At 40.3% G+C, this 72,089-nt stretch overlaps 2 protein-coding genes across 5 annotated transcripts; both read right to left on the bottom strand.

Moving 5' to 3' along the window:
• Window positions 1–1,125: 1,125 nt before the first annotated feature.
• On the bottom strand, window positions 1,126–5,534 carry LOC106577595 (thyroid transcription factor 1). 2 transcript variants are annotated; one of them, XM_014155827.1, is made up of 3 exons: window positions 5,459–5,534; window positions 2,908–3,489; window positions 1,126–2,449 (listed from the first exon to the last, which is right to left on the bottom strand). In XM_014155827.1, exons 2-3 carry the CDS (start codon window positions 3,275–3,277, stop codon window positions 1,761–1,763), a joined length of 1,059 nt encoding a protein of 352 aa, XP_014011302.1. In that variant the 5' UTR covers window positions 3,278–3,489; window positions 5,459–5,534; the 3' UTR covers window positions 1,126–1,760. The 2 variants fall into 2 exon arrangements, with proteins under 2 accessions (XP_014011302.1, XP_014011389.1); XM_014155914.1 differs by having other exon boundaries at window positions 1,126–2,422.
• Window positions 5,535–34,207: 28,673 nt separating this feature from the next.
• Window positions 34,208–58,581, bottom strand: nx22a (Homeobox protein Nkx-2.2a). Of its 3 annotated transcripts, NM_001140761.1 has the most exon segments (4): window positions 34,803–35,121; window positions 52,129–52,236; window positions 52,964–53,269; window positions 53,503–53,696. In NM_001140761.1, coding segments are annotated over 3 exon segments (447 nt in total). In that variant the 5' UTR covers window positions 53,220–53,269; window positions 53,503–53,696; the 3' UTR covers window positions 34,803–35,038.
• Window positions 58,582–72,089: the final 13,508 nt, after the last annotated feature.

Below are 72,089 nucleotides of genomic sequence, written 5' to 3'. Positions count from 1 at the left end.
CAAAGAGGGTTTGGATTTCTCAGACAGTTTTAGAAGGGCCCCTCAACATTATTATAATAATTATGCATTATTTGATGCCTATGAAAATAATCCATGCAACTACAATAGAAGTTATGTGATTTATTTTGGGATTTATTTTGGGAAATCAATATTTTAAAGAAATACAGTCAAATGTGAAAAAATATTCTCTGTCAAAGATTATGATGTATTAGTTTGAGTAAATTCAGATTTTCAGATACAGTTGTGATGTAAAACACTTAGAGTAGAAATCTAGCAACATAACAAACAAAAACAAAAATCATTGCAACATCGATATGTGGTGTACACAGTAAGTTTGGTATAGCCATACAGATTCCATAGTGGAGCGATGGACATGGATGAAATAGCTTTCTTTGATAAGAGACTTATCCTGACATTTCATTTGCGTTTTTGGTGATGCATTTACACCTACTTTACTGTGATCCGTCCTTTATTAGGTTATATTAGGCCTACGTCCCTTTTCTGAATATCAGCGCATAAGGTTTAAATGCTGCTGTATTTGCGTGATGAGAAACATGTTCTTCAAAATGTGCATTATGAACTACACACGTTATTACAAATTGATCGACATTATATTCAACAAATTGCCATAATAATAATAACAATAATAATAATAGTAATAGTAATAATAATGCCACAATTCAAGTTTGAATGATAGGCAAACTGAATAGATTTTACGTTGATTTGATTATTAATGCATACGAGAGGTGGCTTTATTAGGAATTGAAATTGTCTAAGAACTAATACAACTCTGTGTTGATTAGTCTATTTGTATAGCTTTGGAATCACACAATTACTATATTGAAAACATATAGAACTTGTGTTTCAGAGTTTTTATTCTAACGAATGTGCCAAACTTGCTCTATATTTATGTTATCCTAAAACAATTTTTTATGGATAATATTTTTAATAGGGTATAATATTTCACTGTATTGGTCCTCCTACATCTGCGATGGCTCTACAAAATCACCTGTGAACGATGCTGGCTACCCCATCGACCTTGCGTTCCAACTCAATTTGGTCTCAATCACACAATAATGAAAACGCACTCCAACCAGATCCTTATAAAAAGTAATTCGCCAGGAATAGCTCGCACTTCAAGTGATTTATTGTTAACGTTCAATTGGTTTGAAACATGTACAGCAGCCATCACGCATTTGTTCGTTTTGACAAAAGAATAAAGAAAACGAAAAAGTCGAGTTAAAACAAGCATACAGGTAAACGCATTCTCGTGTGTTAGCCAAATATACAGTTCCTACTTTCTTAAGTCTAAATTAATACATTAGTTTACAATATTAATAGCATCAAATACCAGGTTATCACTGCAAAAAAGTGGTGGTTTAGTACCTTGAGAGAGTTCATACCTGATCCCACCTATCTCACTTTTCCCTACAGTCCCCTTAATGTGGAGCAGCATTCCCGTTCAACAACATAGACAACGTTAACATCATGAGGAAGTCCATCACATTGATTAGAAAAGGTACAGAAACGACACAATCTATTTCAAGGGTAGCCATTTTGTTTAATGTTCAAAAATAAGTCTTCCTCTTCAGAAATGTCAAGAAAATGTGCCCTGACCAGCTTGTGCGCCTGAGCGCGTTGTCCTCTCAGACACCAAGGGCTCCATTTTCACACAGTTATGTATATCAACATGATATGTCTCGTTTTCTCTTGGGCTCGTCCGCAGGTTAACATATAAAAATTGTAAACGACAGTAGGTCCTACCAAGTTCTGCCGTAGAGGAGGTTGGAGCTGACCATGTTATTAGTGTAGTCTATAACAGAAGTGTCTATTTGCGCCATGTTGATCTGGCTGTGGAGTGAAGGAGGGCTAGGTGACATCTCCTCCAGGTCTTGGGCCTGAACTAAAGAGTTGACCTGATGGTTTTGGTGTTGATTGATGGCATTACTGGACGCGGGGAGCACGACCCCAGAACCGTTCTGTTGCTGCTGCTGTTGTTGCTGCTGCTGCTGTACCTGCTGCTGGTTCGGGGTTGGTGTGTTGGAGCCGTTCTGACATGGTTTACCGTCCTTCACCAGAACAGGCACGGCCACGCGCCTCGGCGACTGTTGTTGCTGACACAGGTTGCTGTCCTGCTGCAGCTGCTGCGCCGCTTTGTCCTTGGCCTGCCGCTTCATCTTGTACCTGTGGTTCTGGAACCAGATCTTGACCTGGGTCGGCGTCAGATGGATCATACTGGCCAGGTGTTCCCGCTCTGGCGCTGAGAGGTATTTCTGTTGTTTGAATCTCCTCTCTAGCTCGTACACCTGAGCCTGGGAGAAGAGTACCCGTCGTTTCCTCCTGGGCGCTGCGTGCAGGGGTGGCATGGACTTGGAGGCGTCCCCCATGCCTGTTAGGGTCCCCATTCCAGTCATGTTCATACCTGTGGAAGGTCCCATGAATCTAGAAACTTAAAAATATACATACATATACGCACATTCAATATTCAGCAATGCAAATGTGTCGGTTTGTTGGCCTGAAGTAGTTCAGCCATGGTCTGTATGCCGTGCGTAATTGGCCAAATGTAGGGTAGTCAACAAACTCTCAGTCTCAGCTCAGAATTAAACGTTCATCCACGTTTCTGAGATCACTAGGCAGCATTAACGAGCAAGTTTATTTCATTCCAAAATAATAATAATAATAATAATAATAATAATAATAATAATACATATTTTGTGAAATAAAATTAAAACATACTTTTTTCGATATTCGAAAATGGTTTAACGTCAGACTAGCCTAGGCTACTCAGTGATGGTGAGTAGTGTGTTATTGGTTCAAACCTGTCCGTATTTCGTTAAAAGTTTGGTGATAGTGAAATAAAAAGTCACAAAACAATAAAAACTAATCAAAATCTAAAAAACGACTTACTTGTTGAATATCTTTGATCCGTGTTTGCGCCATACCACCCTGTGGCTGTTGCGCTATTTCTCATGGTTTCCTGGTACGACGGAAGGTCTCCCATGTTTCCAATGCTCCCATTGCAGTATCCCCCCATGGCGCTGTGCGAGAACTGGGAGACAGTGTGTGGCATGTGGTAGGTGGTCGCCACGGTGGCGTTGTGGCCCATGGAGTGCTGTTGCATGCCAGTCTGGGACACCTGAGGCTGTCGGTAAGCTCCCAGTGGAGAGGTTAGGTTCCCTGCGCCGTCCATGGCACTAAACTTCTTGTAGGTCTCCTCGATAGGACTCAAAATATCACTCACTGAGAAAGGCGTTGTATGCTTTGGGCTCAACGACATGGTTCAGAAAGCAGGTAGATTTTGTTGAGCAGATCAACCGTGTTGTTGTATCAGCTCTCTCCTTGTGGATGGCTACGTAAGAGAGTGCTTGTAGTACGCCTGCGATCCGATTGATCGCCTTGGAGAAGGAGGCGAGCCCTGGGTGCTCATAGCTCGGGTTTATTGTAGCCAGGAGCCAGGTTTACGACAAACACAGGGGGCGGAGCGACGTCCTAAATGAGCAAACAATAGTCATTGACATTTTAGTAAGATGAGGAAAATGTTTTTACTTTTGTATTAAGGTGAACATAATGCCAAATAAAATCTGTGTATTTATGTTTCTAACATATCATTTATGGAATGAGACATTGTTATTTGTCCACATGTCTATCCATAATAAAGTTCTGCACAATAGCTGCTCTTATATATAATACCTGTAATGTTGTTCTGCGTCAATAGGGAATTCCATACTTTCTAGAAACTTTGAGAGCACTTTACCAAACATAGGCGGCAGCGAACATCACTAAAGAGGTACAATGGTACAATCCTAACTTGTGAGTATATTGCTTCCAGTAATTAAAAATAGCATATTGACATTAGATAAATATAATATTAGAAATACTTGAAGATCTATCTATCTAGAATAGGCTAGCCTACAAGTTGTTTCCACCTGTGTTCTTGCAGGCAATATATCTGACAAAGTTGTTTTGCTTTACCGAATGGACAAAATATGAATTTGCAGAGTGCAGAAGTAAGTTACTGTGTATTTCAAGTTTACAGATATAAATGAAAGTAAAATAAAATACTGGATTTATATTCTGCTTATGCATTGCTTTTAATAAATTCGAATAATTTGATCATGTTTCATTGGAATTCAAATTCACATTATGATAACTGATGATATGCAACAACATCCTTATTCGGCCCTCAACCACCTGACTCATAAGCCCACTGCGACCTGGCATCTTAATCTTTGTGTAAACTCCCAGGCGCCAGAGGCAGGACCATCAGATAAGACCAACAAGAAAATGACTTTTCAAACAACAAAACAATTAGCCATGAAATGTGACGGTATTACTAGGCTATTATTATTACTTTATTATGATTCCTATATTTATTTTAGACTTCATCAACTGCAGTGGCCTGATCTTTGTTTTATCAAGGCTAATCGGTTAAGTTTTAGAGAATATTTGACCATTACTAAAATCAGTGATTTAAGAAAAGAGACAATGGGAAATGATTGTTATGATGAAGAAGATTAAGATGGCGGTGGTGATTGTTGTGATGATTTTGACTTTGTGACATCGTATTTGTTCTTATTAGGCTAATGTTATAACTGGACAAAACACAGGACAAGAGCTACCTGTATAGACATTGAGCTCATAATGATAGACTTATCGGTTTCCAAGCAAAGGTAAAATACTCAGACATAAGCACTACGAAGGTCTAAATTATTGACTAATGGGCCTTTCTATATTTGTGATAAATTATTTAAATTATTATTAATGCAATTATTACGGCTTTACTCTCAGGTGGTATTACTTTCTCACATCCTTGACCAAAGTGTCATTTAGGGTGACCAGAACTCACTAAAACAAATACAAATATCCATATACCAAAGCACCAATGTTATCATATATGGTGGAATATTTCCCTTTGTTGAAGAGGAAAAATAATGATCTAAACTCCATCATTGATTTAGTATGACACGTCAGTAAGTAGGGTATCCTAATAGTGCAAATGAAGATGCGACATGGTCAGCCATCAATTACTGGCAACGCAACACCAATCTCCGTTTAAGATGTTCATTATGAGTAATAAATCATTGTTGCTATGCAATTTCATTCAGTAAATATTTAGGTGCTCACTTGCATCCTTCAATTACTCACAAACCCTTCTCATCGCATTTATCCAACGGAGTAGTGGATTTTGTATAGGTTGGGAGGCATAATACAGGAGACAAGCTAATTCACCACACTGAAAAGTCAGTCGCATTATGCATAAAGTTAACCTCACATCAGAGTAAATATCAGACCAAGACCATATGGTCATTTCCTTTGTTTGAAAAGTTTCTTGCAATTCAACTGCAAAACACAATAGCACACGTGTTGTTACTTGTCTATTTCAGTTAAACCTCAATTAACCTGCTTATATCAATATACTGCTAAACATGATCCACCTAGGTACGGTATGTGGTCTTACCTGCATAGGCCATCAAATAAACGGACTCTGTGAGCCACCTCTACGCTTTTGGCTATACGCTGAGGCTCGTGGTGGGTTTTGGGAACAAGGGAAAGGTAGGCCACAGTCACAGCACCTCTAACGTTATGTAAATGAGGCAAACCTCTCAACCTTCTGGATTATTGAGTCAGAGAGCACGACCGGGTCCAGAGACCCTCCACATTGGAAAAGCACTAAAATCTCGCGCCGGTTGGCTGCACAGCTTGAAGGAATAGTTTTGATGCATATACACTCTTGTAGCCCACATTACAACTTGTAGAGCAGGTGAACATGAAATTATAATAGGCCTCTCTTCGACAGCAAGATATTTGGACGTGCGGGGAAGGAAATGCCTAGACCTCTCGACGGTTTGTCAGATTTATATTTGAATTGGTTTATTGGTGCAAGTTTTAAATGGAATCGATAAAGATCTGCCACTGTTATTCAGATGACATTGTAATTCCATTACAACCTATATTGTGCTTGTCTGTTGTGATTGCCTGTAGTCTATTTGCCATTTAGCTTTGAAATATATATTTAATTTATAACTCAAACAATAAATACATGATAAATAACCCCAAGATTGCTAACTTCAAAAAAGTAAAAATGTAGGCATATCCTATTGATGTTCCACATACGAGTAAAGGCTTGCCATCCAATTTTGAGATGTATCGTCCGTAGACTTTGTATCACCAATTGAATGGAGGAAATGCAAATGAAATATCAAATCTTATTAGGTACATATACACCAAACACTATTTTGTATTGGTGTCATAGTATCGTTTGCGACGGTGAAGTTGTGTATTGTACCTCAAAGATGGTTAGGTTATGAGTTTTTCTCTGGGTTTTCGCAGCGCGCTTTCTGCAATTGCTTTGCTTTCTTTTCTGCTAAACTTATAGCACCTTGTTAAACCTACTTGTTAAGAGGGGACAATTAATAAGCTATGCTCATAATGTATTTGAAACTATGCACTAAATAAAACTTTTATTTGATAGAAAACATTTAGGCTTTGTTCATGGTCATTTTCTAATTTGTTATCACGCAGTTATAATATTGAAATTTCAGGGTACGGAACAATGTTGTAGAACAATGTATGGAACAATGTTGTAGAACAATGTATGGAACAATGTTGTTCGCTGGCTGTATGATAGTTTTATGACCGAACAATCTTGTTTATTTGGGCCTATTTGTAATTAGATTGTGTCCGGATTAACCAGCTCGATCAATAGATCACCCCCTCCTTATGCAAATGCATGCGTTGTTGGGCCTGTACTGCGATATTATTGTGGATGTGTAGACTACCACCATGGTCCAAGGCTACAGATATGGTATTATAAGGGTCTAAAGACAAACAAGGATTTAATTTAAAAAACGCATCACGATTCTTTCACTGACACATATCTTGCTTGTGGGTTAAATGGCATGAATTGAATGGTCAGACGTCAGAAACATGCGGGTGGGCCTGATGGCTAGGCTAACATTTAGCTGCAGGCTATTTCTCTACACACTGCTGGGAGCACTGATGTCAATGTTATTGATATGTTGTTTCATTAATGAATTGTTATCTTGTCAAACATAAACACCAAAGCATTATTTGACAATTGAATCATAAATGGGCGATGCTTTTATATGTGAAAACAGCCCCTCCCTCAGTGACACTGGCTGCGGTATACTGCAGCAGCACAGCAGATTGACCTGAGCGTGGTCACTGAAGTGCTTTCTCCATCGCTGCGCGCTGGTTCAATAACCTGAGAGAGATTTGGAGAGATCAGTGAAGGGCTGGAGCGCTCGGTGTAAGAGCCGGGGTCCTGACCTACCACCTCAAAGATACACCGGCGGAACAAACCCACTCTGCCCACTCTGGTTGAATCAACGTTGTTTCCACGTCATTTCAATGAAATTATGTTGAACCAACGTGGAATAGATGTTGAATTGACTTCTGTGACCAGTGGGAAGTGACTGCTGCTGGGCACCAATAGACGAGACATTGCACAACTGGTAAATATGCTATGTTGGTAGACTCATGTCAAATGTTGTGGCAATTTTACAGTATATGATGCTTAAAATGACATAAACTCAGGGTCTAACTGGATCTAAAATGAAACTATCGGAGGATCAGAGTTTATGTCTAAATGCGTCTAGGACGCACGGCTGCGCGCAGGTATTACTCATGTTTTTGCTAATATTTTCTGCGTCATTACGCATTTAACTGTACATTCCATGTTTTTTAAACAGCCAACCAAAACTAAATTCCAACCATACCATAATGGCACACATTGTACAATTTGTGCAAACATTTCAGGTGCCAGTTATTCCGAAGGGAATCCATGCCAAAGATCTGTTGTTTAGGCCAATTCACCTGAAGAAGTCCAGCGTACATGTGGTCTTTTTTGTTTCGTCTATTAAAATACATTTACATATATTAGTATTATAGTCCTACTAATTTACACGTTAGTCTTATTTTAGGCCTCTCTCCATGGCCAAATTACTAATTGTTGATGACTGAAGTTGGTCCCATAACGTCAGACTTGAAGAAGGATATTAATATATCTAAATAGATAAACGCACACCCTTCGACAGGTGTAAACCTGGATTGACTGATTGATATCGCACAAGCAGACTGCTATGCATAAGGATGTTTCTGGCGAAGGAGATAGAAATGCACATTTCAATGCAAGTGATGTGACTTTATAAAAGTGTAATATAAAACATATACATATTTACAGTATGTCGAGCATGGGCCTTCTTTGTCAGATCTAAGCGCCTACTATTACTGAAAAGCTCATGCACTTGTATTTACGGGAATATCCCCACCAAAAAACATAACAATTAAGATATTTCTAAACAAAGTGCGCCCACAAAAACTAAAGGAATCCGAGAGAAATGGTATATTTGACTAATCATTGTCCATGATCTAACGACTGATGCTTCTTTTTCTATGGTCAGAATCATCTTTCAGCTCTGCTGCATTGGCCTACAACGGGAAATGATTCTTTCCATTAGGCCTACCCACCTCCTCTTTCTCCTTTCGGCCTGTGTGTATTTTAATGTGAATATCCTCCAAGGTTATTTGGACACTCATCGTTTTAATAATAGTTTCCCATTAGGCTATATGATAACTAAAACAATGACAAGTTATATAGACTACTTCTAGTCGATTACAACCACAATACCAGAAATTCAATTCGAACATAATATGCTATGTATGACATTGGGTTTACACACATTTTCCAGCATCCTCTTGCAGATTGATATCCAAAACGTTTAAACTATGATTGTAATATTTCAATGCAAGGACACTGCGACCAAACCCCATTTTTCTGATTGTTACAAAGATGAGAACTGGGTGGGTAACTCAAAAGATCCCACACATGCACTCAGGATTTCAATAAAGCCAAACTCATTTTACACTGGCGACCATTTTGTGCGTAAAAGCAGGTGCATATCTTTCATTTGCACTACTTGAAACTGTGTAGGCCCACCGCTAAGTAGGTTAAAGGTCCTTCCAAGTGGACCAAGTATCTGACAGTCCTCTTGAAGGCCTTTTTCTTCTGCACGAGTTTTCATTCAACTACAATTAATTTCGCTTGATGGACGAAATGATGCTAATAGCCTGCAAAAAACATATAAGGCAGTAAAACAAGTTTTAGGCATGAAGATAATTGCAATGAGTATTTTGGTAGGCTACTAGATTTCAAACCTGTGAAGAATTTAGGATATTTGCATATCTATTAATAAAGAGCTAGTAGTCTAGAAACAATGTTCATCATCTTCATCTAACTTTTGTGAAGGATCAAGTCGACATTCCTGCAATGTATCCTACATTGACTAAAATGGTCTAACAATTGCATGTGGCCTACATCGTTCACTATCAGATATGTTCAGTTAAATGCGTCTTTGTCAGTATAAAGTTCAGGTGTGAAGATTAATTTTCTGATCATGACAATCACTATCAACTATAATTGACTACTATAGAGTGTACTTTTCAATATTTCTTTTTGTTCTTGGACTAGGCCTTCTACTTGAATAAATTCATTATGGTTTGTTAATTACATTTTTTAATTTGTCTCAGTTGCACTTGGAAACATTCAACGATCTCTTATGGTTATTGGATCTAAAAACCAAACAATCACGGCCTTTTTGATACTATTGGGTTGTGCAAGTTTCCCAAATATAATGTTTAGTAATAACAAAAACCTGATGTTGCATGCGGTAAATAATACTAGATATTCATACGTGTTCTTTTTTGTGAACAATAGTTTTTATTGAGTCTTTGAAAAATTCTGAAAAAAAATGTCAGAAAGAAGAAAGCATATGTTGAAACACTTCTGAATCACTTTTTTAAAACAAGTGTGCTACTATATTGTTGCTTATGGAATCTGATGCATTGGTTACATTAGCGCTTAAGAATTTACACCAGATATGTGGACCTTTAGCCCTCTCTTCAAATGAAAGTGTTGCTTTCCACTACTATTTATTGGTTTGATTGTGGATATTTTCACACAATTACTATTCTTTCCAAACATAATTCAGAAACAAAGCCAAGAAAAGCGTATTAAAACCATTGCTAGAACAAAGCGAGGTGTAATTTGTCTGGCTAGGTCTTCATGGTCAGTGGTACATCTCTGACACACTTCTCAGCAGCATTAACTGTCCCAACAGTAAGGGAACATAAACAAAGCTTTTCAAGTGTCTGTGTTTGTGGCTCAACCACAGTTCATAGCGAAATGTCCCTGCTGCCATTCTTCTACTTTATCCAATTGCTTGGTCTGTGATTGTCCTCATTCATTGAACTCAGTGTTACTAAACTTCCATTTCCTTTGAAGAGAGGATACATTTGATCAACCATGTGTAATTGTCTTCATATTTTTTCTCTGTGGTATTATTCCATAGGTCACTGAATAGGTCGTTAAACTTTTTATTAAACAAGAACGAGTCAGTGAGCCTACATTTTCATTTTTTACGTTTTAGTTTGGTAGACCTATTATATTGTCCTGATTTAAAAAAAAAACCGATATAATAGGTTTTAATAAAGTTAATGTTGCACTGAGGTTCTATATTTAAGATACCAATTTATTTTTCATCAGAGTAAGTAAATGTAGAGCAATACATCGGTCATCTATTCATTGTTTGTCCCGTCCAGAAACCAATGTGAAGTGTAGGTAACTGGACGACTGATACTACATACAATCAATATGGAAAAATGTTGGTTCTTGAATAAGTCAAGAAGTTACCCTTCTTTTATGGAGTTTGTGGGTGGTTGATGTCATTGCTATACTGTAGCAGACACTACCTGACTTACATATTCCATTTTGGTCTCACAATCATGTCAAAAAAACTTAATCGAGAATAGTGTCACTCCTGTAATGTTGGCAAATAGATGAGTGTTTTCCGCTGTCCATGTTACAGTCACTCAATGCCAGGAACTCAACTTTGCATGTTTTCACATAACAGTCGAGAGACGCTTGGTCTAATCCAGAGTTTCAAAGCTCTTTCAATACCAGGCATTATGTGGAGATGAAGAAAACTTTTAAATTGTTTCAGAACTCAACAATGAAGAGGTGAACAGGAGCTGAATACCAATGAGATGTTTTTTAAAAAACTGTATGTTATTTTTCCCACATTCGGCTTCCATGTAGCTTTTATCCGTTTAGCCACACAGCATTATCTCAAGAGATCAAAGTTCAGACAATATAATTACACAACACAACACAAAGTAAACCTTTATACCTTAGCCTCTATTATCTAATGGGGTTTGTCAGGATTCTCATTATGCATTATCATATTTGTTTATTCAAATGTGATAAAGACAGTTTGCAGTGTTGGGGAGTAGTATTTCTTTGTATTTATTAAGGATCCCCATTATCCCCACATCCTGGGGTCCAGCAATATACAATAAAAAAAATATTCCATAACATTACATTTCAGATCACTTTTCAGAACACATTAAGTGTGTGCCCTCAGGCCACTACTCTACTACCACAGATCTACAATGCAAAATCCATGTGTACATGTGTGTGTGTTAGCATGAGTGTGTCTGTGCCTGTGTGTGTGTGTGTCTCTTCACAGTCCCCGCTGCTCCATAACCTACATGTAGCTCAGCTAGCCTAATTGAACTAGATTTTGTGGTAGCTTGGTGGTAGTTGAACTAAATTAAAATCTAGGTAGTGCTTTCAGTAGTTAATTACTTTTTTGCCATGTACTGGTGTAGCTAAGTACTGGGAGTACACACTACTTTTCTTACAAAAAGAAAAGATGGGTGAAGTACGTAAGAATTTCAATTCTTTTTCGGCATCAGGCCTCCTTACTTCTCACTTGATACATTGTTTTTGTGTTAAATAGGCTAAATTACACATTCTTCTACCATATGACACCGAAGTGAGCTGTTCTTGCAGTTTGTAGTCTATGATATTTCAGATGTACATATGCACATTTTTCACAAAGCAGTTTGGATGTGGTGAACTACTTTTTCAAAGTAACTTTAGTTAAATAAACTATATATTTTTTTTATATAGGGTATCTTTAGTGTTTCACTTCTTCCAGTGTGAAGTAATTGGTAGCTTGGCCAACTATATTTTCAGAATAGCTTCACCAACACTGACAGTTCGTTTGTAAGGGATGTTTTATTTTTATTTTTTACTTATGAATGAGGCTGGTACCAAGTCTTCTGGGACCAGAGAAGCACCTCCATAGTTGGTCATATACACTATATGACACTGATAGAAGAATAACTGATATTAACCCCCCATCAAGCTTATATTTTTTGAGTCAGCTGTATAGTGCCAGGGAAAAAGGAAAACATGCACCCAGAGTTGGCCCCAAGACCAAGTTTGGGAAACCCTGATCTAATAGGCTCACGGCTTGCTAGGGCATTGTGGGTCGGGTTAGCAGTTGTATTCAATCTTGCTCTACAAGGTACGTAGCCTGCTGGTTTTCTGTTCTACCTGATAATTAATTGCACCCACCTGGTGTCCCAGATCTAAATTGGTCCCTGATTAGAGGGGAACAATTAAAAAAATGAGTGGAACTCAGAAGAGGTTGGTGGGAGGAACTGTAGGAGGATGTCCTCACTGTAATGCCTGGAATGGAATCCATAGAATGGTACCAAACACATCAAACACAAACCATAGATTTTTTCCAGCCATTACAATCCCATCCTATAGCTCCTCCCACCAGTCTCCTCTACTATTAAAGGCCCAGTGCATTAATTTTGTGAAAAAGTATATTTTTTCCCCTAAATTATATATGAAAAAAACACATTTTTTTTTTTTATTATTCCGATTTTTCAGGGGGTGCTGCAGCACCCTCAGCACCTCTACTTCCCCTATGATGGGACAACATTTTCTTTGGTGATTGAGTTGGAAATTGTATTTGGACTTAATGTTGTTTCCAAACAACTTCCAGCACACATTTTCAGAAAACTGGATGCATCTACTAGTTTAGACATTGATAATAAAGTTATGACTATGTAGAAGTTGCGATAATGTCATTTTGATGCTTGCCAAAATATGATATTCTACAGGTGCACTATTCTAATGCCCTAACAAGGTGCACCATAATATCACATAATGCAGTAAATGACACACACAAAATTCAAACCGTGGATTTTAGTATATTGTAGTTTATTACACATTATTTAATAAATAATTAACAGTCTACAAACTTGATTTACAACCTTATAATACCTCTTTAGAAAGTGTATACCTTAATGTAAAGTCTTTGTGGATTTTGATTAACAGAAGTATTGGTTATTCTGGGGGTGGGTAGACAGTGCTTTTAGAGAAATGTGTACATCATCAATTATTGTAATTTTCACCATTAGAAAAACAGAACTCAAGATTCTACATTGAAGAAATTCATTCAAGATTTTACATTGCTAACTGTAACTGAGACTCCACCTCACCAAACATGCCCCTGCTGCCATGACACTGGACTGTACAGTGATATTATGTCCCTTACTACTTGTGATGCTAAGCTCTCTTTTGTTTGTGGTTTCTGTCTTGTCTTGTGCCAATGGTTCTCCCTTTGCAGGTGATCAGTCCTCCCTCTATACCAGATCCTCCTGAGGACGCTTGATGTCATCTTGTCCTCCTGGTCATTATGCTACTTGTTCCTCTCAACAATACTGCCCTATCGTCTCTTGCTGCTTCCCCACTTGAAATGCCTGGCTGGCCTTTTCTATCAAACCATCGTGAAATTGTGTGCTAAAACGTTGCAGAAAGTCCTCTCCTTAATACTCCTCCTACTAGCAGTGTCTTTGGGACACAACAAAGGATTCCTCCAGACAGCTTGGTTGATGGACTTTTATCAGCAATCAAAGTTCATGTAAAGCAAAAGATGTTCAAGTGTCTGTGGTCCATTTCATTTTAAAGGGACACTCCACTGAAAATGCAGAATAAAATTATAAGAAATCTGTCTAGAACCTTACCCGTTTGTGCCCTGGCCTGCCTTAAACATCCTTGCCAGACACATAATTGTTAGCTAGCTAAATGGAGCTTGTGGAGGATATGTTCAATGAGTGTATTTAACACATGAGTGGTTTGCATGTGCAATGACAGCTAACGTTAGCGTTAGGCCTACAAGTGTTACTGACTGGCTGGGGCTGTAATTAGCCTAGTTATACGTGTCTGCATTGTGTCTGTCTCTGTCATGTTCTAGAGGGTATTATTTTTCAAGAGCACAATTCCCGCTTGCATTTTAAGCCACGCCTACCCAAACTCTGATTTGTTGTAAGAGTTGAAAAGCCCCCTCTGTGGAATATTTTTGGGAGGCCTAACACTTTATTAATATAGTCCATTTGTAGCTGCTCTACTACTATTTATTCTACAGACTATCAGTAAAATTTCAACTATTTACTAACCCTAGCTCTAACCTTAACCGTAACCCTTATCCTAACCCTAAACTTAAGCCTTACCCTAAACTTAAGCCTTACCCTAAACTTAGCAAGCAGTTGCTCCTCAACAGATCGTTATGAGCATCTACAGTTGGAAAAGCCGGACTACGCAAATGAAGTGTGAGCATTCTACCCTTTGAAGTGGTCCATGTTACCCTGTGATGATTGTCCTATCATCTCCATCACTCATCTAAAGAGATGCCTAATATAAATGACCAGACATTTTTTAATGGAACAGTTTATGAGTAGCACATTTATTTATTGATAATAATGTAGGTTTGAGATGTCCTCTTGATTATTGTAGACTACCTGTAATGAGAAGAAACATGTAAGAGTTTGTTGTGCATCACCGGCAATTGCTTTGTGCGTGCAAAACCTTTTGTTGTGCGTCGCTAGGTATAGTTCTATTTGTAAACATGTATTGAACAATCAGAAGGTACTACTAAAATGTGATCATGTTTAACTATTAAATGTTAAGCTAAAATATATGCCTTGTTTTCCTCATTATTGTTGAGGGGTATCTGTCCATTTCCTGGTTAGTTTGACTGTCAAACTGGGTGCGTTCGAGTGCATGGTTTATTCAGGGTACGGTAATACGGTAGTAGTTTATTCCCGGGAGATGTACATCACAGGAGGTTGGTGGCACCTTAATTGGCGAGGACGAGCTCGTGGTAATGGCTGAAGTGGAATGGGTGGAATGATATCAAATACATCATGGTTTCCATGTGTTTATGCCATTCCATTAGCTCCATTCCGCCAAATTATTATGAGCCGTCGTCCCCTCAGCAGCCTCCACTGATGTACATGTTTATATCCCTAACTTCCATTTATGCTTAAAGCATGGGTGTAGCCCCTTTATTGAAGTGTGCGCTATGGAAATACATATATGTTTATGATCCGCACATGTTGTATTGTATTTCATGTCTTTTGAATGTTAATTGTCATCATGATGTGAAATGCTTTCCTATTGGCTGCTTTTCCACTTCTGCTCCTCTGCTGCTCTCTGCTGCTGCTGGGTTTTTCCAGGCATGGGTGAAGCCAGATTTTTCTTTTGATAGAGCTCTACGTAATTGATTCAGTTTATGTTCTTTGTTGCTTTGACCAGTTTGTAATTATTGTGAGTATTTTTGGCACCTGGTATTATCTTCACGGTTGCTAATTAAAAGCTTCACTCTGGGCAAAAAATGTGAGTAGGGTCTATCTGCAGACTGTGGTTATTACATGCTGCGCCCACTACATGCTGCTAGCTAGCTAGGACACCGGCACACACTGTCCTTACCCCCGCCTGCTGAGCACTGCTTTCCCGCAGTTATTTTAGTTAAGGCGAAGGTAAATCATTCCCCGGTAGTGCCACGCGAGAGTGATTTTGATACACTTAACAGAACTGCAGGAACGCAGTGCTCAGCAGGCAGGGTCAAAGGACACTGTATACCGGTGTCTCCTAGCATAGCAAGCTAGCAGGTTTCTTCTTCTTCAGTGGGAATTTTCAGCAGTTGGTATACAACATTGGTGCATTACCACCACCTACTGTGTTAGAGTGTGGGTCAGAGACAGCACTACCAGCCTCAATGTCAGTGGACACAGCATGTAGCATGTAGCATGTTAAAATCCTACTGCTGGGTCAACCTCACATACCAGATGCTGTTGTTTAAGTATTTCTAAAACTAATTTGACACCACCAATGTGTAGCACATTAGGGTGATGCACAGCAACCATTTGTGCCAGAACACTCACCACACATCAGCCAGAGAGGAGTGATATGTGCCAATTAGGAATTAAGGGGATGTGGCACCAGGGTCAATTGTTTTGGACCAGAGATAGTCAGGACACACAAACAACATCCCAATCGAAAGATAGCACACTACGCAGGACAAGGTCCTCTTCACTGCCCTGGGGCATTGGCATCTCCTTAGACCAGACGGAAGAGTGCCCCCTACTGGCCCTCCAACACCACTTCCAGCAGCATTTGGCCTCCCATCCAGGGACTGACCAGGACCTACACTGCTTAGCTTCAGAGGCAAGCGCACAGTTGATGCAGGGTGGTATGCTGCTGGTGAAATAGTTCAGCACCGTGTCAGATAAGGCAATAAAAAATGTTACAACTGGACAAAATACTGAGGAGCTTATTATCTAACAATCAAATTAAATCATAACAAATTATTCATATCGTATTATCATAACATGAGAAAATGTCTACCCAACGGACACTTACCCCCCCCCCCTCCCCTCCCAATTTATCATTGCTACAGTTGTAAATGTGTAAATACTATTATTATTATTATTATTGTCTCATTCACTTCTCTTTTTTTGACCTGTACTGAGCATAACAATTTCACTGTACCCTGTGATTATATCTGCATCCCTCTGCGTGTGACTAATGAACTAATCTGATCTAGTTAAAGGTACGGCATTGATAACACATTCACATGAAAATAATAAGCATTACATTTATAAATCAGACCCTTATTGTGAATTGGAAGATCTACATACAAATCCTGGTCTAGGGAGGAACTTTTACCCTATGGTACCATATATGTTTTTCTATAGGCTCACTTGTCAGATGGGCCTATATGTGTGACAGTGTCATACAGATTACTTAAGTTTGCATGATACATTTTCAAACATGTCTGAGTTAATTAAAAAATATATATTTTTGTCCTTTCAAATCAAACTAATATGTACTGCTGTGAACAGATAAGGGGTTCACATTTTAACTAATAGTGTTACACTAGAAATAACAAATGACAATTTCAAAATATTTTTGCAGTTTTTCTGCAAGAATGCCTGGATATCTTGTGTAGTCATCATAAATGTTAATTGTTTGTCTTCATAGTTGTAATGTTAGAGTTGCTGTCTGTGTGATTGGTTTTCTTCCTTCAGAAAATCACTATCTGCAAACTACTATTAAAAACAGCAATAAACACACAGAAGGTCTAATGCCTAAACAACAAGTGGAAAGACAGAGAGACAGCCAGACAGAGGTTTAGTCTGATTCCCTACCCATTTGACTGCACATAATGTTTTGCATATTGCATATTGCTTAATAACAACAAGTGGAAAGGGATGTTTACCACAATTACCACCTGTACTGGGGGAAAACAACACTCTATACACCTGTTCCAGTAAGTAGACACCATGGCCATTCACAAGGCTGCAGGTACATTATTTTATCTAATACTGTATGTACTCTCGTCAAAGGTCAACAACTTGAATCCATAGATAGGCCCAGTTGATATTAGATAGAATGTCGTGGCCCCGGCAGTCTGTGTGGAAAACAGCCGGTGGTTACCTAGGTTACTGCAAAAACTCACAGCATAAACTTGACCTTTTTTTTAAACTAAAATAAACAAGTTAAATATCTTACCTGTGATGAAATGTTTTCCACACACACAGCCATGTGTAGCCTACTTGGACACTAGGTCCTCACATTTCCAACTCTCCCACACAAATAGCCTGAAGCCACAGGGCTCTTCTCACAGGCTCTATTTCACCAAATGGGGGTATTGCGAACCTAAGGTCGGGATTTTTGACCTGGTTACATTGAACAACACAGCAGCTTTTCGGCATGTTTTGTTATTTCTGTATAACAAAAAATGGATGACAAAGTTGTTTCTTTTACAATGGGGTCAATGGCAAAGAATGTTTGTTTTCCTCAATTTGTGGGCCTGGTCGAGGGGAATTCCTTATTATTATGTGAATATCAATTCAGAATATGCTGTATAGGGTTCGATGAAACGCAGACCGTTCCATTGACCAGATTGGCGCACATTCAGGTTTAGAAGAAGTGACTGCTAAATGCTAACTCCCGTTCGTAAAAGACAGTTGCATAGCTAGCTTACAGAAATCGGTGGTGGTAGGCAAAGTTGTTTTTAACTGTAATGCAGTTGATTGTTGACGATGACAGGAACATGTATTGGTGGTGACATCCATACAAGCATTATACTCAGATTTTTACCTCAAAATAGTATGAAATACAAATATAAACAATAGCCTAAATGTAGGCAAATTTTGCTGGGGGGCAATGAGGAGATTCAGGATCTGTTCCTTGCGGCCCTTTCCCCCATGTGTTTCCATGGCAATTCTATTGTTTTGGTCAAGTTCCATTGACCTCTTTGAATGAAATCAAATCACAATGTATTTGGCACATGCTTCATAAACAACAGGTGTAGACTAATAGTGAAATGCTTACTTACGAGCCCTTCCCAACAATGCAGAGAAAAAAAAGATAAATAATAGAAAATAATAACACAAAGAATAAATACACAATGAATAACGATAACTTGGCTGCATACATGGGGTACCAGTACCGAGTCGATGTGCAGTGGTACAAGGTTTTTGAGGTAGATATGTACATATAGGTAGGGATAAAGTTACCACATCTATGCTCTGTCTCTCTCCCTTTCCATTTGTTGTTTAGGCATTAGACCATTTCTGTGTGTTTATTGCTGTTTTTAATTGTAGTTTGCGGATACATGCCCAGGATTACCCACAACGATTGAGAGGTAGAGCCTACATGCAAAGTCATCGCATGATCACAGTATTGGATTGATAGCTTTTTCGAATCAATAACGCACACTCTCAATTTTTCAAATAAAGTCAGTCAGCCCTGTCACTTGGTTTGCAATAAAGCTGAGGGATGGAGCTGAAAGAATGTTCCTTATTTCTGTCTTCGTTAGGGTCAGGGGCGGAAATCCCGGGGGGGACGGGGGACACACGACCCCCCCATCCTGGGAAAAATATGATTTGTCCCCCCCAATATATCACTGAAACATAACTATGTAATTTAAATAATATTAATAATACGCAATGAAAGCAATTGTGCTGATTATAGACACTTAATAGTGCGTTTTTAAGTTTCAAAAGATTGCGACCCCCCCCACCCTTTGCCTCACAATGGTTTGATCCACTGCCAGTTCCTTAGCTTGCTAGGTAACGTAGAGGTCGTATCTACTGTCTGAAAAGCACTCAATGCACGTAACTGACGTGAGGTTAATCCAGTCAATCGCGCACACACACTAGCTGAATATGCAGAGCTAGCGCGCAAATATTAACTATTAAGCTAGCTAGTACCTATTCCATTTATGTGGCGTCGTCAAAGATGGAATCTTTGCTATCGTCAATTTATTCCAAGATCAGCATGCATGTAAGTTAGTGCTTCAAAGTCCCTGTGATAAGGTTAGCGATAAACTGAACAGAACTACACTCTCTTCTACCATTGTTTTAAATATATTTAACCTCTATGGGCTAGGTGGGACGCTTGCGTCCCACCTACTCAACAGCCAGTGTAATCCCGTGGCGCGTTATTCAAATTCCTCAAAAATGCAAAAACTTCAATTTTTCAAACATATGACTATTTTACACCATTTTAAAGACAAGACTCTCGTTAATCTAACCACACTGTCCGATTTCAAAAAGGCTTTACAACGAAAGCAAAACATTAGATTATGTCAGCAGAGTACCCAGCCAGAAATAATCAGACACCCATTTTTCAAGCTAGCATATAATGTCACAAAAACCCAAACCACAGCTAAATGTAGCACTAACCTTTGATGATCTTCATCAGATGACAACCCTAGGACATTATGTTATACAATACATGCATGTTTTGTTCAATCAAGTTCATATTTATATCAAAAAACAGCTTTTTACATTAGCATGTGACTAGCATGTGACTAGCATTCCCACCGAACAATGCCGGTGAATTTACTAAATTACTCACGATAAACGTTCACAAAAAGCATAACAATTCTTTTAAGAATTATAGATACAGAACTCCTCTATGCACTCGATATGTCCGATTTTAAAATAGCTTTTCGGTGAAAGCACATTTTGCAATATTCTCAGTAGATAGCCCGGCATCACAGGGCTAGCTATTTAGACACCCAGCAAGTTTAGCACTCACCAAAGTCAGATTTACTATAAGAAAAATGTTATTACCTTTGCTGTCTTCGTCAGAATGCACTCCCAGGACTTCTACTTCAATAACAAATGTTGGTTTGGTCCCAAATAATCCATAGTTATATCCAAATAGCGGCGTTTTGTTCGTGCGTTCAAGACACTATCCGAAAGGGTAAATAAGCGTGACGAGCATGGCGCAATTCGTGACAAAAAATGTATAAATATTCCATTACCGTACTTCGAAGCATGTCAACCGCTGTTTAAAATCAATTTTTATGCCATTTTTCTCATAAAAAAGCGATACTATTCCGACCGGGAATCTGCGTTTAGGTAAACAGACGAAAGAAAATAAAGCATGGGGTCGACTCGGGCACGCGCCTCAGCCCATAGTACTCTGATCGGCCACTTGCCAAACGCGATAAAGTGTTTCAGCCAGAGGCTGCCTCGATATCGTTCAGCTTTTTCCCGGGCTCTGAGAGCCTATGGGAGCCGTAGGAAGTGTCACGTTATAGCAAAGATCCTCAGTCTTCAATAAAAAGAGCCAAGATGAAACACAACTTGTCAGACAGGCCACTTCCTGCATGGAATCTTCTCAGGTTTTGGCCTGCCATATGAGTTCTGTTATACTCACAGACACCATTCAAACAGTTTTAGAAACTTTAGGGTGTTTTCTATCCAAAGCCAATAATTATATGCATATTCTAGTTACTGGGCAGGAGTAGTAACCAGATTAAATCGGGTATGTTTTTTATCCGGCCGTGTCAATACTGCCCCCTAGCCCTAACAGGTTAATGGTCTCGTTGCAAAAGCTAAATTGTCGCAAGGGAACTTTTATTTATATATTTTATTTCACCTTTATTTAACCCGGGTAGCAAAGATTATAGCAAACACCACTGAATTGGTGCTCGCTAGCTTTGCAAATTCAGCTATTGTTAGAAGCCAGCCAATATGAAACAAACGATTAAAATTACAAAAGGTTGCAGCATATGTTGTGTAAATGGTGAACTCATACAGCTGTCAACTCTTGTCACTGCAATCCGTTTCACATTTGCTAGCTACCTTTTAGATCGAAGCCCATATAGAATGATAGAAGATAAGATGATAGAAGCCCATCTCCTACTGTGTGTGTAGCCAACCAGGTAGAAAAATGGCAGAAAAATGGCAGAAAAAAGACGGACATCAGAGTATTTTTCAGTACACCAAAACGCAAAGTAAGAACCCTAGTAGCCTAATATCTCAAAGACTAGTTGATAAAATGTTCATAAGAAAGAAATGAAATTCTAATGGAAATGTTTAACAATTATGTCATTAGGCAGAGCAGGCAACAGATGGCACACAGACAGCAGAGTTGGGGACAGATATGCAGGGACAGACTGGCAGAGACAGGGAGACTCAGGTAAGTTTGTTGAGTCTTTGTTTGGCAACATTATGAAAGGTTCTCAATTTTTTGACTTGTAAAATAGGAACATAATTGGAAAATGCCATGGATACCCCCACTCTCAACTTAAACTGGTGACTGAACTAAGATTTGTTAAAGGCAATGGTATTACTGTTGTGATTAGTTGTGTAGTTTTGGGTACCGGTAGTTAGGAGTACGGAAAACATCTTATTTCTTTGGTTCCTCAATATACATTTACCATATTAAACGTAGGCTATGTGTTACAGCACTACTTTTGGTGTCCCCCTCAGGAATTGCTCTTGAGAAAATGTAATGTAATTGTCCCAGATTTTCGCCCCTGGTTAGGGTGTTGTTGTTTCTGTAATCAAGTTAGAGAGGCTCGGTAGTACTGATAACACCAGAAAAATTTAGCATTGCTTGGTAGAAGATGTTTGTAGATTATTTCTAACTCTTCCACTTGTCACTCCCTCTTCAACAGCTTTTCCGCCAGCATGGTGACATTGGGTGGAGCCACATAGACCCAATAGATTACCTCTGCGACTGGGCTCAGTTCCAATGGGATAAGCTTCAACATGCTGGCCATCATTGAGTCCTGTGTCTTTGTTTATAAATTACAGCCTGCGCAGAGAGTGCACATAGTTATTATTCTGATAATTGGAAGCCTCAACCATTGAGTGGAGACTCCACTGGTAGGTTATTCTGGAGGCCTACGGACTGTCAGAGCAGTGGGACGACATCAACCCACTGCTGCAAAGCGATTTGAGCTTCAGGTATGCCAAGTTAGAGCAGCTAAGGGATGATAAGGATGCAGAGAAAATACTGGCGGTGGAGTCCGAATGACAGAGGCCCCTCCTTTACCTCAGCATGAATTTGGGCTTCGGCACAATGTGGGCGCTTTACCTGGTCATGTGCATCACCTGTGAGCTCTTGGGCCTGGCGGTCCCAACCTACTTCGCCATGAACATCCTATGGTTGGAGTGTGCTAACAGCTTATTGGTGGGGCTGATGTTCAGGCTCAAGAGTGATTGGCCAACAGCAATCTCCCTGACGACATCTGCCAGTGGCAGGTTTACTGGCTCTTAAGTAGATGACCTGTTAGAGACTCTAACAAACATCCCAAGGTTTTGTTCAGCCTGTCAGGCAAGGACAAAAACCCGCTCCTGCATGTCTGAATCAGGCCAATCAGGCCAAAGGAAAAGCAGACATGATTCATGTCACATAGGCTGATTGATGACCAGCAGGGTCAAATAATAATCACAGTGGTTCTAGAGGGTGAAACAGGTCAGCACCTGAGGAGTAAATGTAAGTTGGCTTTTCATAGCCGAGCATTCGGTTGAGCCAGCAGGTGCGGTAGAGAGAGAGAGAGGGAAAGAGAGAGAAGAAGATTCGAATACAGCAGGTCCGGGACAAGGTAGCATGTCTGGTGAACAGGTCAGGGTTCCATAGCCGGAGGCAGAACAGTTGAAACTGGAGCAGCAGCATGACCAGGTGGACTGGAGACATCCAGGAGTCATCAGGCCAGGTAGTCCTGAGGCATGGTCCTATGGCTCAGGTCCTCTGGCAGGGGAGGGACAGACGGAGAGAGAGAGAGTATTAGAGGGCGCATACTTAAATTCACACAGGACACTAGATAAGACAGGAGAATTACACCAGATATAACAGACTGACCCTATCCCCCGGCATATAGACTATTGCAGCTTAGATACTGGAGATTGAGATGGGGGGGGACACTGTGGCCCCATCCGGCGATACCCCCGGACAGGACCAACCAGGCAGGATATAACCCCACCCACTTTGCCAAAGCACAGCCCCTACACCACTAAAGGGATATCAACAGACCAACAACTTACTACCCTGAGACAAGGCTGAGTATAGCCAACAAAGATCTCCTCCACCTCACGAGCCCGAGGGGGATCAAGACCAGACAGGAAGATCACGTCAGTGACTCAACCCACTCAAGTTGAGTATAGCGCAAAAAAGCCTGGCATAACGTGACGCACCCTTCCTAAGGACAGCATAGAAGCCAGAGGCAGAGAATCCCAGTGGAGAGAGGGGAGCTGGCCAGGCAGAGACAGCAAGGGTGGTTCAACCTTCCAGTGCCTTGCCATTAACCTTCACACCCCTGGGCCAGACTACACTCAATAATAGGACCTACTGAATAGATGAGTCTTCAGTAAAGGCTTAAAGGTTGAGACAGAGTCTGCGACGCTCACATGGAAATGGAAGACCATTCCATAAAAATTGAGGTGAAAGCCCTGCCTCTAGCTGTTTGCTTAGAAATTCTAGGGACAATAAAGTGGCTTGCGTCTTATGACCATAGTGTACGTGTATGTATGTATGTACGGCAGGACAAAATCGGAGACATAGGTAGGAACAAGTCCGTCAAATGCTTTGTAGGTTAGCAGTAAAACCATGAAATCAACCCTAGCCTGAAAAGGAAGCCAGTGTAGAGAGGCTAGCACTGGAGTAATATGACACATTATTTTGGTTCTAGTCAAGATTATAGCAGCCGTATTTAGCACTGACTTAAGTTTATTTAGTGCTTTATCTGGGTAGCTGGAGAGTAGAGCATTGCACTAGTCTAATTTAGAAATTACAAAAGCATGGATTCGCTTTTCTGCATAATTTTTGGACAACAAGTTTCTGACTTTTGCAATGTTACGAAGATGGAAAAAAGCTGCCCTTGAAATAGTCTTGATATGGTCATCAAAAGAGAGATCAGGGACCAGATAACGCCGAGGTCCTTCACAGTTTTATTTGAGACGACTGTACAACCATCAAGATTAATTTTCAGATCAAACTGCAGATCTCTTTGTTACTTGGGACCTAGAACTAGCATCTCTGTTTTGTCCGAGTTTAAAAAAGAAACATTTGCCGCCACCCACTTCCTTATGTCTGAAACACAGGCTTCCAGGGTAGGCAATTTAGGGACTTGTTTTGTCGAAATGTACAGTTGTGTGTTTTAAAAAAAAGATTTCCCCTTTATTTAAACAGGTAGGCCAGTTGAGAACAAGTTCTCATTTACAACTGCGACCTGGCCAAGATAAAGCAAAGCAGTGTGACACAAACAACACAGAGTTACACATGGGATAAACAAACGTACAGTCAATAACACAATAGAAAAATATATATCCAGTGTGTGCAAATGTAGTACGATTAGGGAGGTAAGAAAATAAATAGGCCATAGTGGCAAAATAATTACAATTTAACAATTAAACACTGGAGTGATAGATAATGCAGAAGATGAATGTGCAAGTAGAGATACTGGGGTGCAAAGGAGCAAAAAAATAAATAACAATATGGGGATGAGATAGTTGGGTGGGCTATTTACAAATGGGCTATGTACAGGTGCAATGATCGGTAAGCTGCTCTGACAGCTGATGCTTAAAGTTAGTGAGGGAGATATAAGACTCCAGCTTCAGTGATTTTTGCAATTCGTTCCAGTCATTGGCAGCAGAGAACTGGAAGGAAAGACAGCCAAAGCAGGAGTTGGCTTTGGGGATGACCAGTGAAATATACCTGCTGGAGCGCGTGCTACGGATGGGTGCTGCTATGGTGATTAGTGAGCTGAGATAAGGCGGGGCTTTACCTAGCAAAGACTTATAGATGACCTGGAACCAGTGGGTTTGGCAATGAATATGAAGCGAGGGCCAGCCAACAAGAGCATACAGGTCACAGTCGTGGGTAGTATATGGGGCTTTGGTGACAAATTGGATGGCACTGTGATAGACTACATCCAATTTGCTGAGTAGAGTGTTGGAGGCTATTTTGTAAATGACATCGCCAAAGTCGAGGATCGGTAGGATAGTCAGTTTTACGAGGGTATGTTTGGCAGCATGAGTGAATGATGCTTTGTTGCAAATAGGAAGCCGATTATAGATGTCATTTTCGATTGGAGATGCTAAATGTGAGTCTGGAAGGAAAGTTTACAGTCTAACCAGACACCTAGGTATTTATAGTTGTCCACATATTCTAAGTCAGAACCATCCAGAGTAGTGATGCTAGACGGGCGGGTGGGTGCGGGTAGCGATCGGTTGAAGAGCATGCATTTAGTTTTACTTGCATTTAAGAGCAGTTGGAGGCCACGGAAGGAGTGTTCTATGGCATTGAAGCTCGTCTGGATGTAGTTAACACAGTGTCCAAAGAAGGGCCAGTGCTACGCAGATGACACATAATGGTGTCGTCTGCGTAGAGGTGGATCAGAGAATCACCAGCAGCAAGAGCGACATCATTGATGTATACAGAGAAAAGAGTCGGCCCAAGAATAGAACCCTGTGGCACCCCCATAGAGAGGTCCGGACAACAGGCCCTCCGATTTGACACACTGAACTCTATCTGAGAAGTAGTTGGTGAACCAGGCGAGTCAGTCATTTGAGAAACCAAGGCTGCTGAGTCTGCCGATAAGAATGCGGTGATTGACAGAGTCGAAAGCCTTGGCCAGTTCGATGAAGATGGCTGCACAGTATTGTCTTTTATCGATGGCGGTTATGATATCGTTTAGGACCTTGAGCGTGGCTGAAGTGCACCCATGACCAGCTCGGAAACCAGATTGCATAGCTGAGAAGGTACGGTGGGATTCGAAATGGTCGGTGATCTGTTTGTTAACTTGGCTTTCGAAGACTTTAGAAATGCAGGGTAGGATAGATATGGGTCTGTAACAGTTTGGAGTCTAGAGTGTCTCCCCCTTTGAAGAGGGGGGTGACCTCAGTAGCTTTCCAATATTTAGGGATCTCAGACGATACAAAAGAGAGGTTGAACAGGCTAGTAATAGGGGTTGCAACAATTGCGGCAGATAATTTTAGAAAGAGAGGGTCCAGATTGTCTAGTCCAGCTAATTTGTAGGGGTCCAGATTTTGCAGCTCTTTCAGAACATCAGCTATCTGGATTTGGGTGAAGGAGAAATGGGGGAGGCTTGGGCAAGTTGCTGTGGGGGGTGCAGAGCTGTTGACCGGGGTAGGGGTAGCCAGGTGGAAAGCATGGCCAGCTGTAGAAAAATGCTTTTTGAAATTCTCGATTGTCGTATTTATCGGTGGGGACAGTGTTTCCTAGCCTCAGTGCAGTGGGCAGCTGGGTGGAGGTGCTCTTACTCTCCATAGACTTTACAGTGTCCCAGAACCTTTTGGAGTTTGTGCTACAGGATGCAAATCTCTGTTTGAAAAAGCTCGCCTTTGCTTTCCTAACTGCCTGTATATATTGGTACCTATCTTCCCTGAAAAGTTGCATATCGCAGGGGCTATTCGATGCTAATGCAGTACGCCACAATATGTTTTTGTGCTGGTCAAGGGCAGTCAAGTCTGGATTGAACCAAGGGCTATTTTCTGTTCTTAGATCCTGGGTTGACGTGGTTAAACGTGGACTGTGGTTGTGAGGCCGGTTGGACTTAATGCCAAATTCTCTAAAACGACGTTGGAGGTGGAATTTTGTAGAGAAAGGAACATTCAATCCTCTGGCAACAGCTCTGGTGGACCAGTATGTGAGAAGTAGTTGGTGAACCAGGCGAGGCAGTCATTTGAGAAACCAAGGCTGTTGAGTCTGCCGATAAGAATGCAGTGATTGACAGAACCTAAAGCCTTGGCCAGGTCGATGAGGACAGCTGCACAGTATTGTCTTTTATCAATGACGGTTATGATATCATTTAGGACCTTTTAGCGTGGCTGAGGTGCACCCATGACCCGCTCGGAAACCAGATTGCGTAGCGGAGAAGGTACGGTGGGATTCAAAATGGTCGGTGATCTGTTTGTTAACTTGGCATTCGAAGCATAGCAGTGAAAGTTGACATTGTGTTTCCAAATGACATCCCCATGAGGTAGAATATATAGTGAAAGAACACCGAAACTTACAATTGATTTGTCTGAGGACAAATCATCCACAGAGACAAACATATCTTTCCAGCAGATAAGATGTAAACCAAGCAAGAACTTGTCCGTGTAGTCCAATTAGGGTTTCCAATCTCTCCAAAAGAATGTGGTGATCGATGGTGTCAAAGCGGCACTAAGGTCTATCAGCACGAGGACAGATGCAGAGCCTTGGTCTGACACCATTAAAATGACATTTACCACCTTCACGAGTACAGTCTCAGTAATATGAATTTCAATGTAAAATATGCACTTTAATTTACCTTCAAATTCTTCCACAAGATTCCTCCTTCCTTGGATCTTGGTTCTGTTGTAGCACTGTTGGCAGAACTGGAGTCTTGCAATGGAGAAACAATTGTGGTTTCCACTGGAACAGAGAAGGGTCCTCCTGGCCCAATTTACAGTGCCTTCGGAAAGTATTAAATGCCCCTTGACTTTTTCCACATTTTGTTTTGTTACAGCCTCATTCTAAAATGGATTAAATTGTTGTTGTTTTACTCATAAATCTACGCACAATACCCCATAATGACAAAGCGAAAACAGCTTTTATACATTTTTGGAAATGTATTCAAAATGAAAAACAGAAAAACCTTATTTACACAAGTATTCAGACACTATGCTGTGCGACTCAAAATTGAGCTCAGGTGCATCCTGTTTCCATTGATCATCCTTGAGATGTTTCTACAACTTGATTGGAGTTCACCTGTGCTAAATTCAATTGATTGAACATGATTTGGAAAGGCACATGTCTATATAAGGTCCCACAGTTGACAGTTTATGTCAGAGCAAAAACAAAGCCATGAGGTCAAAGGAATTGTCCGTCAAGATCCATGACAGGATTGTGTCAAGGCACAGATTGGGGGAAGGGTACCAAAACATTTCTGCAGCATTGAAGGTCCCCAAGAACACAGTGGCCTCCATCATTCTTCAATGGAAGAAGTTTGGAACCACCAAGACTCTTCCTAAAGCTGATCGCCCGGGCAAGCTGAGCAATCGGGGAAGAAAGGCCTTGGTCAGAGAGGTGACCAAGAACCCGATGGTCACTCTGACAGAGCTCTAGAGTTCCTGTGTGGAGTTGGGAGAACCTTCCAGAAGGACAACCATCTCTGCAGCACTCCACCAATCAGGCCTTTATTGTTGAGTGGCCAGATGGAAGACACTCATCAGTAAAAGACTCATGACAGCCCGCTTGGAGTTTGCCAAAAGGCACCTAAAGACTCTGAGACCATGAGAACCAAGATTCTGTGGTCTGATGAAACCAAGATTGAACTCTTTGGCCAAAATGCCAAGGGTCACATCTGGAGGCAGCATCCCTACAGTGAAGTATGGTGGTGGCAGCATGATGCTGTGAGATGTTTTCAGTGGCAGGGACTGGGAGACTAGTCAGGATCGAGGGAAAGATTAACAGAGAAAAGTACAGAGCGATCCTTGATGAAAACCAGCTCCAGAGCGCTCAGGATCTCAGAATGGGGTTAAGGTTCAACAGGACAACAACCCTTTGTACACAGCCAAGACAACACACGAGTGGCTTCAGGACAAGTCTCTGAATGTCCTTGAGTGGCCTAGCCAGAGCCCGGACTTGAACCCGATCAAACATCTCTGGAGAGACCTGAAATTAGCTGTGCAGCAACGCTCCCCATCCAACCTGACCGAGCTTGAGAGGATCTGCAGATAAGAATGGGAGAAACTCCCCAAATACAGGTGTGCCAAGCTTGTAGCGTCATACACCAGAAGACTCGATGCTGTAATTGCTGCCAAAGGTGCTTCAACAAAGTACTGAGTAAAGGGTCTGAATACCTATATAAATGTGTTATTTCAGTTTTTAATTTTTTATAATTGAGCAAAAATTTAAAAAACAGTTTTTGCTTTGTCATTATGGGGTATTGTGTGTAGATTGATGAGAAAAAAACAATTTAGCCATTTTTAGAACAAGGGTGTAACGTAACAAAACGTGGAAAAAGTCAACGGGTATGAATACTTTCCGAAGGCACTTTGCTTGCTTCTTTTTTGCCATGGTGTTTAACTTTGAAAAATCTACTTCCTAATTTGTAGCAGATAGTTCCCATGTGGAGTTGGATTGTGTACAACATGATGTTTAATTCTTAGGTTATAACAGTGTAATTAATGTGTAATATGACATTTAATTGTATGGCAAACCCTGGTGATTTACAGGATGTAGGCCTACCATAAAATAAAGTCCCCAATCTCTGATTCTAAAACATTGCCTGACCATCTTCAAGCTAGGCACACTCATCTAAACTTGTAGTTATGCTCTTCTACAGGAAAGTGTGGCCTTTTCCAGAGGGGCTTGTTGGCATCAAAACACTTTGATGTGTTTTCAATCAACGTCAAAAACATTCATTTCCCCCTTCTTATTAGTTGTATTTTATGCTGTATGCACAGTACGAGTTCAGGGGTTACTCAAATGTTTAAAGAGTGTATGTGTAAGCTGCTAACTAAAACACAAACACACACACACAACATTTTGAAGGAAGGCATGGTCCTGATGTGGTTTTTGTGTTGTGGTTCAGTGCTTTCTGTCTCTTCTGTTGATGAAAATGTACCTCAGTGGACTCCAACATAAAACGGTTTTTCTTTTTGGGAAGAAAACACACACTTTTTGATACATGTATACAAACTGAACTTTATTTCACCACTGTCAAATACAGATAAATAAATGTTTAATTCACCACTGTCAAACAGATAAAAAAATGTGTCATTAAAATAATACAATCAATATAAACTAGACTTTTACAGGGACCCCCATAAAAAGGTTGAGGATTTTTAAACACTTTCCAGCCAAAATACAAAACTTAGATCTATGACTTAAAGTGGAACTGACAGCACTTTAGCAACATGAAATCTTATTAAAATCTGTTCCTATACACCCCCAGCACCGGAGTCTACGTAGACTGGTGCGCCATAGCCAATCAGAGATACAGTAGGCCTATATGCAAACAAGCCATTTGCCACAAGGGCCTTCCATCATCCACTTTGAACTGGACTGTGTGTTTACAGGCAGTTGCAACAGCGCGACTTTAAATCATTAGAACACATTTGCCAAAAGCCACAAAATACACTTGAATGGTTTTCTGCAAATATGTAGCTAAATACCACGGGAGTCCTCTTACATTTGGGAACTTTACAGTCCTATTGATCAAACAACCATCAACAGCAACACGATCAACAACTAATGCTAGCCAGAGCAAGACAAGCTAAAATCTGACAAAGGAACATTAGATAAACCCTCTCAAACGTTTTCAGCTAGTTGGCCATCAAAATTGCAGTGATAAACAATGGGGAAAAGCCTGCTCATCCTTCTGCAGCTTGCCTGCCAATACATTGTCCCAACCAAGCACCCAAGCTTACTGACTGAAGATGGCTTGCTTGCTAGCTACTTCCAGACACAAATGAGAGAAAACCTCACTGACCATGTTACTCGTCCTAACAGAGCTGGTTACAATGTTTGAATGTTATATTGACCGTTCTTGACTAACTATTACTTTTTTTAGCCTACATTTACTGACACCGGTCATATTCAACAGGTGTTGCGCGTTCGGAAATTCATCAGTTATTCTGCGCTCTGGCACTCTCAGACAAGAGTGATCTAAAATTGGTGTAGATAGCTTGCCAGAGTGAATTTGCGAGCACAAGAGATATGTTAACTGGATAAAAGTTGTTCAGCATAGCTGGCTAGCTAGCAAAGTGATTCACATTTCTTGCTAGCTAACAAAATGACACATGCAACTCTAGCTGTGTAGCCACCGAAAAACGATACGAGTGGAAAAAGTCAGTCACTCACACACTCCTCCAATGACATGATGTCCTCCTAGCAGCTAACTGCCTATATAGCTAATGTTAGGCTCCGTGTTTTTAGCTTGCTACATAAATAGATATCCTAGCCTATTAGCCAAGGTTATGACTGACTTGTGATCATTGCACCTGCTAGTTTGATTGTATTGACATTCCCAGCCTTAGTTACATTTGTCTGTTTTTGTCCAAAATATTGAGTCATTGAACTTGAAACAGTACATCCTGAATGAAGGCAGCAAACAATGTACCAGGCCAGCTGTGATTTACAACCTGATAGCAATATTTTGTGGACTACCAAGAAATGTATTGGTGAATTATATGAATCTGCCAACAATGCCTTAGTGTACGTAATGCAATGTCGAGTCAAATAAAACCTATGTTTGTTTCATATATGCAAAGTAGTTAAAACGCTGTCAGCTCCTCTTTAACATTTAAAGAGGTTTGAGTTGTTATATTATACACAGAGCTTCCATCCAAGTTGTGTCTTGTTATCATGGTGCAGGTTAAACTGTTCTCTGATTGAAGAGTGTCTGTCTGTCTGTGACAGATGATGGGCAGTCATTATCAAACTGAAAATCCAAGCATCGATTCACACTGTTGGCATCTGAAGCATCTCAGGTTCATCTTGTGAAGAATGTGAGACAATCCATTTAGGGAAAGGCATAAACACTCAACTCTTGGAACATGATTGTTGGCGTAGTCTCCAATGGCCATCTTACTTGAGAAGATTGTGCTTGTTATACAAGACATTTCAAGTCCTGAGGTGGAACATTGGGAAAGAGAAGACAAAGAAAATAAGACCATACAGAAATTAGAATACCGTAAACTCACAGCAACAACACTTTTGAATGGAGAGAAATCTAGTGCAGGAGTTTATATTGTGCATTAATATACTTGCTATGTGTGTTGTAGTGTAAATATGACACTTGTAATGTAGTTGAAGTACACTCTTGATGAATGCATCCTTAATTGCAATAAGGCAGGATACTACAGCCTGAATACAGAGAGAATTAAAGAAATCTGGAATATAAGCATCAATTCAAAACAATTGATCAGACTTCAACATTGGGAATGCTACAAAAAACAGAGCATACACATAAATCCTCTGCCATTTTCACCTTGATTCTCACTGGTAACTTGATAGGCCTCCAGTGTGCTTTGCATGTGGAGACCACCACTTTGCCAATGTATTCTCAACCTATTCTATTCGAAACTTGGGATTTATTGTAAGCAACTTCAGGTTCGCTCTTCGGCGGCACTAAACAAACTGATGGATGCCTAAGCAAAGGATATTAAAACACAGACCGTTTTCTTAAAAACAGCCAACTCAGCGTCTCTGACAGCAAAATGAAGTTGCTGGTTTTGCTTGGTAAGCAGAATCTACTAAACCTATATGTGAAATGACCAGGCGATCTCTGATGCTTTTTTTAAGCATTTCTCTCTGTCGTGTCGCATTTCATTGACTCCGCTGTTTGCACATCTCAGCGCTGTAGGATACTAGCTACTACTACGCTGTCAAAGTGGAAGTCCAGTTCATACCATAGTATTAACATACTAATGTTCATATTGAATTATGTTTGGCCATGGGGTCAGGAGAACGAACATAGGTTGTACTTATACTTAGTAATATTAGTAATAACTTTGTTTTTCTGTGCACAACAGGTATGAATGGTAATGTAATGGCAATGTAACAGTAACCCATGACAAAACAAAACAGTGAAAAGTGATTGGATGTATGAAGGCAACAACTAGACCCAAGACGTTAACTCGCCAACTTCCTTTACTCAATGCGCTGCACAGTAGCCCGTTCCTGCAGTCAAATGACCTAGTAGCCTCATGGGTGGAGTTTTATTCATATTTTTCACAATTTCATAATTAATAAACATTATTTTTAAAAAGCCGCAATAATCTGGTATTTCTACATCAAATGGGTTTGTTATATTTCAGACTTCTGTGTAATATTGGGATGCAAACTCAGAATGGAATAGGTTTTAACTCTATATCTAACATGGTACAGGTGTCTTCTTCTTTATAAACTCATAACCATGTGTGTGAGGTGTATCATTTTGTTTCAATGTGGATTTGTTTAATACTAACATGCTGACCAGACCGAACACGTCGCGTGCGCGAGCGTTGCAAAATACATTTTGAAATCCATGTTATTCAATTATTGCACCCACACTGCTCGCGCACGCCAACGAGCGTCTGCGTTGCCAAGGGCTAAAATAGAAGTCATTCCTATTTCTGACGCAGATTGCGTTGCAAGTCCTGCCTCTCCCATCTCCTCATTGGTTTATAGAAGCAGGTACCCACGTGCCATCTCCTCATTGGTTATACCCACGTGGGTGATTGAAAGACAAACTGTTTTGCCGGTCGTCGTGGTAATACTATGAAAGTTTAGATGCCAATCACCATATAAGTTCAAAGATGAGAAGCCTAGAAGGAGGAGAGATGACTAGAAAGGATTCGGTTGACCGTTTTATTTGTGGATTAATTGTCGGAGTAGAGGACCTTGTGCATTTCAGGTAAAATAACAACTCAATTTTTATATCCCAGGACAAATTAGCTAGAAACAGCAAGCTAGCTAAATAGGACAAATTAGCTAGCAACAGCAAGCTAGCTAGCTAAATAGGACAAATAAGCTAGCATGTGCAAGCCAGCTAGCTAAATTGCCATACATGTTTAATGCTTTTCGACCTGTCCCCAAATTTATATAATTGGTTCAGAGTTTGTTTTGATATTTTAACCTACGTGTCGTGATCGCGTTTGGTGTGGGACGACAAAATAATTTATGCACGATGGCGCACGCGCGCAGCCAGTTTGGGTTCCGTGTTAGAAACATGCTGTGTGACCCTGATTTACCCACTGCAGTAAAAGGTTAAAAGTGACCCAAATAAATTAATTCCAAAGCCATTTAACTAGGCCACGATTAGTTGTCATCAAACCAGATGGATCATTCTCTAATAGAATAAATTATACCTGAAGTCGTCACTGCAGTTTGGAGTCTACAGAATGCAACCCTGACTTCATACACAGTATAGATGTGCTATCCTGCAGAACTCTTGAGAAAGCAAGCAAGGGCAGGCAGCTGAGACCTTGAGACAGTTATCATTATGGAGACAGGCAGCATTGACATCTCTGAGTGCAGGACTACTGAAGGTCACCGGGTGCATATTGTACACAACACCTACTGAAAGAACCATGAATATAGCTGTTTTTCATCTTAACATCAACCTTCAACATTCATGTACTGAAAAGACACCTTTGGCCAGGTGAAATGTAGCATTTACATTCCCAACCATATTTGTTATTAATTCTTCTAATTTAGATTACTGTATGGATTTTAAAATGAAGCATTACATATATTCCATGACTCAGGGCCATACATGTCACATGGCAAAGCAATCACGGATTCTTTGAATTGGTATTGGCCAGATGGTTCAAAGAAGAAGTAACACAGAAGAGCTGAATGTTATCATATTTAATCATTATTCACCTCACTTTACACGAACAAAGACAAACACTAAAGAAATGGTGTTTAGAAATATAACATAGAATGTGTATTGATTCTCCATCATATGGAATGCAGAACTATGTTTAGCTATATACATACATTTCTATAAACAATGTTCTAAACATTATGCCTTACTAGTGGTTACATATCTCTTGCTCATATCTCTGTTGCTGCAAGTGTTTCATCCAGCTATATTCTCTGGGCAGCTGAGCCGAAGCATTTCAGCTCCGCTCGTACACAGCAGTTTTTATACTGTGAAGGCCAGCATAGACCTGGTAGGGATAGAACACACACACACACACACACACACACACACACACACACACACACACACACACACACACACACACACACACACACACACACACACACACACACACAGCTTTAAAAAGACAGCTCTTAAATCCACAATCTGTAGGATATGCATATCACCAACAAAAACATTGAGCATTTTCACATGCAAATAGCCCTCAATTTTGTAATTCCCCTTGAGAGCTACTGAAAAATAACATGATGTATTGCTAATACATTGTTGTTATTGTTTTTAATTGACAATGAAAACATAAACAATGAAGTATGTCAACATGGTATCAACGCACAGTTTACGACAAAGCCATTTTAATAACACAACCAGATTCAGTTATCTTTATCTTTACTCACCTGTTTTCCTGGTTTCACTGTAGTTGCTAGTCCAGTAGATATTTGGATGATTCAAATACTGACAGTTGTGGTACTAACTACAGTCCATCCATGAAGCACCGAAGGACCGCACTATTCCTTAAAGGAGAAATGCTCCTGGTCTAAATCATGTCTGGCTAAATTGATTGCCCCCCAAGAGGCGGGCATCATGCAGGCCCAAAAAAAGAGAAATCTCTGGCCAATGGATTTTCAATGGATTTAAAAAATATATATTATAAAACACTGAAAATGTATAATCATATATTTACGCATATGTGCTCAGTTATTTCCTACCAGCTGGTAGTGAAGAAGTAGGCCTTTCCAGGGCTTCTCCATCATTTGTTAGAGTTTAGAAAAGGTCTACTGGTTAAATACAAACGTTTTTATTATTCTGATGTTTCAAAAAGTGATTTTCTTCCAAAACCATTATGATAGACTTAAATAAGCTATTGAAAAATACTTTCATGTATATTTTTCCAAAGGCCAGGTCCTTGACTCAAATGAGACAATAAGGCCCGCTAGGGTTTCCCGGCCATGTTGAGAATCGCTGCCTGTCCTATTCTGCCTGATTCATAGATGTTTAATTGTGTTGATATGGAGAGTCTTTACAAAGTTTGAAACACATAGACTCTCATGTAAACACATACAGTGCATTCCGAAAGTATTCAGACCCCTTCCCTTTTTCCACATTTTGTTACATTACAGCCTTATTCTAAAATAGATTTTTTTTAAATTCCCTCATCAATATACAAACAATACCCCATAATGACAAAGCGAAAACAGGTTTTAAGAAATAAAAAACAGAAATACCTTATTTACATAAGTATTCAGACCCTTTGCTATGAGACTTGAAATTGAGCTCAGGCGCATCCTGTTTCCATTGATCATCCTTGCGATGTTTCTACAACTTGATTGGAGTCCACCTGTGGTAAATTAAATTGATTGGAGATTATTTGGAAAGGCCTGTCTACATAAGGTCCCACAGTTGACAATGCATGTCAGAGCAAAAACCAAGCCATGAGGTCGAAGGAATTGTCCGGAGAGCTCCGAGACAGGATTGTGTCGAGGCATAGATCTGAGAAAGGGTACGAAATTTTCTGCAGCAATGAAGGTCCCCAAGAACACAGTGATTTCCATCATTCTTAAATGGAAGAAGTTTGGAACCACCAAGACTCTTCCTAGAGCTGGCTGCCCGGCCACACTGACCAATCAGGGGAGAAGGGCCTTGGTCAGGGAGGTGACCAAGAACCCGATGGTCCCTCTGACAGAGCTCCAGAGTTCCTCAATGGAGATGGGAGAACCTTCCAGAAGGACAACCATCTCTGCAGCACTCCACCAATCAGACCTTTATGGTAGAGTGGCCAGATGGAAGTCACTCCTTAGTAAAAGGCACATGACTGCCCGCTTGGAGTTTGCCAAAAGGCACCTAAAATAATCTCAGACCACGAGAACCAAGATTCTCTTGTCTGATGAAACCAAGATAGAACTCTTTAGCCTGAATGCCTAGCATCACGTCTGGAGGAAAGCATCATGCTGTGGGAATGTTTTTCAGTGGCAGGGACTGGGAGACTAGTCAGGATCGAGGGAAAAGTGAACGGAACACAGTACAGAGTTCCTTGATGCAATCCTGCTCCAAAGCGCTCAGGACCTCAACAGGACAAACAACAACAAGCACACAGACAACGCAGGAGTGACTTCAGGACAAGTCTCTGAATGTCCTTGAGTGGCCCAGCCAGAGCCCGGACTTGAACCCGATCAAACATCTCTGGAGAGACCTGAAAATAGCTGTGCAGCAACGCTCCCCATCCAACCTGAGAGAGCTTGAGAGGATCTGCAGATAGGAATGGGAGAAACTCCCCAAATACTGGTGTGCTAAGCTTGTAGCGTCATACCCAAGAAAACTCGAGGCTGTAATCGCAGCCAAAGGTGCTTCAACAAAGTACTGAGTAAAGGGTCTGAAAACTTATATAAATGGGATATTTCAATGTTATATATATATATATACATTTGTAAAAATATCGTATTAACTTGTTTTTGCAGGTTTTAGCAATATCTTAAAACCTGTTTCGAAATTGGGTAGTGCATCATCAGTTCCTCTTTTCATGTTTGTCATTACATACCTTAAAGAGCTGTCTACATACCACCACAGAGCGAGGTTGGAACTAAAACCGCACTAAATGAGCTGTATTCCACCATAAGCATCCAGAGGTTGCGTTCCTAGTGGCTAGTGACTTTAATGCAGGGGAACTTAAATCAGTTTTACCGAATTTCTAGCAACATGTTAAATGTGCAACCAGAGGTAAAACAATTCTAGACCACCTCTACTCCACACACAGAGATGCGTACAAAGCTCTCCCTCACCCTCCATTTGGCAAATCTGACCATAACTCTATCCTCCTGATTCCTGCTTACAAGCAAAAATTTAAGCATGAGGCACCAGTGACTCGGTCAATAAAAAAGGTGGTCAGATGAAGCAGATGCTAAACTACAGGACTGTTTTGCTGGCACAGACTGGAATATGTTCCGGGATTCTTCCGTAGTCATTGAGGAGTACACCACTTCAGTCACTGGCTTTATCAATAAGTGAATCAAGGATGTCGTCCACACAGTGACTGTATGTACATAGCCCAACCAGAAGCCATGGATTACATGCAACATTCGCACTGAGCTAAAGGGTAGAGCTGCCGCTTTCAAGGAGCGGGACTCTAACTCGGAAGCTTATAAGAAATCCCGCTACGCCCTCTGACAAACCATCAAACAGGCAAAGAGTCAATACAGGACTAAGATCGAATCGTACTACACCGACTCGGATGTGGCAGGGCTAGCAAACTATTACAGACTATAAAGGGAAACACAGCCGAGAGCTGCCCAGTGACACAAGCCTACCAGACGAGCTGAATAACTTCTATGCTCTCTTCGAGGCAAGTAACTCTGAAATATGCATGAGAGCATCAACTGTTCTGGATGACTGTGTGATCATGCTCTCCGCAGCAGATGTGAGTAAGACCTTTGAACAGGCCAACATTCACAAGGCCGCTGGGCCAGACGGATTACCAGGACATATACTCCGAGCATGCACTGACCACCTGGCAAGTGTCTTCACTGACATTTTCAACCTTTCCCTCTCTGGGTCTGTAAGACCAACATGTTTCAAGCAGACCACCATAGTCCCTGTACCCAAGAACACTAAGGTAACCAGTCTAAATGACTACCGACCTGTAGCGCTCACGTCTGTAGCAATGAAATGCTTTGAAAGGCTGGTCATGGCTCACATCAACACCATTATCCCAGAAAACCTAGACCCACTCCGATTTGCATACTGCACCAACAGATCCACAGATGATGCAATCTCTATTGCACTCCATGCTGCCCTTTCCCACCTGGACAAAAGGAGCACCTATGTGAGGATGCTATTTATTGACTACAGCTCAGCGTTCAACACCATAGCGCCCTCAAAGCTCATCACTAAGCTAAGGACCCTGGGACTAAACAGCTCCCTCAACTGGATCCTAGACTTCCTGACAGGCCACCGCCAGGTGGTAAGGGTAAGTAACAAAACACCCGCCACGCTGATCCTCAACACGGGGGCCCCTCAGGGGTGCGTGCTCAGTCCCCTCCTGTATTCACTGTTCACTCATGACTGCACGGCCAGGCACAACTCCAACACCATCATTAAGTTTGCTGATGATGCAACAGTGGTAGGCCTGATCACCGACAACGATGAGACAGCCTATAGGGAGGAGGTCATAGACCTGACCATGTGGTGCAAGGACAACAACCTCTCCCTCAACGTGATCAAGACAAAGGAGATGATTGTAGACTACAGGAAAAAGAGGACCGAGCACGCCCCCATTCTCATCGACGGGGCTGTAGTGGAGCAGGTTGAGAGTTTCAAGTTCCTTAGTGTCCACATCAACCACAAACTAACATGGTCCAAGCACACCAAGACAGTCACGAAGAGGGCACGACAAAACCTATTCCCCCTCAGGAGACTGAAAAGATTTGTCATGGGTCCTCAGATCCTCAAAAGATTTTACAGCGGCACCATCGAGAGCATCCTGACGGGTTGCATCACTGCCTGGTATGGCAACTGCTCGGCCTCCGACCGCAAGGCACTGCAGAGCGTACATTACTGGGGCCAAGCTTCCTGCCATCCAGGATCTCTATAACAGGTGGTGTCAGAGGAATGCCCTAAAAATTGACAAAGACTCCAGCCACCCTTGTCATAGATTGTTCTCTCTGCTACCGCATGGCAAGAGGTACTGGAGCACCATGTCTAGGTCCAATAGGCTTCTAAACAGCTTCTACCCCCAAGCCATAAGACTGCTGAACAGCTCATCAAATGGCTACCCAGACTATTTGCACCCCTCCACTACGCTGCTGCTACTCTCTGTTATTATCTATGCATAGCCACTTTGACAACCCTACCTGCATGTACATAATTATCTGAAATACCTCGACACCGGTGCCCCGGCACATTGACACATTGACTCTGTACCAGTACCCCCTGTATATAGCCCCGCTATTGTTATTTACTGCTGCTCTTTAATTATTTTAATTAATTTTTTTGGTATTTTCCTATAACTGCATTGTTGTTTAAGAGCTTGTTAGTAAGCATTTCACCATAAGGTCTACACCTGTTGTATGTGACAAATATAATTTGATTTGATTTATTTTTAACTTGTCAGAAATATCCAGAACAACTAGGCCATGTTAGCTAACGTTTTTTTAATTCAGGTTTTTTAGCACATAGATATTGTTTTAATTCTTTTGTCACTCACATATCAGATGAATACATATTAGACAGGACAAAATGTATAGAATTGCAAGAAAATTTGCTTTAAAACTGCAAAACGTTCTTTGCACCCCTTGACAAATTATGTAGAATTGCAGGAAATAAGCTTTAAAGCTGCAAATTTCTCTCCACCAAAAATAGGGGTATGAATAGTTTGTGTCATGAACAGTGCTTATAGAAATAGACGTAGTGCGTGCGTGTGCGCACACAGCGCTGGTGCGGGATGTTCCCCAATGCTGGAAGGGGGGCAACGAGTGAAAAAGTTTGGGAACCCCTGGGCTAGGCTACATGTGACTGTATGGTGTGTGTGCAGGTACGTGCATATGAGTGTACAAGCACCAATGCAAGATTTAAAAGATTAGGTTATTATTCATTTTTCATCCACATGTCCAGAGATCTACGTTAATTCCCCTTTATTCAATACAGGACATAGTGACATTTTTTTTCTTAAAAAGCCTTGTTGGGCTTCCTGTTAGTAACGTGACAGAAAATAGAGTAGGTAGTGTTTTTGGGGTCTGTCATTTCATTAAGGGACTCGACAGTGTGGTTTTGCAAATTTACATTTTTCTGTTTTGATTTAGTTTACGGTTACACAAACGTCTTATTAATTGTTTTGTTATTGTGATGCACTACTTGATCTGGGTTAAGTTATTCTATAATATTCTGTAACATAAACAGTTAATTTAAAGCGGTCTCCTGGAATGTTCGTGGCAGTGGGCATGTGGTTAAGAGGAAGAAAATTCTAACATTCTTAAAAAAGGAAAGAGTTTCAATTGCTATTCTACAGGAGACCCATTTATCTTCAACAAAACATGCTGAAGAGGAACTGCGTGGGCCAGGTGTATTTTTCTTATTTTATTTCAAACAAAAGAGGCCTTGTAAATAAAAATGTCCCATTTAAATTTGAGCACGAAGACACAGACCCTGAAGGGCGATTTATTTTCATTACAGGTGATATTCTAGGTCAACATATTGCTACTATACTAAATGTATATGGCCCAAACATAGACGCCCCCAAATGTATGTCTGACATGATTTTATTATTTAATGAACACTGCAAGGGTCTTGGGTTTATAGCAGGAAATTTGAACTGTACTTTGGATAAATCATCAACTGCTCCAGTATCGAATCATATAGCCTCAAATAATCTTGGAAACATTTGTGATTCATCTGGTTTAGTAGACATATGGAGGAAGCTAAATCCTGATGTCAGAGACTATACTTTCTACTCTCGAGCCCATAATTAATATTCTAGATTGGAAAAATGTTTTATGCCCTCTACTTACATGCATGTTATTGGTTCTATAGACATTTCTGACCATGCCCCAGTGTATAAAGATATTGAAATTGGCAAAACAATCCCTAAATGAGATATTGGAGACATAATAAGTCTCTGCTTAATGATGAAAGATTCTGCTCATAGATTAGATAAAAGATAAATAATCAAATTACTGGCTTGACAATCAACTCTCTCCTGTCTCAGCTGCAACTATTTCCCAAGTTCCTCTGATCAAGAAGCTTGGAATGGAAAAGTGGGAAAAATTGGAAGCTGAAGTAAACCATTTAGAACTTTTCCATAAACAATAACCAATCTAGACAAAATGGAATTCACTAGCTTGTACTAAGACCAAACTCAATTATTTAGATCATACAAAGCATGTTAAAACACTTGTTTTTTACCAAGCCAAGCAAAGATTTTCTGAGTTCGGTAACCGGCTGAGCCGTCTACTTTCACACCAACTTAAAAAATGACAGAATGAAAGATTGACTAAGTCTATAAGGATGGCAGATGGCTCCACTTCTTATGGCCCATTGCTTATCAATAATACGTTTTGCGACTTCTATAAATCTCTTTATACTTCACAATGTACAAGATCGAATGATGAAATTACAAAATATCTGAATAAGATCGTCTTGCCCACTATATCAGATGAGAATAGAAAAATACTAAATGCTTCCTTTACTCCTGAAGAGGTTAGGGAAGCTATTAAGGCAATGCCTTCTGGTAAGGCACCCAGCTTAGATGGCTTCTCGGCAGAGTTCTACAAGACGTTCTGGCCTGAGATATGCCCTATCTTCATTCCTGCTCTAAATGATATGTTCGAAAGAGACATCATACCAGAGTCCTGGGAAACTGCATCCATTTGCCTGATACTAAAAAAGGACAAAAACCCATTAAACTGCTTTTTGTTTAGACCTATCAGTTTTCTAGGAGTTGATGTTAAAATAATCGCTAAGACACTTGCTCGCAGGATGGAGGTCCTACTTCCAAACCTCATTGAACCTGATCAGAGTGGCTTTGTCAAATCCAGATTTGGAACGGACAATGTGAGACGCGCTTTGAATATCATAAACCATCTTGGCAGAATTAAAGACCCTGCACTCATTGTCTCTGTCGATGCCGAAAAGGCCTTTTAAACTATTGTTTGCTGAATTAGAAAAAGTGAATCTGGGAGAACATTTTATTAATTTAGCAACATTACTTTATTCTGACCCATCAACGGCAGTTAACTCAAATGGTAAACTATCAGAAAGATTTCCTATCAGTAGGGGCTGTCGTCAAGGCTGTCCTTTATCCCCTGTTCTGTTCTCCTTAGTCATAGAACCACTGGCTGAGGGAATAAGGTCTAGTGATGAAATGTATGCATTCACTACTGTAAGTCGCACTGGATAAGAGCGTCTGCTAAATGACTAAAATGTAATGTAAATGTAACATCATGGGCTTCTCTGTGGGTGACGAAGAGCATAGAATTTCATTATTTTCCGATGATGTGCTTTTATATATGTCTAAACCAGAGACCTCTGTCACTGCAGTAACAGACATAATATCTGAATATGGTAACCTGTTAGGGTACAACATTTATGTGGATAAATCCATGGCTTTACCTTTGAATATTCGCTCTACAATCAACTTAGAAATGATATCTCTATTCTAATTTACTGAAAAAGGCTTTAAGTACTTGGGCATGTATGTTACTCCAAATCTTAAAGACCTGTTCACTTCAAATTATATGCCTTTGCTCACAAAGATTAAACAAGACCTGGTTAAGTGGTCAGCCCTACCAAACACTTTTTTTTGTCAGGATTAATGTAGTCAGGATGAGTATCCTTCATCTGCAAAATGATATATTCCAAAATATTCCCTGCCATCTATTTCAGTCCTTTTTTTCAGAAAATTAATGCCTATATCTCTAAATATATCCTGAACAATAAGAAACCTAGAAACAAATTTACAAAACAAATTGTAAATTTGCCAAATCTGTAACTATATTAACGGTCTGGTCAAATCAAGCACACAGTTGGTGCCTAGACAGACACCACTCACTTTGGGTTGGGATGGAATCAATAGCATGTCATCCAAGAGCAATAGCTTCCTTACCATTTATTAATAGCATTGAAAAGATCCAGGCCTTATCTGACAATTGTGCAGTACATAATACACTCTTAGCTTGGAAAGATGCAAGGAGATACTTCCAGATTCCAGACCATATATCACTCTGGTCACCTATTGCCCTTTATCCTGACTTCCCACCCAAATAAGGAGTATTGGACTTCTGGACTGGAAGACAAAGGGTATTGCTGACCTTATGCCTATATTTACTCAGGACACTCTTACATCTTTCCAACAGATAAAAACAGATTTTGACTTACCCCACAGTTTTTTAAGTGCCTACAACTTAGGTAATTAATATAGGGTCGGAAGAAAGTGGATAATCAACGTTTTCAAATTACTGAAGTTGAAAAATTATTTACGAATCCTAGTGTTTGGAGAGGTTTAATCTATGACTTATATTCTATTTTATTGAACAGAAGTGTCTCATCCTATGATGCATTCAGACATGTTTGGGAGAGAGACATTGGACATGCATTTGGTGAGGAAGGCAGGACTTCAATCTGCGAAAGGGTCTACCCCAAATGCACCTGCATAAACACACAAGAACTCAATCCCCCCACCCCCCAAAAATATCATAGAACCTACTTTACACCTGTTCGCCTTCACAGAATGTTTTCCAATGCATCACATTTATGTTTCAAATGTAAACAGTATACTGGCACCTTCATGCACATTTGGTGCTGTAGCAGAATCTACACATCCAGAAGGTCTTGGGTAGACAATTAGCTCTTTCACCAAATTTATATTTACTCTACTTTGATTGAAACATTGTGTTTGACCCTGACTCTGAACGTCTGTTCAATACCCTTGTTCACTTAGCCAAAAACATTATTTTGTTATTGTGGTCCACACCTGAAGTACCATATGTGAGGATGTGGCTTTCACAGGCTTCTGCTATTCTACACCTAGAGAAACTTACCTTTGATTTACACCAGAAGTCTGATACATTTTGGAAAATCTGTTTTCCATTGTGATCCTATGTAGAAAACCTCCCATAAAATCCCCACATTATAATTGTGATGTTTTTATTGCCTTTTGTATAACGTTTTTCTGTATCCTTATTCCATTTATTGTACTTAGTCTGTGTGGTGCACTTTGTTTGGTTGTCTATGTAAACCCTGTTAAAATAAAATTCAAATAAAAATATAATTTAAAGAGAAAATGAAATACCGAAATATCTCATTTACACAAGTATTCACACCCCTGAGTCAATACTTTGTAGAAGCACCTTTGGCAGTGCTTACAGCTATGAGTCTTTCTGGGTAAGTCTCTAAGAGCTTTCCACACCTGGATTGTGCAACATTTGCCCATTATTATTTAAAAAATTCTTCGAACTCTGTAAAATTGGTTGTTTGTAATTGCTGGACAACCATTTCAGGTCTTGCCATAGATTTTCAAGTAGATTTAAGTCAAAACTGTAACTCGGACACTCAGGAACATTCAATGTCTTCTTGGTAAGCAACTCCAATGTAGATTTGGCATCGTGTTTTAGGTTATAGTCCTGCTGAAAGGTGAATTAATTTGACAGTGTCTGGTGGGAAGCAGACTGAACCAGGTTTTCCTCTAGGATTTGGCCTATCCATTTATTTGTTGTCCTGAAAAACTTCCCAGTCCTTAACTATTACAAGCATACCAATAACATGATGCAGCCATCACTATGCTTGAAAATATGGAGAGTGACAATTAGTAATGTGTCATATTGGATTTGCCCCAAAAATAACACTGTATTCAGGACAAAAAGTGAATTGCTTTACCCCATTTTTTTTGCAGTATTTCTCTAGTGCCTTGTTGCAAACAAGATGTATGTTTTAGAATAGTTTTATTCTGTGCAGGCTTCCTACTTTTTACTCTGTCAATTAGGTTAGTATTGTGGAGTAACTACAATATTGTTGATTCATCCTGTTTTCTCCTATCACAGCCATTCAACTCTGTAACTGTTTCAAATCACCTTTGGCCTCATGGTGAACTCTCTGAGTGGTTTCCTTCCTCTCCAGGAACTGAGTTCAGGAAGGACGCCTGTATCTTTGCAGTGACTGGGTGTATTGATACACCATCCAAAGTGTAATTAATAACTTCACCATGCTCAAAGGGATATTCAATGTCTACTTTTTTAAATTTGTACACATCTACCAATAGTTGCCCTTCTTTGTGAGGCATTGGAAAACCTATCTCGTCTTTGTGGTTGAATCTGTGTTTGAAATTCACTGCTCGACTGAGGGACATTACAGATAATTGTATGTGTGGGGTACAGAGATGAGGTAGTCATTCAAAAATCATGTTAAATACTATTATTCCTCAAAGAGTGAGTCCATGCAACTTATTATGACTTGTTGAGCAAATGTTTACTCATGAACTTATTTAGGCTTGGCATAAAAAAGGGTTTGAATGCTTATTGACTCAAGACATTTCAACTTTTCATTTTTAAATAATTTGTAAAAATTTCTCAAATATAATTACACTTTGACATTATGGGGTATTATTGTGTGTAGGTCATTGACAAAACATGTCAATTTAATCTATTTTAAATTCAGGCTGTAACACAACAAAATTCGGAAAAAAAGTCAAGAGGTGTGAATACTTTCTGAACACACTGTAAGGTGTTATAAACCCTTATGTTGTAAAATGCACAATGAGGCATCTGAGAACCAGTCAGTCATCATATCAAAAAATGTATGTTTCCACCATTGCATCTTCATCAATGATGTATATAAACATTGGTCTCCATACTAGGTTACTCATTAGTCTTTAACACAGTGAATCGCCTTTATGTGCTTCAATGTGATACCCTTAAATCAAAGCTAACAAAAGTAAGCTATTTGTTACTAGCGCCAACTCTACTGGCCGGTTGTCCTGGCTATAAAAGTATATGATGCTGCAAAATAGCTTAAACTGGTGGATGGTTTTGGTAACCGATCCTGGCTGAATGAATCCAACATCAATACAAATGATACGGACTCGGAGGTAACTGATCCTGGCTGAATGAATCCAACATCAATACAAATGATACGGACTCGGAGGTAACCGATCCTGGCTGAATGAATCCAACATCAATACAAATGATACGGACTCGGAGGCTTTCTGTAGAGAGGTTGTTAGAAATAGCAGTTTTTATTGTTGCTTATTTGTGCTTAAATAGCCCCCCCCCGGATGTAATCATTTGTGTGAGCAGGGTACCATTGCTCTGAGATGATGATGATGATGATGATGATGATGAGGAGGAAAAGGAGGAGGAAGTTAATGATGGTTTCACAGTGAAATGTCATTTTTAATATAATAATCAATAACTTTACACTGGTCAGTTTCCAGCAATCACTTTATCCAATTCCACCGCTGAACACATAGGCGACTATTTATCAAAATATGATATTCACAATCAACCTCTAAATTCCACCAACGTATTGACAATTGCATGTTATAATTGCCCTTAGATGTCCTCGGTGCTACAATAATCAAAAATATAAATTAATTTCATGCATATAGCAATCAATGATATGGAAAATGTTGAAACTATTTTCGTTAAAATTCCTTTCATAATCCAATTGCGCCACACTGTGGAGTTGGTCTCTCTCTCTCTCTCTCTCTCTCTCTCTCTCTCTCTCTCTCTCTCTCTCTCTCTCTCTCTCTCTCTTTCTCTTTCTCTTTCTCTTTCTCTCTCTCTCTCTTTTAATGAGGGTGCGTAATTGGTTTTATTTTCAAAAGTGCAATATAATATTGGAATGCATGTCATTGAAATATTGTTGGCTACACCAAGCTTGTCTTTGTTTCTAATTCAACCAATTTTTAATAAGCATATGATTGTTATTTTTAAAAGACACCATAATTATCAATAAGTAAAATAATATTAAAATGTAATAAATTATAATGATAATACTGCCTATTCGTTTTGAGGACAAGAACGCAATATAGATCCAAACTATAGACCTCTACTTCCATCTGGTGGAAACCAGGTGTAACGGTCTATTTTTTTCCTCTCTCGCTCGCTTTCTCTCTCTCTCTCTTTAATATCTGCTATGTGCCACGGCGGAAGGCGAATCTAATCTGGATCTTCTTTAAGGCAATAAAACTAGATTGCTTCCTTTAAATGAAAGCCCTGCTTATTGTAGCTTTGAAATCCTCGTTTATTTGGAGATGTACACGATACAGAATGATTTATGTTGAGGTTCAAACGGTCAGAATGACGAAGATCCACAGAGCCCCAAGTGCATATTTCCTGAAGTATTCTATTCTAAAGCATATAATAGTATTATCCATGGGGTGAGCTATGGTGCACACACCAATATGTTTGTTTTAATGTTGTTGAGTTTCTTAGTGCATCCTAAAGCAATTTCAGATAAACATAGCGCTGCTACTGTTCTGGCATTGAAAAGCTGCATTACCTCGTGTATTCATCAGAATATAAGAACCAAAATTGGATGCCAAGGTGCATGTGCATCATGGATAATATTTCTACCTGGGTTTGAGGTGTGCACACTTCCATATCCCAGAAAAACATAACGTGATAGACCTTGAACATATGAAATAGTAACTTTTGCCATCAAAAGATAAGATGCATTGTGCATGCTCTTGGGAATGAGCCTTGATAATAATCCCTCTCTGACACAGAACAAAAAAATAACAACAAATGTGTCTAATGCTGAATCTTGGTGAGTTATGTGCTATTCAGCAAGTTAGTCATTATTATCGAGAATAATTCACTTTTTGTCTGCCTGGAGACCTGTCTTTATTATATTCAATTCTTATCCCAAGGTCAAGGGCAACAAACAAAATGAATAAATAAACAAGGAAGCCTATAGTTATCGTTGAAATGCATTTAGGCCTGCATCCGACTAGATTTACAAGAACAATTTTAAATTCAAAACCAATATCCCTTGCTCTGTCTTATCTATTTGTTGGCCTATTGCATTCATCGTATAGTCATTGTTGAAAACTACACGTTTATACTCTAAAAACTAGTCCTGTAAGTGTTTTAAAATGCCCATATAAGATGATAATTACGCATTCATAGTCTATAACGTGTCTTCAAGTGAATGGAAACGTCTGGAAAATTAAACGGATAAAGCTCAGGGAAATTATTATTTCATGCAGATTCCAGAATTCCTAAATGTCTTGTCTCGTGTCATGGTATATAAATCAAGTCAGATATTTTCCATGGAGATCAGAAATATGCTATCCATGACACTGATACAAAGCTAACAGGAAATAAGACTGCTCGAAATTAGGAGTTTTAAAATAGTTTTGCTGCCCAGTGACCACACACTTTTTGGGACAGACAATACTCACTCTTTGAGCTGGGAGGATCGAGGGGAACGAGAGAGAGAGAAAGAAAGAGAAATGAGAGGGCTGTTGTTAGTGTAGCTCTGTCGAGGAAGAAGGACCCCCTGTTATCTGTGAATGTGGGTTCTTTTTCCCAGAATAGATATAGCACGAATTTTTAATTCGTTTTTCTTTTAGACAACAATGCTTTATTTGAGAGCTGGACACAATTTGGGTTTTGTGAGGAATCCTTTTCTCCTTGCCCGAGCCCAGCTGTCCATATGGGATACAACGTGTACAACAAGGATCACAATGGCACTAACTGACAGGCACGACAAAAACCCAAGGATACATCTCCCTGACTCCGGGATGCACTGGTCAAGATAAAGGAATTGAATAGCACCAAGAAACTTTGACAGGCTCTCTATCCACACTGTCTGCTCTCCCACTCTGGATCCTCATTAATATGCACGCCTCTAACATCCACGACAACTGGCCCTACGCCTTTGTGTGCTTTTTGTGTGGTGTACTGTATATTGTGCAACGATAGACTGCACAAAACTGCCTCGTCACAGTGCTAAATCTTTGACCATCCGGGTTAGAGCCAGACAGAAATCAACATGTTTTATTGACTTAAGTAGACTCAAATGATGTCAGTGTTCTTACGCAGGTTGCTAGAGCGATGGGTGTTTTTAGAATGTATTATTGTAGCCTACTTGTGTAGTCTAGTTGTATTGTAGCCTACTTGTGTAGTCTAGTTGTATTGTAGCCTACTTGTGTAGTCTAGTTGTATTGTAGCCTAACATTTGTGTCATATTTTTACATCAAGCTGTTATTTCACTCGAGGGTATGGGCGTATAGCCAAATGAAGCAACAATAATGTAGAACAAAATTATGTTATAAATGAAAATCAACTGCTATAAATTGTACTTCCATTTATTTATCATTCCCACTTCCACACGTGTGCGATCAAAATTGTAGCACCATGGGTAAGGAGCCCAATGGTGCTATATGAAATCGAAACTATTAGCCAATAGGTCATTCAAGGATGGCTATTTGCATTGAAAAACTATTTTTATAGCCTATAAATAACAACTTAATTGTGAATAAAGAATGCGATACAACACCGCCATTAGCTTGTAGTAATACTATTACATAGTTAATGGAGCAACGAATAATATCAGGGAATACGTCAGCAGCACAGCTTACAAATGTAAACATTGTAGCCTCTCTGAAGAAAACAAATTGAGTCTCTGTAGCCTGGACCAAAAGCAGTGGCCCCTTGAGATAGGATTCTGTAAATAATTAGCAATTGGTGTCAATTTAGCTGTTTGTTCAATGATAGTGAGGGCGACTCTAACATCTGTTCTATAATATCTCGGTGCTGGGTCAAAAACAATGCAGTTAAGATTTTGCCACGGTAATCATATTTACCCAACACACTGAATTGGGTCTGATAATCACAATACGCTCGGTGATTCACTTGGGACCCATTTGGTTATTGTGTCGACTACTTTGGCACACTGTTTAAGATAGCTATTTTGGATACACATCCACAGCCCATCCATCCATAAGCCTGCATCTACTAAAATATAAAGCATAAGCTAACATAGAGCAAGGGATATTGAAGACTACGTAACTTGATTGATATTCCTTTCACGGGTTGTGTTTGTTTGACAACAATGACGAGCGTAAAACCGTGCGTAAAATCAAAACGTCTTTGCATTAAATCCGTTTTTAAAATATAGGCCTACCACTTCACACCCCAATCCGAGAGGAGTTCGAGACCTTGAAAAGGAGAGCTTTTGACTCAAAAGCTTCTTAGTTGAAGAAGCCCTCTTATATTAGGCTAAGTGAGTGGATTTTATCCCCATTTCACAAGTGACTTTAGCCTCCTTATTACTGACGTGTCCAAATTCAGAACATTTAGACGGATTAATTTAGGTAAAAAAATAAATAATTTAACTGCGCGAAACATAAATTCACCTGCTTTCTGTGCCACTTTACAAAACACGTATAGGCTGCCATGCATCACATTAACACTGTTTAGCGTATGTATTCAATAAATCAAATAGGACGTATTAAGACACGCAAACCAAAACGTAATTTCTGAAACACAGCATTTTATTAAAATCCTTATAAAAAGTGGGATATTTCCCCATCAGCGCGCGATTGAACTGTTATTCACATAATAATATGGGCTCTGTTAGACAGTCATGACAATTCCGCCACAAATTCTTCCTTCTGTTTGAATTGGAAATATGTATATCTCCACGTATACGATCCTGACATGTTTCTAGGTTGCAAACAATTACCACAAAGTATTTACAAAAAACAAAAACAAAGGGGAAAAAAGCTAAAAGTTGCCAATGTTTATTCATGGCCATAAATATTTTCGGTCCATTGTAAAAGAAGCAAGAAATAAAATATTCCATAATTATAAAGTGGTTTTGCACGTGCTTATAACACGAAGGACAAAAATAAAACATATCTACAACACACAAACATACTGTACAAAATTTCACAAGAGCATTGACATTCTTAAATCTCGGGAGAGGCTGTACCCAGTTCTCTTAACGAAAACATGTAAACACGGCGCACATATTAGCCCCGAAAAAATGGTAGATATGGGTCAAGCTGCAAAATGAAAAGTCTTTATTTTCTAGTGAAATCCCTATCGTGCTCCTAAACGGCAGCCCCGTCAGTCTCAACTAGTTCACCAAGTCCACTGTTGCGTTTGCACCAAGTGATGTGCTGAAGGGAATTGTGGCGTGGTGGCGGCGCAGTACTGAGCATTATATTGCATTTGATGAAGGGTCTGGGCGCTATACGCCGAGAGGGGGAATCCAGCCTGAAAAGTGGCCGCCAAGTCCTGAGCTTTAAGAGTATGACAAGGCTTTCCATCCCTGACTAAGACAGGTACCGCCACCCGCCGGGGAGAGGGGAGATGGGTCACTTCCATACCTTTTTCAGCGCGCGCTCTCTTCATTTTGTACCGATGATTCTGGAACCAAATTTTCACTTGAGTTGGTGTCAGGCGAATCAAACTCGCGAGGTGTTCTCTCTCTGGCGCGGATAGGTATCTCTGTTGCCTAAACCGACGCTCAAGTTCGTACGTCTGTGCCTTGGAAAACAGTACTCTTCTTTTTCGCTTCTTACCGGAGTCGCTGCCGTTGCTTGACGTTTCCTTGTCATTGTCTGGCGATTCGTCCGCAGAGGGTTCTGGGGACTTGGCTGAGTCTTGAGAACTTGCTGAAAGACCATGCACTGCGTGGGAGAGACAAAATACAACGGTTAAAATGGTTTTCTCGACTGAAATACACCTGCCAAGCACACATGGAAATGTTAGGCTGCTACATGTAAAATGAATTTTTCAAAGCATGTTAAAGTAACGCATTTCGTTTGTACAGACAAAATACAATGTTATTAGTTTTTGTGTGTGTAATACACAGGGTCAAATTTCTGAAGTCTATGTTATGTGTCTTTATAGTTCGTTTGTACAGCCAAAATACAATGTTATTCGTTTTTTATGTTGGGACCTACAATATTGATTCCCATCAGTCCCCAAAGAAAGTGAATCACTGAAGCAGCAACACCATGCACTGTCTGCCTACAAATCTTCATCATGCAAAAAATGAACATTTCTGATGTCGATTTTATGTGGCTTTATAGTCGATGCATTAACAAGTCTCTATCGATCATATTCAAAAAACATTTAGAGTCACTGGAGCACATGTAAACATGAAATGATTTCAATGGTGCTAACGCCTTAAGACGAGCGCAGCTATACATGGCGAATAAAGATGAATGCTGCACATCATTCAAAGGCACCATTGAGCCCAGACACGACGGAATAAAGATTATGCATTCCATCAAGTATAGATTGGATAACATGTATATGATGCGTTCTCACTCAGGAAACAGGCAGATAAAAGTATTCACTTTTAAGTGCATTGCAAATGAGTTTACGATTCTTAAAGAGTTGGCTACTTACGTGAATATTGGATAGTGTCTGTGGTGGCAAGCCATCTTGTGTAAGGATTGTCACTACTATCATAAAAGCGGTTCTTTATAGGCAGATTTTGAACGTTTTCTAGCGGACTTTGTACCAAAACTCTAGTGGGTTTTGTCGTCTCCGATCCCTCGTTATCTTCCTCCGGTCCAGTGATAGATCCTTCTTCATCATTCGTGTCAGGGAGGTCCAAAATGTCCTTCACAGAAAAGCCCGTCTTTGTGTTGGTCAACGACATATTCTGGGGAAATGTATGCTGGAAATTTGCTGCACCAGTTTGGCAATCCGCTGTTTTAAAACACAAAACACAATCGCAGTTCAGAAAAAAATGGTATCTCAGTGCTGTTTTACCTTGAACTATTCAAAGAAAATCATGAGCCTCTGTCGATAACCATTGCCTATCCAAGTAGTAGAGGAATCAGTTCTGTAAGTCCAGGAAGAATGCCAAAGTGGCTGAAGTGCTATATCTGTCTCATTGATACTGTGCTACTGCTGGGTGCTTCGGAGAAATAAGCCATTACCGGTCCGATCAGCCCATATAAGGTTGGTCTCAACAGATGAACCTGCAGTGAAAAAGCATTAAAAACGCAAAAGGTTGGCCACGTGTGGGCGGGTCTTGGGAGTCAAGTGGATGAAGACAGTGTTTGCAGATGTGAAATTGTGGGTTTTGGGGAGATCCGAGCCTCTACCATTGGTGCTTCAGAACATGATGAGTGGTATAACGTGTCAATTAATTACAAAGATGGGAAGGGCCTTTTTTTTTTACACCCTATTTACATACAAAGGACCTCCAAGTAGCTTTATACTCCGAATACTTGAAAGCGAGTTTTAACAAATTGCTCCTGAAAAAGCTTTTGCATTATAGGCTTCTCTCCACATTTATAAAATATTGAATCAATAGGAAAACTGCGTTTTGGCGGTTGGTCCAAAACTGTGGTCTGGATGCCCGTTCGATAGCCTCGACATCATCATTTCTCTCCTGAATAAAATGATGTTTGAATTTTCAACACTAATTCATGTAAAACATTTGAGTCAATATTTTGGTTCAGCCATAGGGGCTTAAGATCGGATTCTATTTGTTTGGAAAACACCGATCGGACGCAAACAGATAAATGATAACCGACTAATAATAATAATAATAATGATGAACAGCCTATAAGGAAATCAATTAATAATAATACTCATCATAATAATAATGTAACATAAGCCAATGAATAATAGCAGCGTTTTAGCCGACATGAAGAATAGTTTTTATATAGGCTGTTTAGGACTATATCATAATCTTGACAATTATGGTTTTTAACCTACTATATTCAATTGAACAGAACAGGGTCTCACAGCATTTTTGTATATTTCTGTACACATTTTTCCAATTCCATTATTCTTATGAAATGTATTCTATGTGCGTTTTCTCCCAGAACATAGCAGAGTAGCCTATTGTCTGTGCAGGCTGCTTCAACGTGCTTTATAAGTGCTACATCGTCACCTCTTTTGTAGAAAGCGAAGTATTATTGCAGATTACTTTATTTTACTCCCTTCAAGGATTTTTTTTTAGCTTCCACTGCTTCTGCTGTTGCCCCTCTGCCTACTATCTAGTATGTGATCTGGGTGACAATGTTGCACTTTTCCAGCAACTCCTCCGCGCATCCTGGGTGGTCGGACCCGGGCAAACACAAATACAAACCGACTGCTAAGCTGCAGACAATGGGGGAAATGTAGACAAATGTCCGGCTCCTGTTGGAAGCTTTTGTCCGGGTGTAGTTTTTGCATTTATTTCAGGGGCGAAATAATGGATGATTGACGCCCCTGTACAATGCTTTCTAACTGTTTGGAATAAATCCGAGGTTGTTCCTAGTTGTCATGGTATTCAACTGCTTTCAATGGACTATCTCTTCACTCAATCCTGAATCCTTCGACAAAATTAAGGAAAGTCCTTCATTTTAGCGCACACGGACACTCTCCTTATCCTTCTCCCTCTCACAAACTAGGAAGGTGTCAAAACATCTTCTCTAGTGCCTAAATATGCCATTTACTTTACTGGCTCAATAAATACAGTGGGCTACAAGGTGGGGTACCCTCTCGCCCACAGAGGCAATTTTCACGGAGGAAAGCCCGTTCTTCCACAGTTTGAAATAGGCCTACAAAATATTTGTATGATAATATCAACATTATTACTGTTATTATTATTATTATTATTTTGTTATTATTATTATTATTATTGGTCCTCATCAACACTGCATGATACTAGGTCTGTATTCCTTCTCTCACGGAGCTAGCACTTCACCTAGCTAAATATTTCACCAGAGGAGAGTTTTGGCAGCTAGAATTAATCACACTGTCTCAACCAGTTACAATGGTTCTAATGAACAGAACGGGGAATGAGCAAAGTCGAGCCGTGACATAGCAAGACCTTACTGCCCGACATAGGCGTTGCAAAAAAAATTCCACCGTTGTAGCCTATGTGCACATCTCATCAATAGACTACATTCAATATTGAGCAGTTCCTTCATTTTACGAGTTATTTTTATGTTCCGCAAACTTGAAGTTTATGCATTATTTATTGTCATGCTAGGCTATAGGCTTACCGGCGTTGTCATTGCGCTTGGCCATGATTCTTGATGGCAAAATGAGAGAGCACGCTGGTGTTGGTGGTAGGAGCACACGAGCGCGGTCTGTGGCCAGTTATTGGGGATGTATTTGAACAATTGAACTGAGGGTTTCGGCAAGAAGAGGTAAATGTGCACAGGCTAAGTGGCCGTACTTCACTTCGAGAGCCATCTCCTTGTGTTTACCTGTTTACTTTCACAGGTAACTAACTCAAACAGGCCGCTTGCCTTTTCACTCTGACTACGGGCAGTGCATGGCGGTCTTTAGCAAAGCAGGTTCAGTTAACATGACTGGACCGATTCCTGGCAATAAGTGCCTCATAATAAGTATATGCACCATCCAAACAGCCCACTGCACGAAGCGAGCTTCATTTACTAAAGCTTATTAAATGAATTAATAGGCTACATATTTGATATGAATATGTTATTACTATGGCTATATCATTTCACACTGAAAACTAAAATAAAAAGCACACTAATTGCTATGATAACAGTTGCCTAGTAGAAGGCTTAATGATAGGCGTATTCACAGCAATCCAAATAACAATAACAATAATAATAATCATGTAATAAATAATCTCTCCTGTTATATTTAACTCGGAAAACGACGTAAGCTGAGGATGTCAGCACGTCATTCCCTGCTGCTACAAGGTCTCAGGCTCAGCGTTGAAAGGGGTGGGTGAGTGAGCGCATCTTCTGGTGGGGATCGGACCCAATAATGATCGGAGAGGGAGAGTGCTGATGAGCAGAATAACTGCTCATTGCCACAGATGCACCAAGATGCAACATTGACTATTGTTTTAAATTGGTGCTCTACAAACAAATAGAGCTCGAGCTCTGCGGAGGATATGCGAGGCTTGTTGCTTGCATTTACCGTCCAGTTGTCGCTAAAGTCATGGATACAGTAAACAATAATACACTCTAAACAATGCATTTTGAATTCACATGGGAATTCCTAGGTATTTTATCACTGGTTGTGTGAGTAACTAAAACTGGAGCATGCATAAAGGTATGTAATAGTCGGGTGATATAAATAATTCGTCTATACTCCACCGAAAAAAAAAATACTGTTTGATTAGTTTGTGTTGTAAACAGCTTATTTTATAAGACGGTTCTCATACTTAAAATGGATCAAATACAATACCAAACTAGGCTACTGCAGAAACATGCATTCTCCATCATCACATAATTCATTTTCAAATTAATCAAAAAAGCCTTCGGGAGAATAGATAGTTCTCACCCAAATTTTTGTTCACAAATGAAGGAAGAAAGACCTTTTATACAGTTGATTAAATACGTATTCAAATTGAATACATTAAGAATGCTTCAGGACGATGTATAATATCGTTGATCATTCCTTTCTTTAATCGCTGAATTTCAGTGTGTTTCGATGCCTCAGGCTGGCGTTTAGGCTTTGTAAAAGATAACCCCGTTTGCCTCGAGCTGCCCATGATGAATGTATAAAGTGACAAGACCGATTTCCCCCTCTATGATTAAAAGGCTATATATAATATGCAGGTAAAAGTATGTCCGCTTTATTTATGGGACTAAGCCATGGCCCGGGGAGGTTGGCCCGTGGCACAAATCATTTGGAGCGGTTTGGTTCCGAGCACCTTTTGCTGGCGGGCAAACCCAATGCCTTTATTCGTCTCCCTTCTTCTAATGATTAAACATGTCACAATGAGATTAGCGCTGCGCCCGTGCCCGGAGGAGATGCCTTCATTTGTTAAACCACCAGTGTATTTGTAACGTTGAATTTCATGCTGCACTGTCTGTTAGTGAGTCAGGCCTTTATCGGCTTCTCTGAGACAAATTGCTAAACAGTTTATTATTTTTAATCACTTCCCCCTTTCAATCTCTAACCGAGAAGAACAATTTGTTTGTCTCTGCGACCTGCTTGAAATTAATCATACGAGAAGTTGACTCTTTGTGCATGCATTCACCCTGCAAATACGATTACATTTTCTCAAACAATTCGCATCACCTATACCAATAAGGAAATAGCTCTGGAGTCGCTAATATAACATAAACATTCTGAGTGTTCTGAAGCAGCAGCGTTACTCTGGCACTGGAGAGACATCTGTAATACTCCAGCGGCCTCTACTGACCAAGCAGTGAAATGACAGGAAATAGAAAACACCCACGTCAGACGCAGGCCTGTGTAAACGTTGCTCTCTCAAATTTGACTCAGAAGCAATACTTATTTCACCAAAGAATATATATTGTCTTGACGTTTTAATGTTAACTATTGCATTGATTTGACCATAGTAAAATACTTACAGTATTTATTTTACCATATGATGCGCAGGCAGTCATGAAGGGAAGACAACAAGCAGCCACAGTTACATTGGACACTATACTGATTTAACTATTCTATTTGTTTTATATATGGAGGCATTGAAAGTTACATGCAGAATATGGTGGGAAATGTGTGCACAGTAACTGTCATAGTAAAGCTTAATCCCCACGTGTGTGTAAAATCATCAACAACCAATGTTCCAATACTGACAAAAAACGTTGTTGTGATACACATGCAAGTCTAGGAATATAACAAGTGCAGTATGCATTAAAAAAAGTTATAAACACATGGACATGTAAGTTATGGCATCCTTGACTTGTTACGAAAAGGTAGGAAGCAGGCATACACGCACAAACACAAAAAGAAGCAGAATTATTCTACAACACCTACAGTGCACATTAGCCTAACTGAGTGATTTACAGCAAAAGTACTTAATTGAAACAATAACAAGACGGTTTACCCCGCCTCTGTTATGGTAAAAAAAAATAGCATGTATAGGTTACATTTTTCATGGGTATATAATTAATTTATAAGCTAAAAAAAAATTGATGTAGCAACTAATGATTGTAGCTTTAAACTATCATAGGCATATTGCGCTCACCTGGTGATTGATGACTGGAAGGGGCTGAGTGGTGTAGCCGGCGTTCAAACAGCGCGTGCTCACTGAAATATCTCCAAATGGGAGTCAGCAGTGCGTGCAGAGATAAGCCTGATGCGGGTTATATACCCAGACAGCAAGTGGCCCTCTTCTGATGTGGTCCAAGTAAGTTTGCATAGCTGGCAAAGGTGCTCTGCTCTTACTGAATAGCTGACATTGCATGATGTTTGTTTTCCCCCTTGCTATGACGTGAGACGAAATATTGTCCATATGTTCATTGGCAATAAATTGGTCATGAGAGAAAACACGGCTCCTTCTTGATGGTACTTGTAACTGAGCCAACCAGACTTTCTCGTTCAGGTTGCTTTTTGTGCCACTAAATCGCGTGATGTTTTAAGATTTTGCTTACATATTTATATGTGAAACCTAGATCTTTAAAACTGAAATTGAGCCCGGGAGTTTGTCTGTTCTTTAGAACATGGCTCGTAGCCAAGTCGTTGTGCAGAAGGGTCTCTAATAAATCGCTTGGTAACCAAGAAGCAACAATGCCGAGTGACCAGATGTGGCATGTAATCCATGCGACACCCCGGTTTACATTAGATACCCGGATACAATGATTGATAGCGAAAGTCTCTATGATTCTTTGCAATTGTAAGCAATTCTCTCAATGATGCAATTTACACACAGTTGTAGTCGAATAGGCAATAACTAAATAACACAATATATGCACACTGGTTGATTCGGCCTATATCTAATGCAACAAGCGTGGAAATGAAAGAAAATATGTATTTTACAGGTTATGAATTATATCAATCAATCGAAATGTATAGGCACATTATTTTATGTACATCTCTATTTTAGCTTTATAGCGTTAATGTTCAACGTTATGGTGAGGCTTGCTATCACGCCAATTATGACTAAATATACATTTACCATACAAATACAATAATAATATAAATAATAATAATATAATTACTCTATAAATATAATATAAAATAGCCTACACATTTTGTTCCTAAATATTATTCATATTTTTGAGCACCATGCCAGTCATTATGCTACATGCTGCTATCCATAGGCTACAGTAAGCAATTTCTCACCCGATAACAGTGATAATCTCAGCAATTTAACTACATTTTCATCATACACTACCGTGGGATTTTATAACGACATGATGTAGACTATATAAAGTGTTCATTATTTCTGAACGAGGGATAGGCTACGTTCACTGTTGTCGAACGTTTGTCAGTCATCATGCAGGTTTGGTGATAATATTCATATGTAACTTGTAAACATAGCTACAAGTCTGACATGTGTAGATGACTCAAGAATCAGAGCAAATAAATGAAAATGGCATATTTTAGCTGGATACAGAAGACTCTTCATAACACAGCAGCAGTAAGAATTACAGTTTTGCAAAGTATGTCTCCAACTGAGCATGCAAAACATTTAGTCTGGATAAAAACCTCTATGTTTTATTATTTTAAATTCAAATAAGATATCTACACATAAACAACTACATGGTGACGTTTTTCATCATATTAAGACCAGAATTACTAGACATTCGGTCATTTCGATATGGGCTGGATCTCAAATAATATTTGATTATCCTCTGTTACATATTGCAGGAAATGAGAAATGCCTTTAATTCAGAAAACTTCCCAGATTGTAGCAACAGGACTACTAAGTACATTATGTGTGGTTGTAAGGATGAGGCGGGGATGCCAACGAGGCGGGGAGGACAACTTGAATCAAGCCACAGTGATTTTATTGTGGGCAGTTTGGAATTTTTACATGATAATAATGGTGTTGCCTAGTACTGCAGGAGCGACCATCAATCAATACAGAATACATTACTGATGGGTTTTGTGCACGTCCACTTTACTGCTGAAAGACTGAGATTATCCTTCATGCTATCACTGTGTTCTAGAGTATAGCTAAGACGTAGGGAATACAAATAAATACATTGGCCTCATCCCACTTTTAACATTCCACATTAAGCCAAAGTAGTTAGTTAGAGTTTGAATGTATTCATAGGTCCCGAGGAATGAGAAATACCTTCCACTCAACCGCACTGTGAATCCTCTTGTGCTGCTTCAGATTCATCAAAAGTGCTCTGGAGACTAAATACAAGACCTCCTGAACAAGGATGCGTAAAATAGGCCCAGCGGTCAAGCTACTATCAATCCCTGGTCTGAAGCCTGATGACTAAGACACTTCAGATGTAGTCAACCGCCATATAAAAACACCGACGGCACGGCATTCTCAAATCAATCAGTTTATGTCTGAATATATCGACCACTCGAGGAGAGCTGAGAGAGGAGCTTCTCGAGTCACAAATACCAAGGGAAATTGGGTTGATTTTCACGGGAAGATTCACTTTCGGTAAAATGTTTAATTAACACGAGGGCACACTTGTGTGGTTTTGTGTGAGCCCTGCAGAACGGCTGAGACTCCTGGTATGGGAGTAGTTAATATACATCACCTTTGGTTCGTATCATAGACAGCCCTCTCCTATTAAAAGGCACAGCCATTTTTCCTCATGCACTCAGAGAGCGTGAGGCACTAGTAGTCCTAGGCCTGGGTGCCAGGCCTGATGAATGGAAGTCTTTGGTCCACTAAGAGCTGAGAGGGAATGTTGAAATAAAAGCCTTGTTTTGCTCAGGCTCAAACAAAAGTGCCTGGTTCTAAAGATTGGAGGATACTATCATTTCTTGTGTGGTGATGGCACATTGTACAGAGAGGGGAGCTGTGGAGTGCTGGGTGGTGGGTCTTAAACATTCCGGCTTCTCACAATTCCTCTTGGAAAGGGAAAGGTAAGGAGATGAGGGCTGGAGAGAGGCTTAGTAGAGCGGTAAGATGTTTCCAAAGAAATTAATTTAAACTCTTATGATATCATACGAATTGCAAAATTCGTAATATATGACACGAAATGAATGACGTAGTACACAAAAAACAGGGACACATTTTGTCTTGTGAAATTATACAAAGTTATTTAACTAATATCACCAAACTCAAAATGAAGAATGTTTGTGGTTTACTCCGATACTTAACCATAAATGAGCTATTTGCCCATCCAGTCACATACTGAACTGAAAAAGGCAACATTAAGCAACACTTGTTACCTTGACCTACTAGGTGAAAATTCATTAACGCTGTAATTGACTTGGATGAAAATTAATTGAATGGTGCAAACCATCTTTTTGACCAGTGATCAATGGAAAGAGGAGCAAAACATTTACAGTGGAATGTTGAGTATGCTTCCAAAAATTGCTACATGATAACTGCTGAAATGCCTTCCAATGAATATACTAACACATAAAAGCTCTCAAAAGATGTCCACCAATTGTTCGACAGGGACAGAAGCAAGCAGACTGTCTGAGATCTGATGGTATCTCAGAGCAGTTATGAACATTTTCCACTATCATGATATCCCACTGTTCTCCATTGATTCCAAAAATTAAGATGTGAGGTGTGTGTGTATGTGTGGGGGGAGGGTGGGTGTAGAGGAAAATGCACTAAAGGAATGGAGAGAGTGGTTTCAGAGAGGTTTCCATTGATGGTAACAATCCATAGCCTCAGCCAAGGCCGGATCCATCCCAGGTAAGTGAGTCAGTCCTTGGATGCACACTCCAGCCCTCAAGGACTGCTTTAGAGCCTCTATTTCAAAAGCTGTCCAGCGGTAAAATATGTTTGCCTCATCCCTATACGTTCATAGTGAAATAGCAGAGAGAAGAAGCTCATTGCTGCTATACTGTTGTATAGCTACATTCATAAACCTAGATAATGTATGGAAAACATGGACTGCTGTTGATCAAAGGACAAGTATTTGTAGCAGAGGAGTCTGGTTCCAGTTTAGTTTACATTGTAGTCATTTAGCAGATGCTCTTATCCAGAGTGACTTACAGGAGCAATTAGGGTTAAGTGCCTTGCTCAAGGGCACATTGACACAGTTTTCACCTAGTCGGCTTGGGGAATCGAACCAGCAATCTTTCGGTTGCTGGCCCGACGTGGTAAACCACTAGGCTACCTGCTGGTAGGACGAGCTATAGGAGGATGGATTCATTGTAATGGCTGGAATGGAATTAATGGAATGGAGTCAAACGTGGTTTCAATATGTTTGATGTGTTTGATGACGTTCCATATATTCATTCCAACCATTACAATGAGCCTGTCCTATAGCTCATCCCACCAGCCTCCTCTGACATGTACAATATCAGAAGGACCATTCACAAAAGATGGCCTAATGGAAATAATACATCGGTTAAAAATACAATGGTTCTACATACAACGATAAACTCTGGATGTGAAAAGATGGTTGAATGTGGTTGTTGAGGTTAATTTCAGTTTAAATTAGATTCATTTGTGACGATTGTTTGACATCATTATAACAGCACCACTCTTAGCATTTGCACTTTCAACTAGTGCCTTTGGTTAACACAACTTGTTTCATTTCATGACACATTTACATGACTTGGATTTATAGTCTATATAAAGAGTCTTCCTATTATGCCATGTGTCCTTCATATCCAGTTTCTTTTAAAACTACATTTGAAAGTATCTTGAGAGCTGTATCGAAGTGCCTTTGAAGGTAGGAGAAGACTAATCGACTGTTTTCATTAATGGAAATCAAATCAAATTTTATTTGTCACATGCGCCGAATACAACATTACCTTGAAAGGCTTACTTACAAGCCCTTAACCTGTTGGGGCTCGGGGGCAGTATTGAGAAATTTTGAAAAAAATACCAACAATGCAGGTCAAGAAATCGAGTTGAGAAAATATTTACTAAATAAACTAAAGTAAAAACATAAAATAAAATCTAAAAGTAACAAGAAAATCACATAACAATAACGAGGCTATATACAGGGGGTACCGGTATCAAATAAATGTGCGGGGGTACAGGTTTGTCGAGCTAATTTGTAAAGTGACTATGCATAGATAATAAACAGTGAGTAGTAGCAGTGTAAGTCCTAGACTTGGCGCTCTGTGGTAGCAGAGAGAACATTCTATGACTTGGGTGACTGGAGTCTTTGACAATTTTTTGGGCCTTCATCTGACACCCACTAGTATATAGGTCTTCGGTGTCAGGAAGCTTGGCCCCGTCAATGTTAATTCGGGCCTGTTTGGCCCTCCTTTTCCTATAGTCTACGATCAGCTCCTTTGTCTTGCTCACATTGAGGGAGAGGTTTTTGTCCTGGCACCACACTGCCAGGTCTCTGACCTCCTCCCTATAGGCTGTCTCATCATTGTCGGTGATCAGGCCTACAACTGTTGTGTCATCAGTAAACTTAATGATGGTGTTGGAGTCGTGCTTGGCCATGCAGTCGTGGGTGAACAGGGAGTACAGGAAGGGACTAAACACGCACCTTTGAGGGGCTCCTGTGTTGAGGACCAGCTTGGCAGATGTATGGTTGCCTAACCTTACCACCTGGGGCGGCACGTCAGGAAGTCCAGGATCCAGTTGCAGAGGGAGGTGTTTAGTCCCAGGGTCCTTATATTAGTGATGAGCTTTGTCGTTACTATGGTGTTGAACACTGAGCTGTTGTCAATTAACAACATTTTCACATAGGTGTTCCATTTGTCCAGGTGGAAAAGGGCAGTGTTAAGTGTGATTGAGATTGCGTCATCTGTAGATCTGTTGGAGCTGTATACGAATTGTAGTGGGTCTCGGTGTTGATGTGAGCCATGACCAGCCTTTCAAAGCACTTCATGGCTACCTTTGTGAGTGCTACGGGCGGAAATCATTTAGGCAGGTTACCTTCACTTTCTTGGGCACAGAAACTACGGTGGTCTGTTTGAAACGTGGGTATTACAGACTCGGTCAGGGAGAGATTGAAAATGTCAGTGAAGACACTTTCCAGTTGGTCCGTGCATGCTTTGAATACACTTCCTGGTAATCCTTCTGGCCCCACGGCTTTGTGAGTGTTGAACTGTTTAAAGGTCTTGCTCACATCAGCTACGGAGAGCATGATCACACATTTGTCTGGAACAGCTGGTGCTCTCATGCATGCTTCAGTGTTGCTTGCCTCATCTGGTAGGCTCGTGTCACTGGGCAGCTCACGGCTGGGTTTCCCTTTGTAGTCCATAATAGTTTTCAAGCCCTGTCACATCTGACGAGCGTCAGAGCCTGTGTAGTAGGATTCAATCTTAGTCCTGTACTGATGCTTTGCCTTTTTGATGGTTCATCCACTTCCATATGGAATTAGTCACTGGTACTTCCTGCTTTAGTTTTTGCTTGTAAGCAGGAATCAGGACGTTGGAATTTTGGTCAGATTTGCCAAATGGAGGGTGAGGGAGAGCTTTGTATGCATCTCTGTGTGTGGAGTAAAGGTGGTCTAGAGTTTTTTTTTCTCTGGATGCACATGTGACATGCTGGTAGAAATGAGGTTAAACTGACTTAAGTTAACAGATCCCTGGCCACTAGGAGCGCCACATGTGGATGAGCCTTTTCTTGTTTGCTTATTGCCTTATACAGCTCGTTGAGTGCGGTCTTAGTGCCAGCATCAGTTTGTGGTGGTAAATAGATGGCTATGAATAATATAGATGAGAACTCTCTTGTTAGATAGTGTGATCTACACCTTATCATGAGGTATTCTACCTCAGGAGAGCCATACCTCGAGACTTCTTTAATATTAGACATCACACACCAGCAGTTATTGACAAATAGACACACACCCTCTCCCTTCCTCTTATTAGACATAGCTGCTCTGTCCTGCCGATGCAAGGAGAAGCCAGCCAGCTTTATATTATGTGTTTTGTTGTTTAGCCACGTCTTGTTGAAACATAAGATATTACAGTATTTAATGTCCCGTTGGTAGGATAGACTTAATCGTAGATTGTCCAGTTTGTTTTCCAATGGTTACACGTTGGCCTATACCACGGAGGGTAGTAGTGGTTTACCGACTCGTCTGCAAATTGTTACATTGTTTCTGTCTTTTCTTCACACAGACGACGGGGATTTAGGCCTTGTCTCGACAAAGCAGTGTTTCCTTCGCGTTGGACTCATTCATGAAAAAATATTTCTCCAGTTCGAGGTGAGTAATTGCTGTTCTGATGTACAGAAGCTCTTTTCGGTCATAAGATACGCTAGCAGTAGCATTGTGTACAAAATGAGTTACAATCAATGCGGGAAAAAAATAAAAAATAGCGCAGTTGGTTTGGAGTCCGTAAAACAGCAGCCATCCCCTCCGGTGCCATTATCCAAGAAGAATCTTATGAAATGTTTCACTCGAGAGCAGATTAAACTATATGAAGTTCTAAATAATTTTATGACAATGCTCTTTCTGATAACAGACCATTGTTTAATGATGACAAGTCATGAAATACCCTTGATAGCACCATCAAGTGCATGTGATTAAGTTGTCTTCTGTCAGGGAGAAGTCCCCAATATGTAGTAGTCATATTGCACTAGTATCAACTGTTTTTTACCAACTGACTTACAAACCTCAGATCAACATTTTTATTTTCTTCTTGATATCAGTTCCTTTGTACAACATGTGCTAAAACTGTAGGCCTATCTTAAATCTGACACAGTAAACTCTAAGCATACAGGAATCTAGTTTTTGAAAATGAACACATTCCCAAGTTTGAATTCGGATCTAAAAAAATCTATGTTCACGAGAAAATAAAAGCCTTTTTGGGCCTTAGATGGTGCTGAAATCAGCAATGACCACTCACTCATCAGTGAGTCACACCTGGTAATCAGTGCCTTCCTCTTTGCATTGTAGACCTTTAGTGTGTGTGAAAGTGTGTGTGTGTGTGTGTGTGTGTGTGTGTGTGCATGCACGTGTGTGTTTGTGTGTGAATGTATGTGTTCATAGGCTACAGAAAGTAGTCCGTATGGCGCCCAGTGAAACCTCAAGATTCAGTCCAGATACATCACCCAAAGAGGACAATGGAGGGCAGCAGGAGAGTCTACAAGGAGGTAACACTCACCTTGAACCAGACCGCATTACCCATCTGCACATTTCTGAAGCCTTTTGATTAACAATGTGTCCAAAATAAAAGCAGAAAAGGGAAAATGCAATTTAGAAATGTCAATGTGCCTTTTACAAAAAATCTGGATAATTAAGTTGTAGATATTCTTTTATACAAGCCCACGATGGCAATTAGCATGTTTTGTGGAGAGGTGAAAACTTTTTTTGAATGTGATGGCGATAGATAGAAATCAATTAGAGGAGGTTGGACTCCCATTATAAAACATTGAAAGGACGCTTTTATAAGGTGATATCAATTGAAGAATAAACCTCCAAGGGCAAATTAATGATGAGAACTCATCTTTAATTGGCCATCTTGTTGGTTTATATGAATACAACTCCATTATAAAGGTAAGGCCCATCCACATTTTCTTTTGACTTCATGGCAAGGCCCTCTTGAGCTATAGGATTCCAGAAGGCAAGGGGAGTTATAATAACAACTAAAAGAACAATTTGTGCCTTTCTAAGTGAGCTAAATGTCTTGCTTACACATTTGCACACACAATGTACAACAAGAAGTTCAATGATTGTGGGAAGCGAAATAAGAACCACAATGCCTGTTAAGAATAACAAGTATCTTTTCAATCTCTTAAAAGTTTGAGAGTAACCTATGCTTCATTTTTCATTTTATAGTAAGATGATTTACATTTCATGTCTTCCCCACCAACTTTACAAACATGAATGTGTAATACACTTGCTGATTTAAGCAGTGAACTCTGGGGTTGAAAATAAGACATTATTTTTGTGGTCAAAGTAGGCATTAAACCAGCATGTGTGAATACAGCAGCCATGAGCAGTTAGGATTAATACAATGACATTCAAGTGATTGCGGCCATGGATATCTATTCTACACATAAACCAGATCGATGTCTATTACAGCAGAATTTTCCATACTCGGTCCTGGGACCCTCCCTGGGCGCACATTTTGTTTTTTCCCCTAGCATTACACAGCTGATTTATAAAATCAGCTCATCATCAAGCTTTGATTATTTTTTTAAATTACAGATCCTGAATGAGGTAGCTTCTTAGCAATCACAATGTTTTTCACCATTACTTAGTGGCCTATTCACCTATTCATCATTGCTCCATATTCATTTCCCCAATGTAATCAAAGTAAACTGTGATTCTCATGCCAGTTTTCCTCAAGGCCTAGACTAGACTGTACCTCTCCTTACTCCCCTCTCTGTCGCCATCTATTGGTGGGAGCATATTCAACTAAGCCCTGGAGCCCAGCTGAGGAAGAGTAGGAGAGCAACCCCAGCAGCAGCACATCGTCCCCTCTCAGGTAATTGCTTCTTTTATCCACAAACAGCTACTTTCACATTGGACATCCAGCCGTCCTAATGGCCCCTTATTTAAATAAATGGGGGTAACAGTGTGGGGTTGGTGACCCCCTCAGAGCCGGCAGGCCTCTCCATACAGGCACACCTGCTGAAACAAGGTAACGTTTATAACTGACACCTTCACGGGCCAGAACAAAATGGCTGGCAGGGTCAGTGCTGGAGGAGCGCACAGGGCCCGTCATATTGCAAAAATATCCATTTGCTAAAGCTTTGCTCTTGTGGTTGCCAGGCTACCAACTAATATAGGGCGACCAAGCGTGCGTCAGGAAAACAGAAGTAAGATGTTGACTTTGAGATAAGTACCTCTTCAAATTAAACAGCCACCACACAATGCATTCAAAATAACATTTCCAGAGGTCAACTTTAAATGGCTCCTATTTGGCAAAAAAAAAAATCCTTGTGGTCTTTAACTCTTGAAAATCCCTGAATTTGCATACCAGTCGTGTTAGTTAGGGCCAATTAATCATTAATGTTTTAATTGCGTAGAATGAAGGGGATAATATCATTCTGCCGTATTTTTCAGTCTGTGTGCTCATGTCAACTGAACACTCAGATGTCTCCTTATTAAAGTACACAAAAAGAGAATTATGTTCTTCGCTGTCTAAACATTGACATGGTGCTGCTCGAGGGAAGCATTGGTGAATTGGATACAGGAGAGGTTTAGGCCTCTTAGGCTAATGTGATCGGTCACACTTACACACCGGTGGTCAAGGCATGTCAACTCCCTCTCTCACTGTTCATGAGTCAAGGTTCAGAAAAATTGTTTTGATGGCGCTGATTGCGCCACTAACCCCACTCACCATGAAGTGAGTTGTCCATTGGGCCTGTTGGGAAGCAGCCAAAGCAGACACACGGCCAGAGTGATGCTCAGTAGCACAATGAACCTTCCCCTCAGTTGACTGGAACTGAAATCAAAGGGGCCAGTGAACAAAAATATAAACGCAATATGTAAAGTGTTGGTCCAGTGTTTCATGAGCTGAAACAAAAGTATCCCAGAAATGTTCAATACGCACCAAAAGTTTATTTATCTCAATTTTTTTGCACAAACTTGTTTACATCCCTGATAGTGAGCGTTTCACTTTTACCAAGATAATCCATACGCCTGACATCTGTGGAATATCAAGAAGCTGATTAAACAGAATGATTATTACACAAGTGCACCTTGTGCTGGGGACAATAAAAGGCCACTCACTCTAAAATGTGCAGTTTTGTCTCACAACACAATGGTCACAGATGTCTCAAGTTTTGAGGGAGCGTGGAATTGGCATTGTGACTGCAGGAATGTCTACCAGAGCTGTTGCCAGAGGATTGAATGTTCCTTTCTCTACAAAAAGCCGCCTCCAATGTCGTTTTAGAGAATTTGGCAGTAACTCCAACCGGCCTCACAACCACAGACCACGTGTAACCACGCCAACCCAGGATCTAAGAACAGAAAATAGCCCTTGGTTCACTTTAGACTTGACTGCTTTTGACCAGCACAAAAACATCCAGTGGCATACTGCATTAGCATCGAATATCCCCCACGATATGCAACTTTTCAGGGAAGTTAGGAAAGCAAAGGCAAGCTTTTTCAAACAGAAATTTGCATCATGTAGCACAAACTCCAAAACGTTCTGGGACACTGTAAAGTCCATGGAGAATAAGAGCACCTCCTCCCAGCTGCCCACTGCACTGAGGCTAGGAAACATTGTCACCACCGATAAATCTACGACAATTGAGAATTTCAATAAGCATTTTTTTTACTCCTGGCCATGCTTTCCACCTGGCTACCCCTACTCCGGTCAACAGCTCTGCACCCCCCACAGCAACTTGCCCAAGCCTCCCCATTTCTCCTTCACCCAAATCCAGACAGCTGATGTTCTGAAAGAGCTGCAAAATCTGGACCCCTACAAATCAGCTGGGCTAGACAATCTGGACCCTCTCTTTCTAAAATTATCCGTCGCAATTGTTGCAACCCCTATTACTAGCCTGTTCAACCTCCCTTTCGTATTGTCTGAGATCCCTAAAGATTGGAAAGCTGCCACGGTCATCCCCCTCTTCAAAGGGGGAGACACTCTAGACCCAAACTGTTACAGACCTATATCTATCCTACCCTGCCTTTCTAAAGTCTACGAAAGCCAAGCTAACAAACAGATCACCGACCATTTCGAATCCCACCGTACCTTCTCCGCTATGAAATCTGGTTTCCGAGCTGGTCATGGGTGCACCTCAGCCACGCTCAAGGTCCTAAACGATATCATAACCGCCATCGATAAAAGACAATACTGTACAGCCGTCTTCATTGACCTGGCCAAGGCTTCCGATTGTCAATCCCCGCATTCTTATTGGCAGACTCAACAGCCTTGGTTTCTCAAATGACTGCCTCGCCTGGTTCACCAACTACTTCTCAGATAGAGTTCAGTGTGTCAAATCGGAGGGCCTGTTGTCCGGACCTCTGGCAGTCTCTATGGGGGACCTCTGGCAGTCTCTTTTCTCTGTATACATCAATGATGTCGCTCTCTACGCAGACGACACAATTATGTATACTTCTGGCCCTTCTTTGGACACTGTGTTAACAAACCTCCATACGAGCTTCAATGCCATACAACACTCCTTTCATGGCCTCCAACTGCTCTTAAATGCAAGTAAAACTAAATTCATGCTCTTCAACCGATCGCTGCCCGCACCCGCCCACCTGTCTAGCATCACTACTCTGGACGGTTCTGACTTAGAATATGTGGACAACTACAAATACCTAGGTGTCTGGATAGACTGTAAACTCTCCTTCCAGACTCACATTAAGCATCTCCAATCCAAAATGAAATCTAGAATTGGCTTCCTATTTCGCAACAAAGCATCCTTCACTCATGCTGCCAAACATACCCTCGTAAAACTGACTATCCTACCGATACTCGACTTCGGCGATGTCATTTACAAAATACCCTCCAACACTCTACTCAGCAAATTGGATGTAGTCTATCACAGTGCCATCCGTTTTGTCACCAAAGCCCCATATACTACCCACCACTGCGACCTGTATGCTCTCATTGGCTAGCCCTCGCTTCATATTCGTCGCCAAACCCACTGGCTCCAGGTCATCTATAAGTCTTTGCTAGGTAAAGCCATGCCTTATCTCAGCTCACTGGTCACCATAGCAGCACCCATCTGTAGCACGCGCTCCAGCAGGTATATTTCACTGGTCATCCTCTAAGCCAACTCCTCCTTTGGCCGCCTTTCCTTCCAGTTCTCTGCTGCCAATGACTGGAACGAATTGCAAAAATCACTGAAGCTAGAGTCTTCTATCTCCCTCACTAACTTTAAACATCAGCTGTCAGAGCAGCTTACCGATCATTGCACCTGTACACAGCTCATCTGTAAATAGCCCACCCAACTACCTCATCCCCATATTGTTATTTATTTTTTTGCTCCTTTGCACCCCAGTATCTCTACTTGCACATTCATCTTCTGCACATCTATCACTCCAGTGTTTAATTGCTAAATTGTAATTATTTTGCCACTATGGCCTATTTATTGTCTTACCTCCCTAATCTTACACAATCTGCACAACCTGTACCTGTATATATATTTTTCTATTGTGTTATTGACTGTATGTTTGTTTATCCCATGTGTAACTCTGTGATGTTTGTGTCGCACTGCTTTGCTTTATCTTGGCCAGGTCGCAGTTGTAACTGAGAACTTGTTCTCAACTGGCCTACGTGGTTAAATAAAGGTGAAATAAAAAAATATATAAATAAATCTCCACATCCGGCTTCTTCACCTGCAGGATAATCTATTCTTGTTCCCGCCAATATCCAGCAACTTCGCGCAGTCATTGAAGAGGAGTGCGACAACATTCCACAGGCCACAATCAACAGCCTGATCGACTCTATGAGAAGGAGATGTGTCGTGCTGCATGAGGCAAATGGTGGTCACCAGATACAGGCTGGTTGTCTGATCCTACCTGTCACGTCCTGACCAGTAAAAGGGGTTATTTGTTATTGTAGTTTGGTCAGGTCGTGGCAGGGGGTATTTGTTTTATGTGGTTCGGGCTGGTTGTGTTAGTAGTTGGGTGTTTGATATATTATTCCGGGTTTTGGGCACTGTTCTATGTTAATGTATTTCTATGTTTAGTCTAGTTATTTTGTATCTCTATGTTAGGTTATTTGGGGGTTGGACTCTCAATTGGAGGCAGGTGTTTTCTAGTTGCCTCTGATTGAGGGTCCTATAAATAGGTATGTGTTTGTGTTAGTATTTTGTGGGAGATTGTTCTTGTTTAGCTATGTGTGCCTGACAAGACTGTCAAGT

Source organism: Salmo salar, chromosome ssa01 (genome assembly GCF_905237065.1).
Source record: "Salmo salar chromosome ssa01, Ssal_v3.1, whole genome shotgun sequence".
NCBI classification, from domain to species: domain Eukaryota; kingdom Metazoa; phylum Chordata; class Actinopteri; order Salmoniformes; family Salmonidae; genus Salmo; species Salmo salar.
The sequence above is the reverse complement of the archived record's forward strand: the minus strand, read 5'-3'. Positions and strand labels throughout refer to the sequence as shown.

Excerpts from the sequence above, each read along its gene's own strand:
- LOC106577595 (XM_014155827.1), bottom strand. The coding sequence starts at position 3,277 with ATGTCGTTGAGCCCAAAGCATACAACGCCTTTCTCAGTGAGTGATATT. Across the intron at positions 2,450-2,907 it reads GGATCAAAGATATTCAACAA|TTTCTAGATTCATGGGACCT; the intron begins GTAAGTCGTTTT and ends TATATTTTTAAG.
- nx22a (XM_014154103.2), bottom strand. The coding sequence starts at position 53,219 with ATGTCGTTGACCAACACAAAGACGGGCTTTTCTGTGAAGGACATTTTG. Across the intron at positions 52,237-52,963 it reads AGACACTATCCAATATTCAC|TGCATGGTCTTTCAGCAAGT; the intron begins GTAAGTAGCCAA and ends TCTCCCACGCAG.